A 53,202-nucleotide genomic window follows, 5' to 3' on the forward strand; every position below is an offset into this window, starting at 1 on the left:
ATTTTATATATATATATATATATATATATATATATATATATATATATATATATATATATATATATATATACAGTATATCCACCATATTTGCAACACAGATGCAAGCTATTTTCTTTAAATGTGTGAGACCTTCAGTTTATTAGCCACTATAGAGGTCATCAGTCGGGTACCGGAAACAGTCGGGTTTCCATAGGGAAATTTATTTATTATTGTTACTGATAATTATTGTTAATTGATGGTATATGCATTTGTTGAAGTCATCTGTTCATATTAATTCAACTTTTTTTTAATAATCGTGTTTAATTACATAATTATTGGTGAAACCTTTTGCTTCAAATAAAAGTTTTTAATGTTGTGATTCACCTCGTAGCTGGTTGGCTTGGTTCATGGCTTATAACACTTTTTTAAAAATCACTATGTGAAAATTAATGGAAAAACATACTTCCAGAACCAACGCCATTGAAAAAGTAGGTAGGCAGTAGGCACTAAGGCAATATATATGTAAATAACTAAGAATAAGAAAGTGCAGTAAACAGTAAATCTATCTAGTATGTTTAAGATTTTTATCATAAATTAAAATAATATGATAACAAGTACTAGTTTGCAATATAAAGCAATTGTTTTTGTACAGGTAAAATAACTGGAAGAGAATGACCCCGGAAGCCTCGCACAGTCAAGATACAAATGGCTGCGACCACTCTTACTTTAAAAATAAGGTGGATAATGTGAAGTCAATAATGTGTTAATTTATCTTGATTTTGGTATCTATACAACACAATTAGTAGCACCCATCTGCATCTTGTAGTAACTTTATATTCAAAGGCATCAAATTAGACATTTACTGTATGTATTTTTGTCATATCTTTTCATTTCAAAAAAGCATCAGCCTTCATCACATCAGGCTTTTCCAACGATTTGAAAGCTTAGTAAATCCACCATTGAAGCTGATTAAACTGGGATGTTCCCTCTGACCAGATAACAGCATTTACGTGGCTGAAAGCTACCCTACTTACTAGTTCTGACTAAAATCACTCTTTCTGTCCACAGTGACCCACTATACAAGGTATTTTACAGATTTATGTCAGTGCAACGTAAAGAGATTTAAATAATATATTTATATATCTTTTGAGGGGAAGTTATGTATAGATTTATATCCAGTGTAATTTCATTTATTTGAGGAACATTCTGGAATATTTGAATTTAAAATAACTGTTTTCTATTTGAATATATATTTAAAATATAATTTATATATGCGATGGCAAAGCTGTCTCCAGTGTCACATGATCCTTCAGAGATCATTCTAATATGCTGATTTGGTGTTCAAGAAACATTTATTTTATTATCATCAATGTTGAAAACAGTTGTTCTGCTTCATATTTTTGTGGAAACTGTGATACGATACAGTTCTGAAGTTACTTTTTTTCAACAAGGACACATTGAACAAAGATGCATTTTCTGCAGCTATTACTCCAGTCTTCAGTGTCACATGATCCTTCAGAAATAATTCTTATATGTTGATTTGCTGCTTAAGAAACATTTATTATTTTTATCAATGTTGTGCTGCATATTCTTACTGAATAAAAGTATTAGCATCTTTAAAAAAGGCAATTGGACTTTAAAAAGAACTGAATCATTACTGCAGTAATTAATATGTTTCTGGAATGTATTTAACATTAACTGATGCAGTGTGTAGCTTTTTATTTCTCAAACAACCATGCCAGAAGATGTAACCATGTCCATATTCCAGGATGACACTACCAAGATTCACTAGACTCAAATTGTGTGTCAGATTGGCAACCACAGAGTCCTGACCTTAACCCCAATGAAAGTCTTTGAGATGTGCAGGAGTTGACTTTACTCTACCTGTCCAAAAGAAAGTCGCACACTCTAATATTTCGTTGGACTGCCTTTAGCTTTGATAACATTGTGCTTTCATTGTGGCATTGTTTCAACAACATTATGCAACATCACAACATTTATTTCCATCAAGAATTGCATACATTTTTGGCTGAGATCTTATATTGACAAAAAGAGAGTCAAACCTCTCTGTAAAGTCGACTCCAGCACATCTTAAAGTCTTTCAATAGGGTTAAGGTCAGGAAACTGTGGTGGCCAATTCATACATGAAATTCATGCTCCCTGAAAAACTATTCCACATTTGGGTCCAAGGAATCTTGACATTGTCATCCTGGAATATGGACATGGTTGTACATTGGTGTACATGGCGGTGTACATTGTGTAATGCGTAACTGATCATTAGACACTGAAGAACCCGAAAGTGTGTTTGCTTGTTGTGTAACCTCATGATAATGTGTATAAAAATAAAAATGTTATTCTGATAATGGTGATGGAAGTGTTGCACTGTAAGTCAGCTTGCACTGACCATAAAAAAAGGAAGTCTAAATAGGTAATGCAGAGCATATTGTGTAATGTCTGAGCTGCGTGTGGGCTTAATCCTGATACAGTGTTCAGCAGCTCAGCACATCTTTACAGCTTTTATCATTTTCTGATGATTGTTTCGAATCATTCTTGTATTTTCTGTTCGTTGATTTCAATCATTGATTTTTTTTCATTGATATATATATATATATATATATATATATATATATATATATATATATTAAAAAAAGATGTGATACACTGTAAAATGATCATAACTGTAACAGTAAAAGACTGAAAAATACTAAAACAGTGGACTTATGGACTTACAATGGCTGCAGTGTGCATGATTCTGCTAAGACACCATAGGGGGTTCCATCCATCATTTTAGCTTTCAGAAGGGTTCTCACGAGCTCAATACACACTTCTGCCGAGCCCGGACTGAGTTCCATTGCAGACTTCTATCCGACAGCAGCATTACGTCACAAAAGTGTAGACTCAAAGGAAGACCACATGAGTTAAGAGTTCCATCTGGGACAGGGCCAATAATATTAGTATTTATTTCAGTGTACAAGTATCGAGCATTTCTTCGACACACAGAGAATACAAAGAAATCTCACTCCAACATGCAACTTGATGCTAATGGCAGTAGGACTGAATGAAAAAGGAAAAGAGAAAAAAAGAGCAAAAATGTATTATTAGACTGTCCATTGTTCATTGTCATATTAATTTCCTCGACAATTAGTCACCAAGTGAGTCTCAGCCCCACAGAGGGAGGCTAATTCTAACATGCATGCAGAGTTTATTAAACCTTATCATCGTCCTTGAGAACCCACAGGGTGGCTCTCCACATCATTCCCTTTGTGAAGCTATTTAATTAAATTTAATATATATATATATATTTATTAACATAGATATTATTTCAAGTGGAACATCCTTAGCCTTGTGGTGAAAATGCCAGGATATTTGCTCTCAAATGTCTTGATGCGACAAAGGCAACTCCCTTTAAAACAGCAGTGGCAGCTCGTGGGGGGAGTCAGGGGAGGCACAGCTTCCCCATAATTTTGAGGTGAAAATGGGAGGAGGATGATTTAATGTTAATAAAATTCACAATTCATTTCAGTTCATTTCTCAGAATGTGTATTTTTTTGTTTGTAATTTCACAGTTGAAATACCATAACGTGAAAGCGCTGCTTCTCTATCGCGAATGTGTCGAATCTGCTGATGTAACTGCAACCGCTAGGTGATATAGAAGGGTAGGGGGAGGCCGGGGGAGAGGCGAGCTCTCGTGCCTCCGTTGCTAAAAAAAATTAGCCAATCAGCATCGAGTGTTCACTTTCAGCGCTGAGGAGTGTTGCGAAAAGAACCCTCGAAAGGGAGGCTAGCGATATTGAATATTTAATCGCCAACAGATTTACCAAGCTGTCATTCAAACAGTATATATACACATTTAGGGAAAACAGCCTAAGCTGGATATAGGCTACAGCAGTCGGCTTAATTAAATGGCGCAACAGGCAGCTCTCTTTTAACACAGACTTTTAAGAAGGGATGGATGTTTGCTTCAAGTGATATCCGCCAGGTAAGTGACATTATATTATCTTGAGTATGAGTGTCGTTTTCTTTACGTTTTCTGACTAAAAGCAACCAAAAAGCCATTTTAAATTGGTTAAGCAAATAATAATAGGCTAATAATCGGCAGGGATCCCAGACCAATATAATTAGTGTGCCTCCTCTATTTTAAAACCCACGAGCCGCCACTGTAAAACAGTGATTCGAATATTGTAGGTCTTTCTCAGTGGCAGTGCATTCGCTTCATTCAGTGAACAAGCTCTAATGAAGCCTTTGAATAGTTCGACTGCAACCTCCAATTCATGCAGCATGGCCGCTGTGCATTATTCATGTGTGCCTATATGTGTTCATATGAGCATCTAAGATGATACAACACTATTTTGAGGACATAATATGCCTCCAGTGGAGAGCTGAGAAGGCTGAGCACTCAAGCACTCAGTCTACAGCCCATACTTAGATAAGAGCTATCAAATGAGGCCAGCATATCCCCATTTTAAACCCAGCAAGGATTTGCCACGGTGGGTGCGGGATGAAAAGGTGGCTTTGATGTTTACGCCGGCTTGATTTAGTCTCCTTGTTCCTCTCCTCAAAGGAACCCATTACCTCAGCCAAAACCTGCGTACTAGACTTGAAATTTCCCTCTGGTCTATGGCATACATCCATGCAGAATAACAGTTTGACAGTGTGAGACCTCGCAACACAAACATGACACTGAAAAGCCTCGATGGAGCAAAACAAAACAGCATAGTAATGCCCTTTGAATCTCCGAAGAGACCAGTGTGTTGACAAAGCCTCTCCCTCTGCCTAGTTTTCTCCCCTCTCGTCTCATCTCTCTCCCTCCTCTCTCTCTCTCTCTCTCTCTCTCTCTTTCGTTCTTCGCTCCCTCACGCTTTCACACTGATGAACACGCTGTGTAATGATTGCTACATGTGGGCAACAGAAGATATCTCTACACAAGAACAGAGCCACGCTAAACCCATCGGATAAAGCAGCTTCTCCAGCCTGAATCAAAGAGCTGTCATCTACAACGGCAGTGAACTGTGAAGGTAAAGGCTTCATATTCATATCCCTGATAGATTGTTGCATAATTTGCTCACACTGGCTTTGTGTCTAGGATATTTGCCATAGTGTACAGCTCTCACCATCTGTCCTCATGTCATGTCTTCTCTTGTGTAGGGAATTAAGCATAACAAATCAAAACAGATCATCCATTTGGCTTTCACATAGTAACATTTATGAATGATGGGAAGTTTGCAGTTTATTGTATTTTGTTGTTTTATTTTGTTGCTGGTGTTGTTTTGTGAATGTTACTCATGTTTGCATAAATGCTAGATTACTTTTTATTAGAAAGTGCAGAAAAAATATAAGGAACATGTACATTAGGGCTGCACGATAAATCGAAATGGAATCGAGATCACGATTCGACAGAAGCTGCGATTGTCATGCATATCTTTCAGTGAAGCACGGTTCTGTGATCAGCAGTAAATCTCCATCTAAAGGCCAGAGGGTGCTCTCGCGTGGAAACTCCAAATACACCTCGCAGAAGAAACTGCAGCTGAATAAACAGAAGATTTAAACTGCTTTTATTGATTCAACGTGACTAATAAACACACGACTACGGCAATATACGGTTTATCTGAGTTCTTATTATTATAATTCTCATTAAAATAAAGTATATTTATAATGCAATGTGTAACCCAGACTAAGTAAGGGTTATAGTATATATATATATATTAATATAAATTGAGGTTTACAAAAGTAAATAATTGAAGATTGATGGTATTAACAAATACTATTATAATAAAATAAATTGTGACCAAAAATAATTTGTAATATTTAAACAAGTTATTGGTTTAGCCAATCGGAATTCTGTTGTTAGGGACCGCCCCTTGCTGACACAGCAGATTGCGCGAGACCTGAGAAGGAAGAGGACAGAGAGAAATTCGCTAGATTAAATGAGTGAGAAAGCAGAAATAATTGAGTAAAACTTTCAGAATAGTGTTTAAAACTCTTCAAATCAGTTGAGAGAGGAAGATATTGAGTGGATTCAGTTGTCATTTTACTTCTGTGAGGATCGATGGGTTAATTACGTCGTTGTATTGCTGGAGAGTGAATATCTGGACGTGGTCAGGTTTTTTTTCTCCTGAGTGGAGACTGATTTCCATTGATGGCGAGCCAACCTATTCGGACACTGGAAAAGAAAGAAGACAATTCATCATAAAGGATCAGGAGAGTATCGTGATTCCATTTTTATTTTGTTTTGTTTTTTCCTGCTCAAGGTAAAACTATTCTTACACAGAAACTCTGTTTTTTCCTCTTCGGGACTGTGAACTGTCTGAGATAATTAGAAAGAACTGACATCAGTTCGGGAACCTTTGAAAATCGAACTTGTGCGATTTCACCAAAGTGTTGTTGTATCTGAAGAAACTGTGGTCATTCTACTGTTGAGTACGTGGTAAATGTAATTGACAAGTGAAACTGACAGTGATTCGATCGAAGTGATTTGTTTTTTTGTTTCTTTTCGTGTATTGATGTAATTTGTTTTGAATTATTTATTTTATTTTATTGTATTGTAAGTGTTCTTTTAAGAAGGGAAAAGGCCTGCAGTTAAAGGGAAATTTATAAACAATTCTATATACTTACCTAAATTGTGGTTTCCTGTCATCCTTCAGCAAATACTCTCTACCTCCATTGCCGAACATACTAATCTTCTGATTCTCCTAATTGATCCATAACAGTGAAGATTTAAATTATAAGTAATGTAACCCGTTACATAACATTGGCGAGCCAGCCAGGAGGTGGTGCTGTATTGCTGAGGACAGGCAGTTGATTAAATCCAGTTAGTCCTCAGACTAACCAATTCATTGTAAAAATGGATAAATGGATGTAGGAAGGTATCAAAATCCCGAATGCTGTTATAGTTAGTGGGGCAACTGGAACAACAAATGATGAAGAACTTAAGAACTTATTGCAAGAACATGGTTCTATTGTTAGGTCAGTCAAAATTCAAGACACTGAATCTGAGTTTTATCATGACTTGATTATTGAGTTTGACAGTGGCTGTGCTTTACAGTCTTTAGAGCCCCTATTGCCGTACACAGTGAGATCTTTATCCAGTGTTTACACCTGACAGTTGGGGGGTAGTGCTACCAGATCGTACCTAAAAGGATTAAAAGATATCGCAAAACTTAGTGGGGCAAATTTTGAAGCAATGTTGAGTGAAATGCTGACAGAAATGAGAGTTGTAGTTCTTCCTGCAAGCTCTACATCTGAAGCTGTTGACGAAAACCCTATTAGGTCATCTGATCAAGAGCCGCTTGAAGGTAAAGCAACTCCGGTTACCATTCGGCTTTGCCAAGAAGGGACCCAGCAGATCCACCGTGCTGCTGCTTATGTGGCTGACACTTCAGTTCTTACTTCTCCCACGATACTTAATCCACCTGAAGTTCAGAGGTTGGTTGTTGAACATGTGGTGAGGAGTGGAGAAGCTGTTGCTCAGGTGCACGCACCCATGCGACTCAGATTGTTTTCTGGGAGAAAACCTAGACCTGCCAATGAGACAGATTATGATACATGGCGTTCTAATGTGGATCTTATTCTAAAAGATCCTGCAATATCTGATCTTCATGGGTCACGAAAGATCCTGGAAAGTCTTTTGCCCCCAGATGCTGATGTTATTAAACACTTGAGTCTTGACGCTTCCCCTTCAGCTTGCCTGCAGTTCCTGGATTCTGCTTTCGGCATGGTAGAAGATGGTGACGAACTCTTTGCCAAATTTATGAATACCTTGCAGGATGCAGGAGAGAGACCGTCAGCTTATCTGTATAGGCTTCAGACAGCCTTGAGTGTAGCCATCAAGCGTGGTGGAGTTTCGGCCAGTGAAGCAGACCGGCATCTCTTGAAGCAATTCTGTCGGGGCTGCTGGGACGATGGTTTAATCGCTGACTTGCAGTTGGCGCAAAAACGAGGTGATCCTCCTCCTTTTGCACAGCTGTTATTGATGCTACGTACTGAGGAAGATAAACATGCTGCAAAAACCATGCGCATGAAGCAACATCTAGGTAGTACCAAGCAGCATGTGCTAATGCACACCCAGAGGACCTGGGTATCTGATGAACCTGAGCAAACTACAGCTTCTGTTTTTTTAGCTCTTTAGCTTCTGTTGCCAATGACAGCACAATAAGCAAAACATTGATGCAGACAGCTTGTCAAGGCAACCACACGAAGAGCTGGCAGAAGATCAACTGTCATCAAAAGAGTATGAGAGGATCCAGAAGTTTGTGCAGTACCACACAATGGGTGCTGAGAACTCACAGAGCACTGATAATGATGTAGTCAGGGCCATCTGCGAAAAACATTCTATCCAACAGACCGATGATTTTGGTGTCTCCTTGGTTGAGTCCTTGGCGCTTCATCCTGATGCTGTGCCTGAATGTTATGAGCAAGAAAATAATTTGAATGGGTTACCTGCTTTACCTCAATTGACGAAGGAGGATTTGGTTGAAAAGCAGAGATGTGATCCTGTCATCCGTGAGGTAGTGAGGTGTCTAGAATCAGGTGAAAAACCTCTGCATGCATTAAGAAAAGAATATCTAGATCTTCCCTTTTACTTACGAGAATGGGACCGTCTTGAGTTGGTGGATAGAGTTCTGTACAGGCAACGACAAGATGGAGACTTTATTAATCGCCAATTGGTTTTGCCAGAAGATCTCAGAGGTTTTACTCTAAACAGCCTACATGATCAAATGGGTCATATGGGAATGGAAAGGACATTGGATCTGGTACGTTCCAGGTTCTATTGGCCAAGCATGGGAGCTGAAGTGGAGCAAAAAGTTAAGACCTGTTGTCGTTGTGTCCGCAGGAAAGCTTTATTTTGCTTCCTTGTGGGTTCCTACCTGTTTCTGAAGTCCTAGACCAAGTTGTGAGTAAACCTAACACAAGACGCAGGACTCGGCTGAATCCTGACTCACAAATCATTGACAGTCCAGATTCTGTTTTTGAGACAGATGATGAAATTCCTGATCCAATATGTAGTGCATATCCAATTGATGAAACAAGGGTTACTACTGTTCACAAAGTTCTTAGGCCAAAAGATTCGAAGAAAGACTCTCATACCCTTGAGATTGTCCATTTAACTTCAGCAGATGATGCAGCTCTGAGGGATCACTTACCTGTTGAAGTTCCGAAAGAATGCTTCCCTGATGTTCCAGAAAATGTTGAGGCAAGTCGTCTCCCTGATGCAACATCAGATACTGACCGAGGAAATGCTGAAGATGAATGTAGTGGACCCAACCAGACTTCTGACGTGGAGGAAAATGAGCTTTCAGGAGACTTACCCAGGCGATCTGCTCGACGAAGAGAGAGGCCTAAAATACTTACCTATCCACAGCTTGGAAACCCTTTGATACATGTAGTGCAGTCCTTGTTTCAAGGATTAAACACTGCTTTCATTAATGCACTAGGTGGCAGTGAAAACCTGAATGGCTTACCTGAGATATCCTCCGTACATGATGTATAAAATGTTGAGTCACTCGAAGTTGCGTCACGAGACGTGCACAGTCAGGGGGGGAGAATGTAACACAGACTAAGTAAGGGTTATAGTATATATATATATATATTAATATAATTTGAGGTTTACAAAAGTAAATAATTGAAGATTGATGGTATTAACAAATACTATTATATTAAAATAAATTGTGACCAAAAATAATTTGTAATATATAAACAAGTTATTGATTTAGCCAATCGGAATTCTGTTGTTAGGGACCGCCCCTTGCTGACACAGCAGATTGCGCGAGACCTGAGAAGGAAGAGGACAGAGAGAAATTCGCTAGATTAAATGAGTGAGAAAGCAGAAATAATTGAGTAAAACTTTCAGAATAGTGTTTAAAACTCTTCAAATCAGTTGAGAGAGCAAGATATTGAGTGGATTCAATTGTCATTTTACTTCTGTGTGGATCGATGTGTTAATTACGTCGTTGTATTGCTGGAGAGTGAATATCTGGACGTGGTCAGGTTTTTTTCTCCTGAGTGGAGACTGATTTCCATTGATGGCGAGCCAACCTATTCGGACACTGGAAAAGAAAGAAGACAATTCATCATACAGGATCAGGAGAGTATCGTGATTCTATTTTTATTTTGTTTTGTTTTTTCCTGCTCAAGGTAAAACTATTCTTACACAGAAACTCTGTTTTTTCCTCTTCGGGACTGTGAACTGTCTGAGATAATTAGAAAGAACTGACATCAGTTCGGGAACCTTTGAAAATCGAACTTGTGCGATATCACCAAAGTGTTGTTGTATCTGAAGAAACTGGTCATTCTACTGTTGAGTACGTGGTAAATGTAATTGACAAGTGAAACTGACAGTGATTCGATCGAAGTGATTTGTTTTTTTGTTTCTTTTCGTGTATTGATGTAATTTGTTTTGAATTATTTATTTTATTTTATTGTATTGTAAGTGTTCTTTTAAGAAGGGAAAAGGCCTGCAGTTAAAGGGAAATTTAGAAGGATTATTTCAAACACTCGACTGACGTTATGAAGTGAGTTTGGAGTAAAAATATGTTATTAAATGTGGTATTTTCACATGCTTTCAGATGGAGCAGCATTTACTTCACAGAGCCATAGTTCACTGAGAAGCTATGCAAACAGCTGTCATTATCGCGAACGATTTCTTCGATTTCATAATCGCACAATAAAATCGTCTGTAACTTGTCAGTGAACTCCATCTGAAAGCACGTGATGACGATTTCCTGCTGATTAAAAAAACGGCTTTACTAACAAAATGCGCATGACAATCGCATTCGATTAATCGTGCTGCCCTAATGTACATGATATAATTTACGCTGTAACTGTAAACTACAAAAAAATTCTGACATGCACAATGAAAACTGTGTGTTTGTTGAAGGGATTTGGCAGCTAATCCATCTCTCCAGCAGTAACTGTGAGGGCTTTGTAGGTTTGTAAATGTCAGCAAGGGGAAGTGACAGAGATGAGGAGAAACTTTGAAACACCCACACTTACCACCCACTGCTCTTTTTGAAACACACTGGAGATACGTTTCATTCTGCTGTACAGAATCCTTTTTTAAAGGCACTTTGCACGGATGTTATGATTATAACTTTGAAATGGTGAATAATGCACAGCATCTTAACATTGGTTAAAATGAAATTGGAAGCACAATGCACATAAAAATGTAAGAGACTCATAATTTTATGTGTGATATGTAATTTTATTTTATAGTTTTTTATGATGTGATGTGTAATTTTATAGTTTTATTATCAAAAACACTTAAGGAATGAGTAACACTTTGCACCGTAATAATGCAAATCAGTGACATTTTGGCATTACTTTATTGATAATATAACATTATAAATTATAGAATGCTAACATATTTTTCTTTTTAATTAATTATCTGTATTATTTTTGATCAATTTTATTAATTCATAATTGATTGTGCATGAATTACTTATCTGTACACCCACATTAAATCTGCATGCAGAAAAAAAGCAGATTTCCACAGAATTTGAACACCTGTCAGGGTCATTTAAGGCAAGGTTATTATTGTTAACTAGGGGCGTTTACACGACACCGTTTTCAACTAAAAATGAAAACATTTATGCATTTTGGCCATTCATGTACATGACAACAGCATTTTGGCAGCCTGAAAAGACTAACTTTTGAAAATGGGTTTCAAAGTTTTAGAAAATTATATCGTTATCTTCATACAAACTACAAAAACTTGAAAACAGGGACTTCATGACCATGTGTATTACGTGTTCTAAGTATTAAGTGTGTGCAGGCACATACTCTGCATCCAAAATCTCATACTTCCCTACTACAGTGGGGAAAATATTTATTTGATCCCCTGCTGATTTTGTAAGTTTGCCCACTTGAAATGAAGGGTCTGTAATTTTTATGATAGGTTTATTTTAACATATAGAGACAGAATATCAACCAAAAAATCCAGGGAAAAAAACACATTATACAAAGGTTAGAAATTGATTTGCATGTCAGTGAGTGAAATAAGTATTTGATCCCCAAGCAAAACATGACTTAGTACTTGGTGCAGAAACCCTTGTTGGCAAGCACAGAGGTAAGATATTTTTTGTAGTTGGTCACCAGGTTTGCACACATCTCAGGAGGGATTTTGATACACTCTTCTTTACAGATCCTCTCTAAATCCTTAAGGTTTCTTGGCTGTCGTTTGGCAACTCGAAGTTTCAACTCCCTCCACAGATTTTCTATAGGATTGAGGTCTGGAGACTGTCTACACTACGGCTGGGTTAAAAACAACCCAATTTGGGTTATTTTGGCAAGCCAGCACTGGGTCAAAAAGGGACGAACCCAGCACTGGGTTGTTTTAACCCAACAAGTTGGGTTATTATGTTTGACCCAGCATGCTGGGTTGCTTTTTTATGGTTTAAAATTACTACACTGCCAGGCTAAAATGAACCTAAATTGAGCTAGACATTAAACCTATAAATCTAATGGAATTATGAATTATGAAGCTGGGAAAATTGCCTCCTCACACAAGCAGGGTTCTGTGTTGTTAACTCCCGGCGCAGGCACAATGAAGACACAAAAGCTCAACATGTCTGAAATATAACATGCAAAACATTACTTTTAACAATTATCACTTCATCAGCCTCAAAATAATTAAGCTAGTCTTTATTACATAACGCCGGTTCCTTTAGGAAACTACATTCAATTTAACCACGAAAAAAAAGATAACGAATTAGCATGTAAATATGTTAATAACCCTTTTGTTAACACCTCAAAAAATGTAAATATTGTAAAATCTTATGTAAATATGACATAAGACACTCACTGACGTTATATTAAAAGCACCTCTTCTGTTCAGTAAAAAGAGGCCATTAAGACTCTTTCTGAGGCGAAATCCGCGTCCGCGTATTTTTCAATATAAGCTCTTTTCAGAATATTTCCGCCTTCCATGAAATCTCAAGATACTACCGGACTCAAACAATGAATGATGACTTTCCATTTTTAATCTTTACTTACCATAAACTGTCTTTCACTCGCACTCGCTTCCATCTGAAGGCTCTGAGAAAATGGCGGCTTCTCGCACTGGTGTCGTCGAGATACGTCCGATGTTAACGTGACGTGCGTGCTCTCTTTCACGTCCGCGTTCCCAACCCAGCACCGCTTGGTTATTGATCAAGAACAATTTTCAACCCAAAATTGGGTTAAAACAACCCAACGTCCTTTCCCAGCGGTCTCAACCCCGCGTTTTTTAGAGTAGAGGCCACTCCATGACCTTAATGCGCTTCTTCATGAGCCACTCCTTTGTTGCCTTGGCAGTATGTTTCGGGTCATTGTCATGCTGGAGGACCCATCCATGACCCATCTTCAGTGTTCTGGCTGAGGGAAGGAGGTTCTCGTCCAAGATTTTACAGTACATGGCCCCGTCCATTTTACCCCTCAATGTAGTGAAGTCGTCCTGTACCCATAGCAGAAACACAGCCCCAAAGAATAATGCTTCCACCTCCGTGCTTGACTGTAGGGATGGTGTTCTTGGGGTCATAGTCAGCATTTCTCTCCCTCCAAACATGGCGAGTCGAGTTAATGCCAAAGAGCTCAATTTTGGTCTCATCTGACCACAGCACTTTCTCCCAAGCCTTCTCTGAATCATTTTGATGTTCTTTGGCAAACTTTAAACGGGCCTGTACATGTGCCTTCTTGAGCAGGGGGACCTTGCGGGCGCTTCAGGATTTCAGTCCATTGCGGCGTAGTGTGTTATCAATGTTTTGCTTGGTGACTGTGGTCCCAACTGCCTTAAGATCATTAAAAAGCTCCTCCTGTGTAGTTCGGGGCTGATCCCTCAACTTTCTCATGATCATCCTTACCCCATGAGGCGAGATCTTGCACGGAGCTCCAGACCAATGCCAATTGATGGTTGTTTTGTATTTCTTCCATTTCCGAATAAATCACACCAACAGATGTCTCCTTCTCACCAAGCTTCTTGCTGATGGTCTTGTAGCCCATTCCAGCCTTGTGCAGATCTACAATCTTGTCTCTGACATCCTTTGACAGCTCTTTGGTCTTGCCCATGGTGGTGGGAGAGGTTGGAATTGAAGATACAGATTGTGTGGACAGGTGTCTTATACACCTAACGAGCTGACATTAGGAGTAACTTCTTAAAATGTGGGAGGACTAATCTGTGTTCCACATAACCAATCTGTGGGAGCCAGAATTCTTGCTGGTTGGTAGGGGATCAAATACTTATTTCACTCACTGAAATGCAATGTGTTTTTTCTGGATTAAAATAAACCTACCATAAAAATTACAGACCAAACTTACAAAAGCAGTAGGGGATCAAATAAATATTTTCCCCACTGTATACTGTATAGTAGGCGAAAAACAGTATGTGAGGTGAGTAGTATTTCCGTATTTATAGTATTCTATAAAACAGTAAGCGAAATGTACTCGGGTACCTACTTCTTCCGCCCAGATTCTGAAGGGCACATTCGATGGAAACTTTACTATCCCATGAGGCCACGGGAGAGGATTTATGAAAGGCAGTGAAGCGACGCAACTGACGCTGGTAGGACATGTGACAGTAACAATGTAGAGGATGTAGTACATCCGAATTTCATTCAAACTATCCATATTCATACTATATAGAACATACTTTTTTAACGGTCATGAAGTAAATTCAAATTCAAATGAAGTATCTACTCAGACAGTATGCAATTTCGGACACACCGATAGTGCTTCTTTACAAAATTACATCAGCTACTCGCCTGACATATTAATGCAGTATTTTTTTTGTCATTTTCGTGTATACATGTTTTTAGGCTATGTGAAACTTTTAAAAAAACGCATAGGAAAAACTTTTCCATTTTTAGTACAATGTTGTTGTGTAAGCGTAACCTAAAGCTAAAACCATAAAACACATTTTTGTTACTTGAAAGAAAATATATATATTTTTAAAATGTTATTTCAGTTAGTTGCAGCATTAGGTTTAAGTTGAGTACTAAAATAAATAAAACTAATAAATAAAACAATTTTTTAAAATATATAAAAATAAAATCTAATCCAACATTAAAAAAAAACTATAACAGTATATTAATTATATTAAAATAACATTTGTTTGTTAAATATTTTGTCAAATTTCATATTTTTCAATATGAGTGTAGTGTTCTTATTTTACCGTTCCATTATACACATTTTCCTTCGAAATAAGTGTATAAAAAGCAGATATAATTTAATCTAATATAATCTTTATCAATTTACAGCACAGTAAAGACTTTATAGATGGAATAAAACATATACAAACTTTTATTTCACAGAAGAAATGCACCAGTTCAGTGGCAATAAGAACCGCTCTCTCCTGAAGAGGACGCAAAAAGCCGCGCTCTGACTGTAACCCAACAGCTGGTTTGAAGTAACCACGTGCTGGGTTGTTTCATTGGAGAAAGGGGGAGGGGCATGTAGTTTCAGCTGTCAGTGAGATTGACCCAGCCACTAACCCATTGGCTGGGTAAAACAAAAAACTACCCAACATATGACCAAACAGGCTCAACCCTGCAGTTCGATAAAAAAATATAACCCAGCATTTTTTAGAGTGTATAAAGTGTTACCCATGCATGTTTAACAGACCCTTTTCTTTCCCCCAAACTAAATTTGGCATCATTGAATTAGGCCTGTTAGCACTGAGGGTGTGAATATATTAAAGCTAGACAGTGGTATTTGAGAATAAGTGATCCTCGTATAACCATGCTAAAGATACTGTTCCTACCACATTCACACAATTGCAGTTCTATCCAATTTGTCTGAATTATGGCCCATTTGGCGGAACAGCCACTGTGTGCTAACCTATTTCAAACAGATGTCTCTTTGTCCCAGATTTAATGAGACCTCACACAGATAAGGAGCACTTATTCTCATTTTTCAGCATAATGTAACAGCCAACATCAAATCACATTTAATAGTTTATCCTAGAAAAGTGAAACAGGGTTTGCTGTTTTGAAGATTTCTAAATAAAGCAACAGTGACCTTAACTTCAGAGTTCTGTTGGACCGAATGTGATTTGACTAGACAGTAGCCATCACGTAACATAGGTGAGGACCTCAAAGAGGAAAGGACATTGACAAAAATAGAAGAGAAAGAACCGTAGGTGGGCTGTAGCCTGGCGTTACCCTGCAACTGTCATGGCAAAGTGTGAAACAGGGTGTAAATGAAGGTAATGTCTCTGGGGCACAGACACACCTTGCTAAAACAGGAGCTAAACCCTCACTCTCACAAACCCCTAGGAGACATGTTCTTTTGCTGGATGATACCACACTGAAAAAAAGCTTAATTCAACCCACACTCTTAAAAATAAAGCTTCTAAAAGGAAGTTTTTACATAGATGCCATAGAAAAACCATCAAAACCAAACGTACACAACTGTCATTGTAGAGGGACGTTTTAATAACCTGAATAATCTTTTTCCACTAATATACTCTTTAAAATAAAGGTTCCAAAATGGGGTTTCGCAGTAATTCATTAGAAGAACCATTTGAGTTCACCAATTAATCTTTTGTTACCATTTCTTAAAAGAACCTCTTTTTTTCATAATGTTTCAACATTTTAATAATCTAAAATCTTTTTCCACTATAAAGAACCTTTTGCACAAAGGAATTGCTGAAGGTTCTTCATGGAGCCCTCGAATCCAATAAAAAAAGAAAAAAAGAGTGTAGTTAAGTGGCCTACTAGCCTGGGCAAGCTGGTCTGTTTTGATGGGGTTTTTTTGCTGAATTTTAAGCACTTTTAAGATATTCTGTCATAGAAATCAGCTTGGCCAGGTTTAGGAGACCAGTTTAAACCAGCTAAGACCAGCAAACCAACTCAGACTGGTATGAGCTGACCAACATTTACATTTAATCATTCAGCAGATGTTTTCATCCAAAGCGACTTGACAAATGAGGAACATCACAAGCAATTTATTATGCATGAGTCAACATATTGTCTGTAAGCTTTGCTGGAGAACTTTGATGGTTAAATATTTTAGGCTCTCAAGGTTAAATATTTCCCTTGTCTATTCCAGAACATGGAAAGCAAAACTAATTTAAGGTTGGCAAAAGCAACTGCATTCATTTTTAAAAGGGACAAGCCAAAGAGCCGGGAATTCAAAAATAGCAAGAGTGCGGGTAGAAGATCAGATGGCATAGCACATTGAAAGTGGGTAGAGGATTCTCAGCGGGAAACCTGACATCTCACTGAGCTCCATCCGACAGTAACACCACAGGCACCTTCACATGTTCTACTGAGCATTAAGGTGTGGTGCACTTTTCGTGAGATGAGTTATCTGTGAGGGAACCCTCAAAGTCAGTGTGTCAGTTTTCATATTATTTGTATATATTGTTCATTGATTACCACAAAATATTTTTAATAATACCAATTATTATTTTTAGAATCAAGATATGTATGATTATTTACAGATTATTTTTATTTTATTCTATTTTATTTGTTTATTTATTTTCGTTTAACATTGTGATTATGCTGTCCTGCTATGAACTGTATTTCCAGCAGTGTATATTAACTAAACAAACTAAAATTCAGCATTTGGGAGTTTTATTTCAGGCCATTAGCATCCTATTTAAATCTGAGACAGGAGGTTGTGTCTGAAGACAAATTGAGAATATTAAATTGGCAAACCCTCACAAAAAGGGAAGGAGAAAGTTAGCCATGTTTTTATTTCACTCGGCATCTCTTGAAGATTTTATAAGGATGAGACATCATCAGAGTATCTTTTAGTTAGCAAACTCCCTGTAGCTCCATTTGTGCTGCATGGCTGCATAGAACATGAATTGGCTTCTCCCTGACTAGATAGATTTGTCAGTGCATTTTATAAATAGCATGGCACGTGTTCTCATCCAGTGCAAGGAAATGAAGAATAAGCCTCAAGCATCCAGTGCATCACTAAAATATTCCCATCTTGAGAGAATTCGGATTGTTTAGACACACTGCAATTAGAATATGTTTCATAATTTATGCAAGGCCTCATTAGAAATGGCATGATGCGCTTAAAATGCATTTGCTCTATTTTAGTGCATCCTATTAGCAACATGCAGCTTCTACATAACATAAAATACTCATTTAACCTCAGATTTAAAACAATTTGTATTTAATTTTGGAAAATTGACCCCTTCTTAACTATTCTGAGAGCTTTAGTCATATTATCAAACCACCTTTTATGACAAGAACTTCAATACCAAAGCTGACTTTAATAAGCAAGTGTGCAGATTAAATTGGAATATGTTAAAATCCATGGTAGACATACCTCCCTAGGCTTTTCTGATTCAAATTAAAGGAATAACACAGTTCTGTTATTTATACATTGCTCATGCGTTACTCATGCCTGTTAGTGTCTGTGGAGCAATTTATGATCCTTCAGAAAAAGAAGAAATTGTCAATTTCATTTAGTGTTCCCAGTTAAAAATAACTAAATGTGAAAGCAAGGGGGGGGGGGGGGGGGGGGGGGTCGTGTTCTTTTAGAAGAACTTAAAATGCCTGGAACTGCAGGTGCAATAACAAGCAAAATAACGTGAGTCTTATGTTGGTCCAAATGGTTTATATTGCATCAAGGGAAAAAGTGGCATCTGGCATGCTAGTAATTGTGAACCCTGGGAATAGTGATTAACAAAATATGCTCACTGAGGAGTGGTATATATATACGTGTAAATCTTTTTCATTTTCACAGGCAAATCAGCTCTTCACTTGTACCTACAGTACAACTGACTGGACGAAACGGCATTGCAAGGACATTCAGTGAGTATCCATTTATCTTTTCATTTATGTATCTCTCTTTCTCTCGCTGTCTGTCGCTCTCTGTCTCTCGGTCCTGATTGATTCTTCTGTGATGCAAATATACAAGCAGAATCCATGATAATGCCTTATTTGAGGGCCAGGTGCGCTGCTGCATTTCAATGATTCACATTTTGAAGGAATATTCATGTTTACAATATGGTGAATCCACATCTCTAGATAATTACTGGACATTGCAATGGTGTGTTGTATAATGCAGGCTCATGGTAACATCTGTGAGCATCACTACAATCTAATCAAACAGGCTATTATGCACACCTGAGCTGTTATTATTATCAGTAATTTGGTACGTTCTAAAAATAACTCATCGCTGGTCTCTTATGAATACACTAATGTCATTGACAGCTGCTGATCTCTTGTTGTTTAAGATTGCTTTTGTCTTTGTTTTTCTTTCCTTTTTGTCAGGGCCATGAAAACTAGACTAGGGTGCCTGTCTAACAAATCAGACTCATGCAGCGATTTTTCAGAATTCCTGCCTCCTGCTCAGGAGAGATCCACAAGATACTTGAAGTGAGTAATTTGTAGTTTTTTAAAAAAGACAGGAAAAGCATTCATTGGCTGTCTTTTAACTGTAGCTGATCATGATTGGCTGTCTCAGGTTATCCACGGATGAAGTGACCAGATGGGCAGATTCATTTGACGCTCTGCTGTCCAATAAATGTAAGTCACTTTACACATGATTATGTGTTTGTGTCTGAATTATTGAGCACATTTGGGTGTACTTTTTATAAATACACTTAATAGACTGGTATAAGCAGTGGTGGACGAAGTACACAAATCAAGTACTTGAGTAAAAGTACGGATACGTATAATAAAATATTACTCCAGTAAAAGTAAAAGTACTCATTTTTTCAATTTTACTTGAGTGAAAGTACAAAAGTACTAGATTTTTTATGTACTTAAGTAAAAAAGTACTGATAGATAGATTAATTTTGCAATTTTATATAGGCTACTTAATTTACATTTATATTAGCATATATTTTTTATAATCCTACTGCTCAAAATACCTGGGATTTTCCCAAAATAACCACTACATGAAGTCAAGATATATTTTTGTTGTTGATATGGACTACGTTGACGAGTGTGATGTAGTAATGTTCACTATGAAGCTTACACTGTGAAGCAGGGGCGGATTTAGTGATTTGGGGGCCCCAGGCAAAATACAGGAATGGGGCCCTATACAATTTCACACATTTACAACCTTGAGGTTCCTTTTAATGTTGCTCGCTGCTGCACGACCGTGTCCCATAGTTGTCTCTAATCTTTTAGATTTTTCATGTACATGTTATAAATAAAGAATTTATTTAATGTTGTAAATCCCTTGTTCACATTTAAACAGGTTATAATAGTATTAGTGTAGGTTGGACACTAGGTGGTGCGTTGGGATAATTTTCAAATTCTAAACTTTAAAATATGCATTTATTTTTTATTTATTTTTAATTGCACATTTAAATTAAACTGAAGGAAATTGTAAATTTACATGCTTAAGTATTATTTCAACCAAAAGTGAAGTGTGCCTGTGTGGAAAGTGACTGTGCATGGTCCTTCTTGGGTCTTTCACAAAAACGAGTGAGCGCCATTTAAAAAAATGTAAATATATAATTTGCACTGTTGGTTAGTATTGAAATTATAGCTTCAGATGCATGATATTTGTAGGGCCCTATGAAATCCGTTTTATTTTTCCCAAATTAGCCTAAGTTCCGTTTTAATTAGTCCTTTTTCCGTTTAAATTTTTCTGGATTCAGTTTTTTTTTCTGGATGATTATATTAAATTTTAACAAAAAAACATGTATAATTAATACAAATCATGACACTTGTTTAATTTAACAGCAATTTAGGCCTATTAAAAGTTTAACAAAAATTACATTCTTAGGGCCCAAATTCTGCGCTTTCTTTTTTTTATTAAAATTTTTCTGAATTCCATTTTAATGGTTTAATCAAAAACATATCTAATTAATTTAATTCATAAAAACAACTTAATTTATTAATTTGTATACAATAATAGGGCCCTATGAAATTTTAATTTTTTTTTCTTTTTTTTTTTTTTTTGTCTTGTGTATTTTAATTTTTCTGGTAATCAAATGAAGGTGAAAACATTAATCTATCTTTTATTCCAATGAAAATTAAAAGCAATATCACGGAATTCGTCAAATATTGAATGAATAAATCAAATGCAATTCAGTACACTTCAATCAAACCGCGATATGGACTAGTGTATGTGAATATTAAATGGCAAAAATACTATTTAGCTACAACAGACGACAACCGAGAGCGTTGCAGGTGCTTAAATAGCAAACTAACAAACGAAACGCGCGGCTGCGCCGTTCATTCCGTCACATTCCGCGTTACACAGTAAATTCCGTTTTTATGAATAGATTCCGGGATCGAAGTACACAAATCAAGTATTTGAGTAAAAGTACAGATACGTATAAAAGTACTCCTTTTTCATTTTTACTCGAGTGAAAGTACAAAAGTGCTTGATTTTTTATGTACTTAAGTTAAAAAGTACTGATAGATAGATTTATTTTGCAATTTTATATAGGCTACTTAATTAAATTTTATATTAGCACATATTTTTTTATAATCCTACTGCTCAAAATACCTGGGATTTTCCCAAAATAACCACTACATGAAGTCAAGATATATTTTTGTTGTTGATATGGACTACGTTGACGTGTTGAGTGTGATGTAGTAATGTTCACTATGAAGCTTACATTGTGAAGTAGCTGAGACAAAACAGATCTGACCATCTGATTTTCACCAGTAAGAAAAAAAGTGTTTTAAAGCTTGTTGTTTTGCAGAACATCACAGTTTTACGTATATGACATGATAATAAGGCCTAAAGTTAAGTAGAACATTTTAAGGAAAATTTTATTATATTTTCATAATGATTTTATTTCATCTCAAACCTTGTCCCTGGCCAAATGCCCCCAGAGGGCATCACTTCCCACTTTGATAATTACTGTAGTTACCATGTTCTGAACATCACATCCTTTCTTTTCCCTCAGATGTAATCTATCTAGGTGGTTGAATAAAAATATTTGGACTTTATATCTAAAAATTACCTCAATTTAGCACGAGCAAGCTTGTTAGCTAGACAGTTAGCATCATCTAACAATATTTACTTATTTTCAGTATGGTTATGAATAAACATTCATATCTGTCTACTCGGCTAGTTAATCCAAACAATATAAAAATGTATACTGTTGATAAACAATATAAAAACAGACGTCACATAGGTCGAGAACAACTGCAATCGGTTCATTCTAATTCGTGAATGAATCGTTTGGTGCGATCTGTGAACCGATTTAAAAGGGTCATTGAAAAGAATCAGTTCGTTCATGAATCAGACACCGCGTCTGCGGCTCGGGAGCACGTGATATATAATAAGGAGTAACGATATGTTTTATGAAATGTAGTGAAGTAAAAAGTACGATCTTATGCTTTGGAATGTAGAGAAGTAAAAGTAAAAGTTACTCAAAATAAAACGACTCCAGTAAAGTACAGATACTTGAAAAATGTACTTAAGTACAGTAACGAAGTAAAGCTACTCCGTTACTGTCCACCACTGGGTATAAGCTCAAAATAGTGACATACTGACAAACATAACATTTCAACACTATTAAAATTCATGATAAAGAGAGAGATAAAAGTTTTAAGCTATTATATTTAAAAGTATTAAAATATAATGATTTAAAATGTACTTTAAAGTAAAACTTTTAATTTGATATTATTACAAAGTGCACTTTTTAAAAGCGTACTTATTAAGTGTGTTAAGAAACTCTCATGAAAGTGTACTCTCTTTGAATACACTTAAGTGGTCTTTTATTTTATTAATGTTATACTACATGCAAGTACAGTTAAATATACTTTTAAGACTTGAAGTACATGACAAGTCCACATTCAGCACAATTAAGCACACAAGTGTTGCTATGTGACCGCAACTATTATGTATCCTTTGAGTATACTTCAGTGGTTTTAAATTCACCCCTAAGGTAAAGATTAAAAGTTTTCCCTAATTCGGAAATCACAGATTTACATTGATGCTTATTCGAATCTAAATAGGAACATATTATATAGATTTTAACGCTGTTCACCAACCACACTTCAGTACATTCTTACAGCAGATGTTTGTACTGAAATATTATGAAATGCATTATAATGCTACATGTTGTCCCAGTACTAATAGACTAGCTTAAAACTTTTGTTCTTGGCAAGTCGGTCATTTGCATTTCTACAGAGATGTACTGTAGTTCTGCCATGATATGGTTCACCAGCAACTTATGTAAGAAGCTTTCCATATTAATGTGAAGGACGCCATTTCCCTGTGAGTCACGCGTTTGGCTGTGACTTCTCTTGTCAATTGCTCACAAAAGGACGGGCCTTATTTCCTCAGGCTTAATTCCAGCTTAAATTAAAACTGTGTGTGTGTGTGTGTGTGTGTGTGTGTGTGTGTGTCTTTTCCTAAATCTCACAGCACTGACACACCAGACGTGCCACAAATAGCCTCTCTTTGTGCTGTTAACAGGACAATTGTTCATGCTAAAGACTTCTGAAATCTGTCAATAGTAGTTCTAGACAACAAACCATTCAGATGCCATTTATTAGCAGAGCTTGGTAAAGCTGAGAGAAACCCCTAACGCTAGAACTCATCCCACCTGGTTATACCATGAGCATGACAAATACCACAAATCATGTGACTTGTTGAGAAGAATTGTTAAGTGATCATATTTATTTTCACCTGATGGATGATAAAACACTGAAGCAAAACACTTACAACTACTCAGTACACCTTAGCAAGTGTGCTTAATTGTATTAAATGTGCACTTGTAGAGTACTTTAAGTCTTAAGAGTATATTTTAAAAAATTGTACTTGCAGATAATATTAATGACATTAAAGGCCACTTAAGTGTACTCAGAGAGAGTACACTATCATGACTGTTTCTTAAAAGTCTTTTAAAAGTATGCTACTTCTTTTTCACAAGAGAACCAAAAACACTCTATTTGTAGTGTATGACATTGAATGCAGCACAACCTATCAGACACATCTTATCACATAATATAACTAACAAAGCACAAAAACTCTTTGTCCCACTGAATCACAAAATTCTGCTGATATAATGATGATGATATAATGATAATAATGGATGTTATGTCTTTCACTGACTGTTATGGCTTTGTCTTTTACTGACTGTCAATTAATTACCAGTGTATGCTGGGTAAAATCTCCCCTTCAGGTAGCACGATCTGTAAAAAGCATTTCAGATATTCATAGATATCATGTGACGTCACACAGTGGTGCAGCCGTCATTTGTAGGATTGCAACATGCGGTCTATGTGCTGTGTTGTGGGCTGTGATAACAGCAAATCACAATGGATTATTTACCAGGAGATGTGGATGTATTGGATCATTTTGGTTAAATATTTCTAGTAAGCATCAATGCGTATTTACATTTTAGTATTTTACTTAGCAAGCACTCATCAGCTCATAAAGGAACTAGCAATAGTTAAATTAACGTGTGATACTTCAGCGAACACAGCTTTATTACTTTGCCCGAACACTTTAGGTGTGCTTACGCCAATACATGAACGAGATGTTTTTGATCTTTAACCTAAGTAGAGTTATGTGAGCTAGAGTGTTCACACTGCACTAAATTTTGACGAGCAACACTCTGATCCGCAAACAAAGAGACGAGGAGGAAGAAGAGGAGGAGGATGATGGTCCAGTGTATACAAGGTTTGTATTTTAAGTTTCCACATTCTTATTTTTATGAATTCAATTCTAAAAAGGAAAACTTGTTTTTATTTCATATAACATGAAGGATGTTAAAAGTGGAGAGGATTTGTTTGTAGTATTAGTATTAATTCCATAGAAGATTGTTGTTTTTAAATATCCTCCATTAACTAAATACATAAGCTAGTTTCAGTGATTTTTAATAATGAGAATGTACTGCAATCATATTAATATGCATCAGTAGTTCTGAGACTATCTGCAATCGCTCTGTCTTGCTTTTGTACGTTTGCTAAATGTAAGCAGACTTAAGTACAGATGCTCACCTCTGCCAAAACACATGTAAATGACTACAACACAAAACACAGAATCACAGTTTATCACTTCTGTTACTTCTTTAGTTGCTTCTTTACTCAGCATGTAAAGACACACAGGAATAACTTATTCTTTCTCTTAACATGCCACAAATTGCTTTTAATATTTCTGTGTGTTGTAATATTCAAGATAAGTGTTATCATCGCTGAAGAAATGGCAGATGTTAATCCTCAGACACCTGTGAACACCGAGCAGTGCTTGGAGTCCAAGACAGTGGACATCATCCTTATTATACTTCTCTGACTGGACTAGAGCCAATGAGAAAGTAAGTTCAAGTAAATGTCTGCATTGACCATTATACCATGTAATATTCTGCAACAACTGGGGGAATTTTAACTGAAGAGACTAATTGACCAACAGGAAGCTATTGATCTGCTGAATGTGTATTTTTCAAGCATTTTATTGCAGCATTCACTGTTATTTTTTTGCACAGTGATAGCTAGTGAAAAGTGTTTCTACTAATTTACTTAAAAGTATAGTTAATCCAGAATTCTGTCATCATTTGCATTATTACATCATTCCCCCCTCATTTTTTTCAAACCCCTGACTTTTGTTTTTATGCAGAACTCAAAAGAAGATACTATGAAGAATGCAGGTAATCAAAACCAACATGTTGGTCATCTGTGGACAACATGAGAGAGAGTAAAGGATTTTCATTTTTGGGTGATCTATCTCTAGTTAAGATACACACTTTATATATTAATCATGCGGGGCACAGCTACTTAATGTGCTATCATTGTAAATAGTCCGTCAAAAAACATGTACATTACTACAACATATACAATTTCATTCAGTTTGGTGCATTAAGTTAGACCTTTAGTAATAGATACTTGCATATTATTTGCTCTTTACAGGTGCAGAAATGAAAGCTCCCAAGCAAAGAACCCACCAGATTAAGATGTGGAAAGACGTTTCACAATGACCACAACTCCTGATAAAAGATTTGGAAAATGAGCAACAACCAAGGAACAAGTAATCACTGATTCACTCAAAAATGATCCCTCGGTAATGATTTAAATTATTTTGCAAGTACAAAATGTGTTTAATTCCAAAACTTTGCCATTTACCAATGTGTTGTTCAAAACACTTTTTAAGTTTTTAATGTTTTAACCTTTACTTATTAAATTTTACAATCCAATTATAAGTAAATGCATTGGTAATTTTGCAAAATGTGTTAAATATTTTGTCTACACTTATTGTATAACTGCTGCTTTTTACTGTAATTGCATGGTTTTGTAAATAAATTGTGTAAATAAATTTTCCTCATGCAAGCTTGATTAAGCGAGTTAATGGATTTTAAAATTGCATTCATAATAATGAGATGTTTACAGATTTAAGTCATGTTATTTATGCATTATAATCTGTATAATTAAAATGAAAGTAAGCGTTTTGGCTAGGTATCAATTTTAAACAAAGTATTAATGAACAGTAGATATCGAAATGAAACTGGGCCACGTCTTACGCGCTGTGCACATTAGCAACGGACTGATTCCGGCTTGGATGCAGCAGTGACGGCATGTTGATGGCTGTCTCCGGCAGGTGAGAATTTAACTGAAACTGGCCCGAGTGCATTTTTTCAAGCTTTTACTAGACTTCAATGGAGTCAACAGTTCGCTTGACAGTAAAAAAGGATTTGTAATCCTAAAGTATCTGTTTTCTTTAAATAACGTTGTTTTCATCGGTGGTGAAGTGTGCTATTTTGGTTTAAGATCACAAAAGAGAGGCTACGCAAAGGTTCTAAAGATGGTGGCCACAACAAAAAAAGTCACGTGCCTGAAACCCATGAATGCCTTCCTGTGTCCAATAAAGCCGAATACATGCTTGGCAGAAAATCTGTTTTAAAGGGAAAAGATAAATAAATAAATAAAACAATGGCCACGCTAAAGGAGAACATTTTGTTCCCTTGCCAGCAGGAGAACATTTTGCCTCTGCACTGCCTCTTGATTGTCCTTTCATTGGATTTCCTGAGAAGCACTATTGTCTCATTTACCCACCCTGCTGTTTATATAGACCATAACTGTATCCAAGAGAAGTCTACCTTACACAAAAAGGATACAGGGTAAAAAAGAAAAAAGAAAACAAAGTGCCTTGCGGCACAAAAGACCATATGATGATCATAAAATATGTTTAATAAAACCTAGGCTCATTGGAAAAACATGCCTGTGGCAACATTTCTGCAAAATGCATCATATATATGCTGCATCTTGTACATTTCATGACACTTTCAATGTGAAATGTGCAGTGAGTGGTGCTAAAAGCTTGTTCAGTTTTATCTGGAAGAGATTAATGTGATTCTGTCAATGTTTCATTACATTGGTTGTTGTATCACGCCAGTTCAGAAATAAAATGTCCGGTGAGTGGTGTTAAAAGGCTAATGGCCTATTGTGTTTGAAAAGAATGTACCATCTACTCTAAACCCTACCCTAAACCTAACCAATAGTGTTAACCCTAAAACAGCCACCCCACGAGGTCCACTGTCCCGCACGGTTTAGCTCCATCCCTAAACAATCATATAATGTAATTAAAAAAAAAAAAAAAAAAATCCTAAAATGATATTTATGTAACAACATATCATTTTTATGTAATCCTGAAGACTTTTGTTAGATTTTGCAGATTTGTTTGATAGGGTTGGAGCTAAACACTGCAGAATGGTAGCCCTCCAGGAGCAGGGTTGGACACCCCTGTTCTACCGTAAAATGAGCTGTGTGAAGCCCTGCAAGAAAAAAAAATCTAGTTAAAAATGCAAAGATTTAGTCAACTAAATGTAATATTATCAGTTTTACATGCAAATATTAACGATTGCACAATTTTTTAACTCAAAATAAATAGAAAGGGGACTGTGTACAGGGGGCCCAAAAGCCAGGAGGGCCTATAACACTCTTCGCTAAGGGGGATCCGCTCCCTTTGATGCAATTCATAATCCCCCATCCACCCCACCCCTCTGAGAGATTTTTTTTTATCAAGGGGCTCCTTGTATTTTCTGTGATTTCTGTGATTACTGTGTACTTTCTGTGTTTTCTACACCACCCCAGAATGCACAATAATGAAATACCCAGAACAGTGGGCACAGTTTACCTTGTGACGCCCTTCATTGTCAGTATTGAGGATAATCCTTTTTTTATACCCTAACCAGGCAACGTGTCTCAGGGGATACGTATATTTCAAAATACGATAAAAAACAACACAAACAACATATGACTTAATATTCTTTTTCAACATTTCAAGACAATGTTCACAATTAATACTAACAGTTGTATTGCATTTTGGGGGTTTTTTTGCTAAAAATGTAAGATCAATATATGCCTACTTTCTACATTTTCTGAATGTCCAGCCCCATGGGTGTACATGTTGGCTTTAGGTCAAACTGAAAAAACAAGCACAGAAAATTTGAACCAAGTCCTGTGACCCCCATACTCCAAACAACCTCAACTATGATTATGATGACAGTATTGGATGAAAAATTCTTCCTTGTGCCTCCTACAAGAGACTAAAGAATATGTATCCTGTGGTACACGTTGCCTGTTTAAGGGTTAACAAAAGCAAACATGAGATAAAAATGCATTTGCAGAAGCAACCATGGCATTTTAGCTTCTACCAGTCTTCAAGCTCATTTATTATGTGAGTGCAATGCTGTACCAGGTGAGCTACAAAGCAAGTTTACAATGTCAGAAAAGCCATGCATACGAAGCTGGTTATGTGATGCAAATGTCATATCTATTAGTTACACATCATGCACTACTGTAAAATGTTTTGAGGTCATAACATTGTGTGTGCAAGGAACCACACAAAAAGAAGTCAATAATCTGCCCTTCTAATCATTGTGTAATAAATTAAAGTTGTTGCTGCCACCAGTGTTAATTTCAGCTGCAATCTGCAGTAATTTATATTTATAGGTACGGTTTTGTAGTTTTGTCACAATGTACCATATATAGAGGCACGATTTTCCTGTGTTTCTGTAATCTCTCATTTGAAACACGTCACAAAAGTGACAAAGGAAGGAAATGTTTTTTGATGAATGAAGCAACTAGCTTGGTGTCTTTGGGAAGCATGTCGTGTATCCGGTTTGGCTTAGATATGGCATATTAGACTTGACAAAGATAGATCGGTTTTAATATAGTAAGATGTTTATCCATAATCGTATTTGTCTTTATTTCATAGATGGTTTGGCAGCCTTCAGAACCTTCCTCAAATCAGAGTTCAGTGATGAAAACATTGAGTTCTGGTTGGCTTGTGAGGACTATAAAAAGAGCAAATCCCCTGCTAAGATGATGTCTAAGGCCAATAAGATCTACAAGGAATTTATTGACGTTCATGCACCCAGAGAGGTATGTTGACTGCTTCTATAAAACCATAGCAACTACACCTGAACATATAGTACTCTTGTGGGTACTGTATGCGCATTACTGCTTGAGAGGAATTTGTTTGAATCACAAGAGCTATACATAATGCTGTTAACTAACATAATTACAGAGTATATTAAAAATAATTCAATCAGTATGTATGTTATGTTTCCAGACATTACAGCCAGTCATAACTTGAAAGATTGTGCTGTCTTTCCCAGCATTTGTTTTTAAATAAAATCATGGTGAAATAAGTTGGTAGCTAAACATTTTCCAAAAAGTATCATTGTGACACATCACTGACCCTAAACTTTAGAATGGTAGCATGTGCTAATTTAGGGTCAAGAAATGAATAGTTGTATTCAGCAAGGACATATCAAATTGATCAAGTAAACAGTAACGACATTTATAAAAAATACTTTTTCAAATAAATACTGTTTTTTGAACTTTTTGTTTAACAAAGAATCCTTAAATACAGTCGACACCGATTCCACACAAATACAGCACAACTGTTTTCAGCATTGATTGCAAACAGAATGATTTCTGAAGGATTATGTGACACTGAAGACTGGAGGTCTGATAATGGTTGATGAAAATTTAGCTTCGTCATTGCAAGAATAAATTACATTGTAAATTAAATAAAAAACTGTTATTTTAAATTGTAATAACATTTCACAATATTAATGTTTTTACTTATGGTAGTGTGTATATGCACTATTTAAATCAACATTTATTAAAACTGTACAGTTTTATAATATAAACTAAACATTTTATATAATTTTACAGTTTTTTTAAGCTTATATAATGCACTTCCGAGTTTGAGATCTGTGCTATTAAGACTTTTCTATGGTGGCCGAGAAGTGCTAAACAAATCACAATTCTGAAAACAAATTAACAAATTACAAATGCAAATGCAAATCTAAAAAGCAAAATAACAATTCAGAAAGCACAACGACAAATCAGACAAACCGGAAGAGGTAGGTATAGTTTGAAACAGCGCCATTGGTTTGGGATTACTCACCGCTGACTGGACGAGACATCTGTCAATCAAAGTATACAGGAAGAACCAGCCAAAGAACAGCAGAGTCGTGGTAGAAAGTTCGGAGATAGTATTAAAGTAGCTCAGTTTAAATGTATTGTATGAATTGCCCTGACTATGGAATAAAAAATACGGGGTGTCTATTTAGATTTAGATAAAAGTGGATGTGACTCATCAGCTCCAGTGGCGCAGATGGATAAGCATGTGTCGTTGGCTTTTTGACGCGATCCACCCTGGTTCGATCCTGCCTTTTGCCGAACTTTTTTTTCTGCCTTTTCAAATCTCTTATCACATCGTAAATGCATTTATTTTCAATAAAAATTAAGGAAATAATCAAAAAGTTGAAAATAAACTATCGGGTAGGGTTAGGGTAGGAGTAAGGAGGGCTTTATTGTACCAATAAGGTGGCATCCATTTAATAATTAAAATTATAATTTACACTCAATATGTTATTATTGCATACTGTTTTATAATGTACTACAATACTGAAGTGCAGATAATTGCCACTATTTGCAACAAGTAGTATACTTGATAGTAGAAATCCTGCTATTTTAACAGTGTAAATAGGTATTTGCATTTAGTGTAAATAGCATATTGCTAAAAATACTGCTATTTTCACTTAGTGTAAATAGAATCCATTGCTAATACGAGATTTGAAAAGGGAGGAAAAAAAAGTTAGGCAAAAGACGGGATCGAACCAGGGTGGATCGCGTCAAAAAGCCAAGGACATACGCTTATCCATCTGCACCACTGGAGCTGATGATCTATAACCACTTTTAACGAAATGTAAATAGACACCCCGTATTTTTTATTCCATAGAAAGGGCAACTGAGCTACTTTAATACCATCTCCGAACTTTCTACCACGACTCTGCTGTTCTTCGGCTGGTTCTTCCCTGTATACTTTGATTGACAGATGTCTCGTCCAGTCAGCGGTGAGTAATCCCAAACCAATGGCGCTGTCTCAAACTATACCTACCTCTTCCGGTTTGTCTGATTTGTCGTTGTGTTTTCTGACTTGTAAATTTGTTTTCGGATTTGTCATTGTGTTTTCTGATTTGTTATAATGTTTTCTGAATTGTTGTTGTGTTTTCTGAATTGTTATTTTGTTTTTTAGACTTGCATTTGTGTTTGTAATTTGTTATTTTGTTTTCAGAATTGTGATTTGTTTAGCACTTCTCGGCCACCGTACTTTTCCTCCCTCAGAGTTTGTACTTTAGCACCGCCTATGCTCACTTCAGTTTTTCCCTGTCTTCAAACCTGAAGATCATCTTCTTGTTCAGCATGACCTTCAGATTCTTTGTGATTCACTGCTTGTTTTTTGGGAAGCACAGTCCTGTCCTTAAGCATCCTGACTGTGTGGGTCACAGAAAATACAAATAACTCCTTTAAGATGGGATGTACCTACCAAATGTAATAATCCTGGTCTCTTTGCTCAGACAAACCACAAACTGAATAAAATCTGTGACAGTTCAGAAGAGTGAAATATGATCACAAGAGATGATAGTTTCTGTGTGAAGTTCAGTGACCATTTATTTTCTCTCTATTTTGGCTTTGCTTTACATTTGTTTGATTCTAAGAAGTGATACAGAGCAATTGTACAGAATTTAATATTTTCTAACTTTTATATGTCTGAAGGTTAACATAGACCACAGGACCAGAGAGGAAACCAAACAGAGGCTTCTGGAACCAACTCCCAACAGTCTCGGTGAAGTCCAAGCTAAAGTGTACAGCCTCATGGAGAAAGACTCCTATCCTCGGTTTATAAGATCAAAGATCTATCAGGACTTACTGAACAGGACACAGATATACTGTCAGAGGAAATCTGTTTAAAAGTGAATGTCTATTTGCTTGCCTGGTTAGAGGATATTGAGAAAATAAAGCAGACTTTAATTGTAATGTATAGCACAATCTGTGTGTTTACAAAATAATTAGATGAGAATAATCAAATAAAAAAGGTCAAAAGTCGAACTAGTTCCTTGCTAGTTTGTGCATCTAAACTTAAACATGACCCTGTACTGTGCTTCTTTGCCCAGTTCTATTTGTAAGATGTGGCTATATTCTCTCCCTTCAATTGTGATAGAATGGTCGATGTTTCTTTTGAATGCTGGCAAGCATGTAATGTAAATCAGTCTTTACATGGGTAATATCTAAGAGTAGAGTATGATAATTTATTTTTCTTATCTTCAATGTAACTTGTGTACACATTAACACTGATATGTTTCGATAAAACCGCTAAAGACATGCCTGCTGTGTTATTGCATGCAGCCTCTGACTTCGAACATCTCAATGATTATTTTTCCTTAAAATCTAAATCTAAAAATACTTCAATCCCACACACATACGCACACTGAATATATTTTTTTCTCTGAATAAGTGATATTTTTAATGTAGCTTTTATGTTTATTTTGTTGTTTATTAATTTATTTAAGCTTATTCTTTCACATGTTGATGTTCTGATGGTTTACAATGACATGTTCTTGTGATGATATTAGATCAAGTAAAGCATGTCCCTTCGAACAGTGTTGGTTTGTGTTTTTTGGGGGGGTTTTTTGGCTGAAAATATCATATGTTTTGTCTGTTTGAATGTTTGCCAAGCTTCGTTCCTTGAGTTGTCTGGAAAATGTAATACAAATGAAATATATAAACTGATTTTAATTCACTCCATAAAGAAGATTTTGTTTTGTTTCGCAGTAGCATACAGTAGGTTCAAATGTTCAAAGTTCACATTCACAATGGAACAAAAGAAAAAGTGCTGGACTTGCTTTGAGGGAGATAATGTAGAGAGAAAGCTGAATACGTGTAATTTATTTTACTATCAGTAATGTAAAAGGTGCAATGTTAAAGAAATTGTTTACCCAAAAATGCTGAAAATTTACTCACTTTCAGGTCATCCAAGATCCTCTGCAGTGAATGGGTGCCGTCAGAATGAGAGTCCAAACAGCTGATAAAAACATCACAATAGCCCACAAGTAATCCACACGACTCCAGTCCATCAATTAATGTCCTGTGAAGTGAAAAGCTGTGTGTTTGTAAGAAACAAATCCATCATTAAGGCATTTTACCTGTAAACCATTGCTTCTGGCTAAAATACGAGTCCATAATCCATACACTCATTTGATGTGAGAGGACACAGGGTTTTATTACACTCTAAAAAATGCTGGGTTAAATATAAACCAGCGCTGGGTTAAAAAGGGACAAACCCAGCAATTGGGTTGTTTTGACCCAGCGGTTGGGTTGTTTTGAACCCATGCAACTGCTGGGTCAAAACAACCCAATTGCTGGGTTTGTCCCTTTTTAACCCAGCGCTGGTTTATATTTAACCCAACATTTTTTAGAGTGTAATAACACCCTGTGTCCTCTCACATCAAAATCTACTGACATATTGGTTTAAACAAGACGACTTTTTCACTGGAGAAAGCAATAGATAGAGGACTTGAAGAAATTAAACTTCCTAATGAGGAATTTGTTTATTACAAACACAGCTTTTTGCTTCACAAGGCGTTAATTGATGGATTGGAGTCATGTCAGTTACTTGTGGATTATTGTGATGCTTTTATCTGCTGTTTGGACTCTAATTCTGGCGGCACCCATTTACTGCAGAGGATCCATTGGTAATCAAGTGGTGTAATCCTAAATTTCTCCAAATCTGTTACGATAATACGGCCTATGGGTGAGTACATTTTCAGCAAATTTCCATTTTTGGGTGAAAGTTTAAATTGAGTAGCCTTCTTAAATTACTGAGATCATTTGTAAGATACTCAAGAATAGAAATCCATTCAGAAATTAAACATACATGTTCCTTCTTTTTACAGTGACACATAACAGAATACTCCAGACTAATTATGTACAAATGACCACAGACAGACTGCAAATGTTATGTAATGCCCTTGGCTCATTTGTTTTCTTTCAAGGACTATAGCCCAGTTGGAATAATTAGATCTTCCACCCCTTCAGATCAGTGCTCCCTGAACACAGTTTAAGACAGAGAGAACATCTGCCAGCCTGGGGCAAAGTCCTCCCTGGAGGCATCGCAAATAGATTCACGAGTCACAGACACATGCCTCCCTATCAAATCTATGCTATCATGAGAGAATGAGGGGAACCATTCAGGTGGGACCTCAGGTTAATTACAGTCTCTTCTCTTTGTTTAAGAATTCAAAGTTCCAAAATGAACTTTCTAAATATCACCATTACAGCTGAATGCATTCGGTGGTGCTGATGTGGAGGTCATGAGAAGTGATAACCTGGGATTTTGGTGCAGCCAGGGATGGCAATATTCGTATTGGTATATTCAAATTCTGTTAGATGCTTCTCACCAGTTGAGCATCTGCTTGCATGATAAAAATAAATAAATAAGTGTAGCACTCAAATATCAGTGCATTTTCTCCCTTTTGTTAAGAATTTTACACTTGTTTTTCCTGAATATAAAAATATAAAAACATTAAAAATGGGATATTCTTTCCAGATGAATGCCACTTTTATTTAATATTTGAAAATATATTGACATTTCTATTAAGAAATTGCATTTATTTGTTAGTTAGCTTTATGTATTTATGATTTATTTATTATTATGGGTTTATCCATCCATCCATTCTCCAAGCTGAAGTTCATTAAATTAAAAGTTGCATTAAGATTGATATTGTTCTGTAAATGTACTTAATGATAGGCCTAAACAAAAACAGTAATCTGATAACTTTAAATTTGCTAAATAAATGCCTAATAAATATTATTGACATATTCTGCTGAATAGCTACAATTATTCATTTAATCCTCAAAATGTGCTAAAATCAATTTGACAAGGAATTGGTATTGGCAATATAGCTTTGATAATACTTAGTTAAAAGTTATTATTTAAATATTAATTTGAGGATTTGATGTGTAAATACATTTATGATTAAACATTGTAATGTTAGGTGTTAATCATGATTAATCACAGAAACCTTCAATTTACAGGTTTATGTGTTTGTTTGTTTATTTATTATGTATAGTATTTTTATAAGGATATCATAGGATACTTATTTTGACACCATTATTGGTGATGATGTTTGAGAATAAAATGTGTCGTAATGGTTGTTTTTGCTATGAGCAAACAGCTACTCATTTTTGAGCTGTTAAAGTCAAGTAGTTAATTAAATGAATGTAAATGCCCATGCTTAGTATCAATACAAAATGCGGACTAAGATCATTTTGCAATTTTATATTAAACAAAGTATTAAATTGAACTCAGACATCAAATCTGAACTGGAGAACTGCTGGAGTAAAATCGAGTGAATTATGAGTTTATACAATAAATTATTCTCCAATGTGATGTATATATCAAGACCAACAGCTGATATGTTCTGCCAACATCATTTGTACTACTTAAAATGAGAATCAACTGAGTATTACACAGTTTCAGTATTAAACTGTTCTAATACTATAAGTGTACTTTAAGTATTTTGTGAATGTTAGTCATGCAATACTCAAGGTTTTCAAAACAGTAATGCCAGGAAACATTACAGGCCTGGCCTTTACCATTAAAAAGCTGATGTAGGTGGATTCCCGGACAAAATCCCCACTCATCGAGTCTCAGGGCTAATTCATAGCACTTCAGGAGCATTAGAGCTGACAGCAACCTCAAGCGAGAGATTTGCACAACGCTGTGAGAGTGTGTTGTTTTTCCCCTGTACTGCCAGGAAACTAATCATAGCATAGCAAGCAAGCTAGAAATATTAGCGGGCTTTTATTTAATGTTCTGGGTGATCATAATATCCATTAATGGCAAATCAATTTTCTAAATTTGTGCTGAGTGCATACATGTCTGTATATTGTATACAATTTCAAACATTCAAAAACATATTCCTATATTGTCATAAAACTGTTTAATAAATGATGAGAGGATTAGACATACTGTAATCTAATTACTGGAACTTTTTAATTGTTTTGTTTTCAAGGAGTTTAAAGAGTGCTGTGCCTGATTTGAGCCGAGGATTGAGTAATGAAGATCCCTTTTACATTTATCCAAAAGAATGCTCTAATATCACATTTTAATGATTACATTCATAATACATGATTGATATATCATTATAAATGAGAATTTACATTACATTTTTATGTTTGAAAGAGTATCAGAATATCTAAAGCAACTTACATTGCATTCAAAAAGTACATTTTGTCAGTTCACTTATTGCCTGGGAATTGATCTTGGCTATATTTATGCATTATGATCTACATGTTGAGCTTTTGGCATATTTAAAGAACACCTTTCAAACATAAAATCTGATTCTAAATATTAATAAAAACTATAATCATATCTCAATGAGAGTAAAATAACACTGTCTCATACTCCCTCGAGCATACAAAAACAGTTTGGACTTCAATTCATCTCCATTTTGGGATATTATAACAAAACATTGCATACCTCATGGTTAAAATGATGAGCAATGTTTTGCCATCATTAGAACATCTCTAGAATACTTCAAATATTTTAGAATGTCTCTTCTCTTCATATTTTACCACTGTTCTGTATATAAACATAGCCATTATTTGTGAAACACAAGCAGGACGAACTTTAGTGTAAATTGTTTGTAAAACCGTTCTGCAATTATCACAGAAAATTCTATGCAACAATTGACATGAGCACAAATTTATGAAGGATTTACATAACTTGTGCTTCATAGATTGGCCCGTTTGAAGCGATAGTATCTTTGTTTTGCCTATTAAAACCCATTTATATAGCATTTACAGGGCGGGGGGAGGGGGTTGTTTACTTTAATAAATAATCATACTTTAAGAAGTGTGAAGTAAAATGTAATTTAAAATAGAACATGATCATGAGTGATGGAAAAATACAAACTAGGACTAAAAATCTGCAACATTGCATAAAACAAGTATCCTTTGTTCAAGGATGAATCGTGCTTATCATGATAATTCTGTCATTTGGAGGACACAGAATTCATGGTCTGAAAAAGAAGGCTTACAAATGTGAAAAATGTGTTTGCTGCTGCCATTATGGCCTATTTTCCCAGTGTGTTTCTTTAACTCTTATCATGTTAAAATAAATAGAAATAAAAATAGTTTCAGAAATCAAAAAGAAATATTCATAATGTGATGAATGTACTTTGATCATTGTGTTGTGTGAAGACTTCTCTTCATTAAAATTAAAAGGTTAGCGGTGTCCTGAGGTAAGACTGATTGACTGTGTCACATAAGGTGCTTCCTCTGGATTGCACCTTCTCTATTTCCTGTTCTCATGGTGCAGCAGTGGGACACTCACTATCATCTCTATGAAGAGACCCAGCAAAAGGGTTTCATCCTGCTCTACCCATTGGGACATCTCTGTGGTGGTGTAATTGCCCTTATGCGAGGCATATCATCTATAAAAAAGAAAAAAGAAGCTGAGAACAAGCAGCTTATTTTCCCCTCTGCATGTCTTCCACATCTCTGAAAAATTGCTTCCAGGCATTGGGGTGAAAGTGAATGACATCTATCAGAGTAGACGCAGAGATCTCAAGGCCAACTGATGGTGGAAGTTCCCTTGTCCTCATACAACCAGATTTTTGGTCTTTTATATCCCGAGTGTCATGTTGGGCGAGAGAAAGATCTTTGTGTCTACTGGCATCATAAGTTATTGATCCAAAGTGGGATTCCCTCAGGTATTATATCTTTCTGGGATATTAAACCTATTTAAATGTTCCTTGTTCTGTGCACAGCTTGAACAAGTTAGGTACAGCTGTCCTGATTCGGCTTGTGGGTCAATGAAGCAAGACGTTTGACTTCACTGGACTTATGATGAAAGGAAAGGAAATGTTCTCTATGTTATGTGACTGTGTCATGTCACAGCAGCTCAGGACATGTAGCCTGGTTAGGAAAAGGTGTCATGTCTATTGTGCAAACTAAATACAAATTGTGCCTACAGTAGTAGTAGTAGCAATAATAATAATAATAATAATGTTAAAATTAGTGCTGTCAAATGATTAATCGCGATTAATTGCATCCAAAATAAAAGTTTTTGTTTATATATGTGGGTGTACTGAATATATGTATTATGTATATAATACACATGCAAACATGCATATATTTTTAAAATATTTACAGGTATAAATATAAATATTTTATATATAAACTAAACTTATTTTTCTTAAATATATACATGCATGTGTGTGTGTTTATAGAAATACATAATACACAGTATACAATCATATATTATGTAAACTACATTTTTTATTTTGGATGCAATTAATTGCGATTTAATCATTTGACAGCACTAGTTAAAATTAAAAGAATAAGGATAATAAAACAAAATACAGTGGGGAAAAAAAGTATTTAGTCAGCCACCAATTGTGCAAGTTCTCCCACTTAAAAAGATGAGAGAGGCCTGTAATTTTCATCATAGGTATACCTCAACTATGAGAGACAAAATGAGAAAAAAAAGTTTAAATATATTAGAATGAATGAATGAATGAATAAATGAGTAATATTGCATGATATTTCATGCAATATCATACAGTAAGGCTTATGACTGCTAGTTTAATCAGTAAGTTTACTCACCTGCAGAGTAACAAAAAAAAAATGCATGACCGTCATGCCCATGTTCAGTGAAGTTCATGCTGGAGACAGAGATCAGCATTTTATTTTTTTTGGATTCACAGGTAATACTAGGAAATGGAAATTACTTTTAGACATTATTTTTAGTTGTTTGTTGTGTAAGTTCCTTGTTCAGAGCTCATATATACAGTATATATATATATAAAATTAAACATCTTCATGTTGCCATAGTCTTTAGTCAAACAGTGATTTAAAACTGCATGATAAAGAAAAAAGATTTAAATAAACAAAGAAACATTTACTTTGTTTTTGGCAAAAGAAGACATAATTGAATGAATATGCAAATCCAACTTGGCATAAGTATTGTCGAGTATTGCTTGTATTTATTTATTTACTTATTTTCAACATGAAAGCCTTCAGTGCAGGTTACAGGTTGCTAAGATAACTGTGATAAGTGACCACCAAGATCATCCGCAGGAAAATACATTTCTGGTAAGTCACGAACTGCGCTATTCATCATTTGTCCAACATCCCTGCAAGATTCAAAGTTGTTTTTATTTGTGCTTTTCAAATAATTATATTTCTGGAACACTGTGTGAGCGGTGTAAAAGGACACAAATGACCTGAATTTGGGCACTTACAATAACCACACTTGTGAACATTACCATCACTGTGGACTTTCCTGCCTTTTCACATACACATAAATGCACAGTACATTAGCTGAGATAGAACTGGATCATGATTGGCCGAGAGCAGAGATGACGCTCTGCTTCCTGCTCTATATAAACTCCCCGTTCCCTCACTGCAGACACACTGCTGATAAATTTCACCTAGAGATCACACTGCACAATGGATATGTATTTCCCTTCTGGCTTTCCAATGTGTAGAGGAATAACAGGGCTGTCAAACAACTGCCTGGAAAGGTACGATCCTCATACTGACATTTTTAAGGGTTTCATGTGCTTTTTGTACTAATAATTTATGCATGTCAAATCATTTGAATCTCTACTCTTTTATATAATACCAGTAAGATCTTTTTTAAATCTTGTGACAAAGAATTGTGTATATTATAAAAGCATACATATGCTGTGTATTAAATAAATGCTTTTCTAATATCAGGGCCAAAAGATTAAAGGCATACGTGGGTGGATTTCTGCAGAGACAAGACTTGAGCAGCATATGTAAATATAGAAAACCAAGGTAAGTACAGTTATTGAATGCACTGGCTTTTGTCTATTTCATAACGTGTTGCTTTTTGCATGATAAAGCGTTTTTAGTTTTCTACGGTTTCTCCTCTGACTGGCTGATATCTTTGCAGGTTGACCTTGGAGGAATGTCTGATGTGGAAAAAGTCTTTTGAGAAGCTTCTGTCCAGCAAACGTAAGTTCACACTGAAAAAAATAATAATAATTGGTGTAGAAACAATTTTCACTCAGAAATTGCTAGTAAATTTCACAAATAATTAGAATCGACAAGTAACACATTGTAAATGTGAAATTTTGAAGCAGAAAGACTGAAATAGTACATTCTTGTAAAACATACTCCAATACGTTTCATTTACGATTTCGAAAAATATATATTTTTCAGTGCATCATAATATAGCATGAACGTTTTTTTTGCACGAGACTATGGTTTAAATTCAGATGCTAAAAATAGGACTGCAGTGCACAGATGTGTCTGTCCTGCTGTCTGATCTGTGTGGGGGGCTTTAATCTGATGAGACACGTTACACAACTAATCTCTTCTCTAACCCCATTTGTTTCTCTCTATCAGATGGACTATATGCCTTCAAAGCTTTCCTGGTATCTGAGTTTAGTGAAGAAAACATAGCCTTCTACCTGGCCTGTGAGGACTACAAAAGTACAAAGTCTGCAGCTAAAATGCCATCCAAAGCCAAGAGGATCTACGAGGAGTTTATCGGAAGTGAAGCTACTAGAGAGGTAAATACGCAAATTAATCACCATATCCTGTGGCTTCGCTCCTAAACTGTGGATGTTTGAACTCACTTCCCATTTGCTTTCAGGTTAACATTGACTATGAGACTCGAGACATCACTCAAGCCAATTTGAAAAGCCCTACGGCATCCTGCTTCGATATGGCCCAGTACCGCATCTATATTCTCATGGAAAAGGACTGTTACCCACGATTCCTGCGTTCCACTGCCTACCGAAATCTAGTCAACCAGCTCACGGTGAAGAGCGCTAAGGCGAGAAGCAAAAAGGCCGTTGCAGCCAGACCACCATGTGAAGAAGAAGAACCAAAATTAAAAACGTAGGTGCATTTCGGTTCTGCGAAAGATGGAAGCTTGGACAAGAAGTGGAAAGGACCGGTGGAGATCCTAAAAAGGCTGCTTGAGGTGGTCGGAGTGCCATGAGATGAAGAAAACCGCATAACGGAATCAGAGACGCTGCATTCCCAGACCCCTTTAATATTGTCCATGAGAGGGAACAGCAGAGCTGGTGGAGAGAGATGCATCTGCACAAACACCTGTACTCAACACAAATGAGAAGCAGACTTTACTGAAGTATGCATGGGCTAGAAAGCACATAGCATACTTTTCAGAGAGCAAATTATGTATTTTGTAAAGTTTATAAAATGGAGAAAAGTGTTTGAATATTTAATGCATTAATTCATTGAATTTATTTATCCTTTTCTTTTCTTTTTTTTTTATAAATAACCCCTTACAAAAAAGTATTGTGACCGGTATCATGATAAAGTGGTGGTATCTTTTTAAAATAAATTAATGAATTAGTTAATAAAAATAAATGAATAAAATAATATTAGTAAAATCATCATGAAAAAATGAATGGTTTAAAAAAATGTTTTATATATATATATATATATATATGCTGACAATCTACCTGGACTGCTATAAGGCTTACGAATGTTAAAAGTTGTGTACTAGTATTTATTTTAATGGTTTTTCTTTTGTTGTTTTTTTAAGTTTTATAAATGTTCTTGTTAACTCAATTTTAAATTAAAGTTATTACAATTTTGTATTAAAGTAATAATGTGCTTTCACGTCTTATTTGTGGTTTTTTTAGACTTACAGGTCAAACTGAAGAAAAGCTGTTATGGTTATAGATTATACATATTAGATGAGATATTGTTATAATTTTCTCATTTTTAGTAATTTTAGCTTTTTATATTTGTCTACATAGCTTTTATTCATTTTTATTTCAGATTTAGTTTTCGTTAAGCACATCAAGTTAAACTAAATTAATATGAGAAATGTTGCCTCAGAAAAAAAATAATATATATATATATATATATATATATATACATTTTTATTTTGTTTCAGTTAACGTTTATTTTATTTAAAGTTTTAAAAAAATTCTTTACATTTTTTTTTTTTCAATTTTAGCTTTAGTTACTTACTTAATAACCCTGGTTTGTTTCTATTAAAAGATATAGCTGTTTTTATTTAATGTGAACAGAATGAAAACGTAAGGCCCCAGCGCTCCCAGATTTATCACAGATGCTTCACTATGAGGTAAACGCTTGTTATGCACATGACTGGCCAGACTGAATTTGTGTTTCATATTTAACCATCAATGCCCACAAGCAACGAACAGCCTGAAGTGTAGGTTTACACAATTGCCAAGGCAACCGTTTGGACCCGGTTGCCACATTATTCTCTCAGCTCAAGATTAAGCCACATCATTCCTGCTGACAGTAATGAGAAAGTTCATCGCCCATTTAGAAAACCAAATACTGCAGGTCAGAAAGAGGAAATGCATTTGATAATGTCTTTGCACAAGCAACTATAAAGATTTGTTAGCTTTTGTATTTGTTTACACATGTAAAGGAAGGTTGTGTGAGAGCCATTGATTGATTTGTAAATCATGTCGTTGGTTGCTTTCACACTAGACTATGCATTAAACTATATTGCAGCGCCTAGACAATAATCGCATATATATTATCATTAATCCACAAAAGCAATCACAATTTGTCCACAGAATATGATTCTACAATGAAACATTGGCAATGGCTGAATATTTTAATTTCATCAGCCAAATGGGGGCTACAAGATGGTCCAGTAGATATAAAGCAAATAGTCAACACAACATTAGAACAGAGTATCTTATCCTTCTTGTCAGATGGATGGTTCTGTTGATTAAAGAGGAGATATGCGTACCTGAGTGTTGCGCTCTAGCAGTAATTTGATCTTAGACTTTGATTATAAAAAGATCAATGGGCTAAAATGTTATGCAAGAGTGTAGCAACAGTGGGCTGGTGGGGTTTACATTCCACAATTTTTTTTCAATTTTTTTTAAAAACTTCAATTTCAACATAGTAACCTTAATAAATAAATCACCTCATTTAAGTTGAATTGTATGAATTATTTTATGATTTATTATTTTTATTAATTATTTGAATCATTATTTTATTTTTAATTTATTTATTTTGTATCAGGGTTATTTCCGTTGACTAAAACTAAAACAATGTACAAACACTTTCATTACTGAAATAAAATAAACAATACCTAAACTAAAATAAGATATAATAATTTTTAAAAAAAATCATTTTATTTCAGGTAGTTTCCTTTTTTCTAATTTCTCATTTTTGTTTATTTTAAAAGAACTAAAACGAAAAACTAAAACTGAATCAAATCTATATAGACATATTTAATAAATAAACAAACAAATAAAAATTACAAAAAAAATTTTTTTACTACATCTTTAGGTAAAACTAAAATGAAAACATAAAATAAACAAATTTAACTTAATCTAGTTTAAAATATTAACACACACACACACTTATATAACTGTGTATATATACCTACACATACGTATATAAATAAATAAATAAAAATGTTACATTATAATGAATATATACAGTAAGTGAACTTATCAGAGGTTTGCATTATATTTTTATTTTAAACCCTTAAATAATCTTTATGATTGCTATTTTAGGCAAGCCAGTAAAAATAACACACATTTCATGGCTGAAATGCAAATGCATAAATGTAAATGCATACATAAGGTTAATGCATTCAGATATAGCGATTTCCTCCTTGACTTTTACAGCTGAACTTCATCGTTTTTGTCCTTTGCAAGCATTGCTGAACGTGTGATAGCCTGATCTACAAACGTAACAGCCGAGAATTCATTCTGAATGACTGCATGCCTGTGTATTTAATTCAGTCCTTAAACATACCACCTTGTTCGTCAGAAGTGAGAGCCAGCGTTAGCAAGCCAATTCACAGACTTTAAGTGCATCCGACCTCAAAGCAAATTTGATCATGTTTGTTAGCCCACGTCTTCAGAATTCTTCCATACAACAGTGCGCGTGGTGAGTCAGACAGCAGCATCAAGGTCAGTGCATGCATCCCCCACAGCCTGATGCAGCCAGTGACAATATATTTCACCCTGATGAAGCTTTTCTCACATATTTATCAATATATGCATTGCATGTCAACATGACAAACTCTAAAGTTAGCATTTGGCTTAAATATATTTTAAATGTATTTGTACTTACAAGAAGTACAGGAATTTGAATCCACTTTATTTCCTGTTTGTAATTATTGATGAAACATTGCCTCCTAGTGGGCGATCAGCATCAACACACCAACAGAATTGTTGAGCCAACTCAGGATGTTACCACTGCATAAACATAGATCTAGAATGATTTTCTGAGCCCTTTTCCTCACTCTGGATATATACAGTTCTTGAAGGGTGCTCCCTTCAAAGGGCTCCGAAAATCACTCTGGATCCCTCACATCCAAGCCATCTGCTTTTTGAACTCTTACCCGTCTGGCCTGTGCTACACCAGGACTGCCAGCCACAAGAAAAGTTTTCCCCCCCAGGCAAGCTACCTCATGAACAGTTAAATGTTCTCCCCTACTGTTCAATAAGAAGATCTGCAATACCACTTTTGTTGTATTTTGTTGTTGTTTTTGTATTTTCTAATGTGACAGCTGTAGCTTGTTTTATTGTAACATCTTTAATTCACCAACAAGTCTGATTTGTTGCTCACTGATTCACTGATTTGAAACATGTATCTTGCATTGTTTGCTGTTGAATGAACTGAAGTACTAAACTGAAAGAAAATCATATACTGTTCTGTTTCCAAAATTAAACCAATTGTTCTCATCACATATTAGAAAGATCTTGTGTTTTTAAACAAAGATTATGTGGATTGAAAATATATATAACTTTGAAAAATATATTTATAACTTTAATGTGCCTATAATGTGCCTGCACATTAAAGTTACAAGTGTGATCAGTGTGTGGATTTTTGCACTAAGGATTTTAAAAATGTACATTTTTCATGTGAAAATAGTACCAAAGTGAAAAAAAAATGTAAAAGCATGAAATATAGGGTACTTATACACTATAAAAACAAAAAAATGTAAAAATGGGCAAAATGTATTGTACTAAAATGAATTTTTTTTAAAATTATTTGTAGCTGTATTTTGAATTTTGCATTTCACTGTGTTTTGCAATTAATGGAAATATAAATAAAATTAAGGTATTACGTCTAAATTTCCAAAAGTTTTTTTTTTAATGTATGTCAGCAGAGGGCAGCATCTTCCAAAAAAAGACAACAGTACCATACACTCTTAAAAATAAAGGTGCTTCACGATGCCATAGAAGAACCTTTTTGTCTAAATGGTTCCATAAAGAACCTTTAACATCTGAAGAACCTTTCTGTTTCACAAAAGGTTCTTTGTGGCGAAAGAAGGTTCTTCAGATTATAAAAAGGTAAGAAAGAGATGGTTCTTTAAAGAACCTTTGACTGAATGGTTCTTTGTGGAACCAAAAATGGTTCTTCTATGGCATCGCTTGAAGAACCTTTTGAAGCAAGAGTGTAAGAGTGTAGCACCACAGTAATCTAATAATAATTAGGGGGCACTCATGAGCCAACATGCCATGAACACAACATTCAACAGCTGCTGAAGATATGCAACCCTTAATATTTGGTCAGAAAATATTTGTATTTTTATTTTTATTTTTTTTACCTTTACTTGTTTCTGTTCCATAATCACACCTGAAATATAAACTGACAGTGTAAAAAATTGATTGAACATGCCTATGACACTCACTATGAACCTTGTCAAAGGAATGCAATCACTCTTTTGATACATCCTCAGATGACTCTTTGTGAGCAGGATATAGAGGGACACTGTGAACACGCTGAGAAACACATTCCCTTGGTGCTGATAAAAATGAGAAGCTATTCCAGGAAGATGTTACATGTCAGGCACTGTTCGTCCCATAATGACACTTGTGTTTATGACAAAGATGCTCAGCCACTGGATCTGAGTCTTTTATTCTGTCTACATCATCAAAAATATTCTGGCTGGTTGAGAATATAGTGAGCATTTTATATTTAATAAACTCTATATTTATTACCTGGCACTTGCAAAGATCCCTTTTTAAATTCATTCACAGTTAATTTATATTATGATCAAACTAATATTAAAGGGTCATCCCTCTGTTGCTTTGCACTCCAAGCGTGGGAAAAGGCTCACTGCTGTTCCCCGTGAAAAGGAAAAACTGTTGTGTCCACTGACCTTGTTCCTCAGGGCTTTGGAGCTTCTGTCTCCTGTGAATTAGAGCTTTCACAGTCAGCCCTGTGCATCAGCTGCCATTTCTCATTTCTGTTATGTCATCTTTGGGTCCTCACTGTTTTCATGGGAATTTTAAATATTTTTAATTAAATTAACAGTGAGGACACAAAGATTTTCTTTGGGCTGGGATTTCTTTATTTCCAAAAATAGTTTAGCAGGGGTATTCCCTCTTTACCCTGCTGGACTCCCCAGTATGGGACAGTGGTGTCCTGATGCCCCAAACAGGCTTTTTAAAAAACCTTCTGGTCCACCAGCATTAAAAATTATATGGGAATTCATGCTGATCTTTTCAGCAGAGGACAATATTCATAGTGACAGCAGGGGGAAATAAATTAAATATTACATCGGTACCCATCCATAACTTTGTGTAAAAATTAATTTCATACTGCCTTTGGAAATTGTGCCCAAAAGAGGGAAAAAAGGACTAAAATGTGGTACGGTATACAGATGCATTCAAGATGTTGGTAGCCTTTCAAACCCAGAGGGGTGCAGTTCTGTCTCCATTACTGAATACAATCTACATAATGTTATTCTGCACTGCCATTTCCACCCTTAAGTATGGCACATAGTATTTATTTCCTCACCTTTGTTCTTACCTGAAAAAAAAACACTCAGCTGACCACAGTACAACACACAACACACGATATTTGAACTGAAAGAACATGCTGATCTGTTCGTCAGAACTGATCCAGAAACTTTTGACAACAAGGAATGTTCAACCTGTTTTGGCCTCAGGCAGCATAATTGAAAAACAACGGCTTTAAAGACATGCTTCATCATTATAATGGTAGCATGAAACACTTGAGTGTTTTCAAGCGGAGCTGTATGAGCAGAAGGTGAAATCTCACGTATGCAGGAGAAATCACATCTTAGACTCATAATTAGGCTTTAGACTGCATGATTATAATTGGGAAAAAAAGTCAACAAAGCATATTATTTATCTGGCATTAACAGCTATATGAAGCAACAGTTTAAAGTTAAAATGTCTTAAATATGTTTTTTGTTTTTTTTCCACTTTTCAAACTTTTCACTTTACAAGGTGTTAATTCATAGACTGTAGTCGTGTGGAATACTTGTGGATTATTGGGATGTTTTTATCAGCTGTTTGGGGGGGGGCTGTTCCATTAACATTGAAATATTGTACAAATCACTTTTAAATTATTCATTCAATTACTCTGACAGTCATGCAATTAATGCACAATTTATTTGATGTATACTGTATGTGCATATTTTTCCTCTAGACATTAATCATAAGTCATATGTCATATCACCAAAATGCCATTATACAAATAAAAATGACTGGCTAAAAGTAGTCTATTTCCCATTTCCTTCCAGTTTCAGCCAAAGATCGTAGATTAGAAAGGTCCATAGGGTGGGATATATTTATGGTTCCCACAGTGAGGTTATTACGCAAATATAAGCCATCCGTTTGCTATCACTTGATGTTCTAAGAAGTGCTAAACCAGACAGCACAGATTTTCCATGATGGATTAGCTTCAACATCAAGTTTGGTTTGGCATCTCTTTATCATGCAAATTTAAGACTTTTGCTTGCATAGTCACATTATCAGAAGGATATTTGCTGTCTGCATCAACTGCATTGTCAAAAGAGTATTTTTTATCTTTATATACTCATACTGTACATGCATAAATAAATTATAGTTTTGAAATGTTTAAAACACATATTTTAAAATATATAATAGCAATATTAAAATTCAGTGAGAAATTTCATAATAAGCACTACACTAAATAAATTAGGTAATTATTTGATTTTGCAGATTGTTTTTGTCTATCTTGGTAAAGGACTACCAATATTTGTATAAACATTTAGTTTCAGCCTGACTTTGTAATTTATGCAGCTTTTCTCAGTTCTAAGTAATTTGTTTCTCTAAGGAGGGAACTGGGTTTAAGGCCACATTATTTGTCCTTTTTCCACTCAATATGCCGTTATGTAATGGCTCATATTAATTCAAAGCAAATATATTATGCACAAGACTCTTCCCTTATTAAGCCAGTGTCCTCCGGAAAAGCCTTCGCAAATAAACGATTTAATGTAATCAATTTATGCTGCTGTGGGAACATTGTTTTAATTTCCTCTCAAGTGACTTGTGCTAGTGCGCTGTGTGAAGACAAACTCTCAGCCTGTGCACTGCACCATGTCAAGTTTATAATGATGGAAGCTGCCATAAAGATCACAGCAAAGCTGTTTGGATGGTTTGCATGTGATGACCCGTCTGTCAAAGTATGTTCCATTTTCGATCCTAAATACAAACCAGAACATGTTTTTCAGAAGGACTAGTTTGACACTTTTCATAAGATTTTCCACTGATTTTCAGTTCTTCTCCAGCTCTGATGTGGCTCACTAGTACAGAGCCTGAAAGAATCGGTAATATCAGCCATGCAAAATCTGACACCTGCCTCTGAAATGTTTTTGACCCTGATGCTTTCCAGGTACAATCAGCACCAATGATCTTGGCTGGCCAAGTGGACTCAGTACTCTTGCACAGCATGACAGATGTGGCTTCATTACTTGACCTTGTTTTGCAGCATCCTGTCGGCGGACATATGTATCAAAGAGTATGAGCTTAATAGGGGTCAATTCACTAAACAGATGCAGCACTTTTGCATCTGAGCATTATTTATACTGTCATTCTTCTCAGTATACAACCATGCCTTTATCTATCTTTATCTATCTATGAAAACTGGACAGAAAGATTGCACCTTATATTCAGAAAAGTGTGTCTAGAGATGACTTTGTGCATTTTCTAATGATTATGCCAGCTATAACTCATCAAATGATAGCTGGCATAATTGAAGACTGGAGTAATGGCTGCTGAAAATTCAGCTTTGCCATCAAATAAATAAATGACGTTTGAAAATATATTCAAACATTATTTGCGATTGTAATAGTACTTCACAATATTGCTTTTTTCTGTATTTTTTTATCTAATAAGTGCAGCCTTGGTAAGCATAAGATACTGTTTCAAAAACATTTAAAACAGTATTGCATTTTTTTGAATGCACCTTTTAATGAAAATGATGCCAAGAACGTTCTTCTGATCAGCTTCAACGTCATGTTGGGTTTGGCATGTCTTTATCATATTCCATGTTGTGAACATTATCAGAAGAACGTTCTTGGCATCATTTTCATTAAAAGGTGCATTCAAAAAAATGCAATACTGTTTTAAATGTTTTTGAAACAGTCTCTTATGCTTACCAAGGCTGCACTTATTAGATTAAAAAAATACAGAAAGAAAAAGCAATATTGTGAAGTACTATTACAATCGCAAATAATGTTTGAATATATTTTCAAACGTAATTTATTTATTTGATGGCAAAGCTGAATTTTCAGCAGCCATTACTCCAGTCTTCAATGTTACATGATCGTTCAGAAATCCTTCTAATGTGCTGATTTGATGCTCAAGACACATTTGTTACTATTATTATATGCTGAACACAGTTGTGCAGCTTAATATTTTTGTGGAAACCATGATGCATTTTTCCAAGAATCTGATATAATCAGAAAATTCAAAAGGAACACACTTTTCAACAGTAGTGTACATATGGTAGTTTTGAATATTTATGTATGCTCTCATGAGCTGCAGTCATATCAGCAGTCTAACTTTTTTTTTTATATTTTCATTATTATAATTAATTAATTGCTAGTAATTGAGAATCGATTAATTGGTTAATTGATGGATTTTTTTTTTTACATGGCGCAGGTCAGACACAGAGGTGCGGATATATACTCAGTTTTAACTCTTTTTTTTAAACTAAGTTATTGTCCACTTCCTCTTTTGTAATAAATGACATGGTTGTGTCATTATATGATTTCCATTATTTCTTTGGTGAACTGGCTGCTAAAACAACAGCACATGTTAATAAACAATGCAACTGAGATCCGTCAGATTAAGTATAAAGCGCTAGATGCTACATACAAACTAGAAACAACACAAGGTTCGGAAAACATTCATATATTTTATCACTAGTACTTCTGGTGTTCAGGAATAATAGTATCTTATTGTATTCTGTCCTTTTGTGACTGCAGCTTATTTGCAATAAAAATGGTTTCAAATGCTCTTTCTGACTGTGAAAGATTTAAGTTCTGAAAGTATGTTCTTATCAAAGATCAAAAGGCCCTCATATAAACCTTTAAAGAATGAATTCGCTTAAAATTTGGAGTACCATGTTTCACATTCCTTTATTAATAATTAGTCCTTAAAAAACAATTGTATGGTGATTATGTAACAGGGTTTGTGGCTTTATTAAAACAGTAGTGAAAAGTGGTTCAACTATAATCATAAAATCATTGAGCGCCAGCCCCTAAAACAATGATATGAATTTATCAGTTCCTTCCGTTGTGTGATTTTGAAGGAATGACTTGCCAAAGCATTAGCTGCAAGTCTAAACAAACTGTTTGGACTGAGACAAAAACCTGCAATTAGGTGATAATAGTGTTTGCAGAAATTCCTGCTAGCACATTGGAGAAAAGCTTTGCTTGCTTTCCTGTCTGGCAAGCATGTCTATTATAGGTTAAAATTGTTTAATTTTGCTGAAGTCAAGAGTAATTGTTGTACACATGCCCAATCATTGGACATAAATGGTATCCGAACATGATACACGGCAAGTTGAGTTTCTGATATGATCGTTGCACAGGGAGAGAGCCGTATATGGAGTTTTGATCAGTACAATGATTACCCCAAAAAAGACAAATTTTTATAGTAGATATGTCAGATAGCTCTGAACAACCAAAATAGCTAATTGAAACAGTCACGCTATACTTAATGCACTTATACTTTATAATATTGCATGTTTCTGCCAAGTAATAAAAAAGGTCATTGTAACTTTTTATCTCACTATTTGGACTTTTTTTTCTGCAATTCTGTGAAAAGTCTAAATTGCGAGATATAGGCCTTAAACCATTGGCCTAAACATTGGCCTTTTTCACAATTCACAGTTTATAGAATTGTGACTTTTTCCCTCAACGTTTTTTCTCTAAATTCTGAGTTTACATTTTGCAATTCTGTGATTCTGCGATTTTGTAACCGAGGAGGAGCGAATGTAATTTGTGCCTAATGGATGGAGCTAGCATATCCAACCACACCCTAACCATACCCATAACTCTATCCCTCCACCCCATTAGACGTCCAGAGAGGAGGCCCTGATAGCACACGTACATCACGGAGATGTCTTTTTTTTAGAGTGTTTGCTCATCTGCAAAATGTCTATAGGACGTTTCCTATCAGAAGTCAAATAGATGTTTAGAAAATGTCTTTAAGATGTTTATGATTTAGAATGTATATGAAACTGACATCTGAAAGACATCTATCAGATGTTTGTACACAGCAGATGCTTTCCAGATGAAGCGATCTTTAACAGACATCTTGCAGACGTATGTGCACTATCTGGGTCGTAAATTATATCTGGAGAACAGACCGCAAATGTTCAGTATGTTGTCCTTTTTCATACTATTACAGTGGTATGCAAAGAAAAAAAAAGAAAAGAATCATGAGGAAAAGAATGCAGTTGTCACAATCTGTGATGGCGAGGAACGATGGAGACGAGGAATAAACGAAACAGTCTTTAATCCATGGAACACCGGGTACATCAACACTGGAAACAGCAGGAAACACATCAACGTAATGAGTAGAACCAACTGAGACAGACTGCACAGACTAGGACTTAATTACAGGGGATGATTGGGGAAACACAGATGTATGGGATGACTAATCAAACTAGTAACAAAACGAGGACAGGAACATGACCAAATCAGGGAACAGAAACAGGGACAAAACATGACACATCCTGACAGTGATAATGGCTCTTGCCATATATATTCTTGTTATAACATGTCACGTTAAAATACCATGAGTTACATTATTCTCATTATATCTGAAAATAAATCATGAAGGAAAATCGACAACTCATTCAGTCAAATAGACGGATAAGCTTTATTTGTAGGGCAACCTTATGGTTTAAAATGATTAGTTTTAGTTTTTTTGAATGGAAGTTCCATAATTCAAAATGCAAGAATAAGGTGGATAATAAGTTTGCAAGTTCAGCAATGAAAGTGGCTTAAGCATACAAACCCTTCGCCTACCAACTGCTCTGTGTTTGTCCAATCCATGAACATTGCCACTGGCCACGTTTGCATTATTTAGCATAGCATTATTGAATAACATTTATTCCTCACTAAATATACAGTATCTGGAAACAAACAAAAAAAGTTTAAACATTGCTGTAGCGTGACGCTCCTATTATCACACTATATTTCATAAAAAATAGATTGTATGGGGATGTTATGAAAGTCACATGCAGACCATATGCTACCCAGATTATATAAATGCTTCATAGCATTGCTTGTTTTATTGATGACTCATTTATTGTAGCATGACAACTTGCTGTATGGTTTAATTCTGATGAAAACAGCATTCTTTAGTTTACAGTAAATGCCGTAAGTCAGGTAGTTCGGTCGATCAATAAAAAAAAGACATTTACAGTGTAAGTTTAGACAAATGCAATGCCCTTCTGGTGAAATGTAATTATGTAATTTTAGTAAAACACTGACTTAAATTATAGTTGGGAGCAGATTATTCATTGAGGGTGTTTATGAAAACAACAAAACTCAACCATAAATTTTACATAAATCTTACTGTTGTAACAACAACAGCTCATATTGTTTCTCCATTTTATATATATATATATATATATATATATATACAAACCCGATTCCAAAAAAGTTGGGACACTGTACAAATTGTGAATAAAAACAGAATGCAATGATGTGGACATGTGGACTTTCAATATTTTATTCAGAATACAACATGGATGACATATC

The 53,202-nt window shown here is 35.4% G+C and overlaps 2 protein-coding genes and 1 long non-coding RNA gene across 3 annotated transcripts; all 3 read left to right on the forward strand.

Annotated features, from left to right (window-relative positions):
• Window positions 1-4,717: 4,717 nt before the first annotated feature.
• On the forward strand, window positions 4,718-32,606 carry LOC107564081 (regulator of G-protein signaling 8-like). The gene is made up of 6 exons (XM_016249077.1): window positions 4,718-4,994; window positions 18,652-18,719; window positions 19,182-19,286; window positions 19,375-19,436; window positions 29,041-29,207; window positions 31,899-32,606. Exons 3-6 carry the CDS (start codon window positions 19,186-19,188, stop codon window positions 32,091-32,093), a joined length of 525 nt encoding a protein of 174 aa, XP_016104563.1. The 5' UTR covers window positions 4,718-4,994; window positions 18,652-18,719; window positions 19,182-19,185; the 3' UTR covers window positions 32,094-32,606.
• Window positions 24,957-25,879, forward strand: LOC107564082 (uncharacterized). Its single transcript, XR_001606185.1, has 3 exons — window positions 24,957-25,147; window positions 25,447-25,477; window positions 25,737-25,879. It is a non-coding gene; the product is annotated as an uncharacterized lncRNA (long non-coding RNA).
• A 6,998-nt stretch (window positions 32,607-39,604) lies between the features above and the next one.
• Window positions 39,605-41,556, forward strand: LOC107564088 (regulator of G-protein signaling 5-like). Its single transcript, XM_016249082.1, has 5 exons — window positions 39,605-39,712; window positions 39,909-39,989; window positions 40,108-40,169; window positions 40,563-40,729; window positions 40,813-41,556. Exons 1-5 carry the CDS (start codon window positions 39,639-39,641, stop codon window positions 41,062-41,064), a joined length of 636 nt encoding a protein of 211 aa, XP_016104568.1. The 5' UTR covers window positions 39,605-39,638; the 3' UTR covers window positions 41,065-41,556.
• Window positions 41,557-53,202: the final 11,646 nt, after the last annotated feature.

The sequence above is a fragment of the Sinocyclocheilus grahami genome, unplaced genomic scaffold (assembly GCF_001515645.1).
Source record: "Sinocyclocheilus grahami isolate Dianchi unplaced genomic scaffold, SAMN03320097.WGS_v1.1 scaffold909.1, whole genome shotgun sequence".
NCBI lineage: Eukaryota > Metazoa > Chordata > Actinopteri > Cypriniformes > Cyprinidae > Sinocyclocheilus > Sinocyclocheilus grahami.

Excerpts from the sequence above, each read along its gene's own strand:
- LOC107564088 (XM_016249082.1), top strand. The coding sequence starts at position 39,639 with ATGGATATGTATTTCCCTTCTGGCTTTCCAATGTGTAGAGGAATAACA. Across the intron at positions 40,170-40,562 it reads GAAGCTTCTGTCCAGCAAAC|ATGGACTATATGCCTTCAAA; the intron begins GTAAGTTCACAC and ends TCTCTCTATCAG. Across the intron at positions 40,730-40,812 it reads GAAGTGAAGCTACTAGAGAG|GTTAACATTGACTATGAGAC; the intron begins GTAAATACGCAA and ends ATTTGCTTTCAG.
- LOC107564081 (XM_016249077.1), top strand. The coding sequence starts at position 19,186 with ATGAAAACTAGACTAGGGTGCCTGTCTAACAAATCAGACTCATGCAGC. Across the intron at positions 19,287-19,374 it reads AGATCCACAAGATACTTGAA|GTTATCCACGGATGAAGTGA; the intron begins GTGAGTAATTTG and ends TGGCTGTCTCAG. Across the intron at positions 19,437-29,040 it reads CGCTCTGCTGTCCAATAAAT|ATGGTTTGGCAGCCTTCAGA; the intron begins GTAAGTCACTTT and ends TTTATTTCATAG.